The 60,948-nt window shown below is 40.3% G+C and overlaps 2 protein-coding genes across 2 annotated transcripts; one reads left to right on the forward strand and one right to left on the reverse strand.

Moving 5' to 3' along the window:
• Positions 1-21,433: 21,433 nt before the first annotated feature.
• LOC128102572 (acrosomal protein SP-10-like) lies at positions 21,434-26,826 on the forward strand. Its single transcript, XM_052726453.1, has 4 exons — positions 21,434-21,482; positions 22,469-22,969; positions 24,584-24,703; positions 26,702-26,826. Exons 1-4 carry the CDS (start codon positions 21,434-21,436, stop codon positions 26,824-26,826), a joined length of 795 nt encoding a protein of 264 aa, XP_052582413.1.
• A 6,821-nt stretch (positions 26,827-33,647) lies between these two features.
• Positions 33,648-60,227, reverse strand: Chek1 (checkpoint kinase 1). The gene is made up of 13 exons (XM_052756417.1): positions 58,557-60,227; positions 57,851-57,932; positions 55,652-55,875; positions 54,189-54,253; positions 54,033-54,102; positions 44,750-44,938; positions 43,217-43,321; positions 41,175-41,270; positions 38,672-38,780; positions 37,875-38,052; positions 37,513-37,644; positions 36,385-36,486; positions 33,648-34,492 (listed from the first exon to the last, which is right to left on the reverse strand). Exons 2-13 carry the CDS (start codon positions 57,913-57,915, stop codon positions 34,397-34,399), a joined length of 1,431 nt encoding a protein of 476 aa, XP_052612377.1. The 5' UTR covers positions 57,916-57,932; positions 58,557-60,227; the 3' UTR covers positions 33,648-34,396.
• Positions 60,228-60,948: the final 721 nt, after the last annotated feature.

The raw sequence follows: 60,948 nt of genomic DNA on the forward strand, positions 1-60,948 counted from the left end.
GACTAACAGAGAGGAGAAAGGAGAGAACAGGAAGGCGGAGGGAGTCACTGCCAGCCGCCACCATGACCAGAAGCATGTGAAGATTTCGGTAAGCCACGAGCCACGTGGCAAGGTATAGATTTATGGAAATGGATTAATTTAAGCTATAAGAACAGTTAGCAAGAAGCCTGCCATGGCCATACATTTTTTAAGCAATATAAGTCTCTGTGTTTACTTGGTTGGGTCTGAGCGGCTGGGGGACTGGCGGTAGACAGAGATTTGTCCTGACTGTGGGCAAGGCAGGAAAACTCTAGCTACACCAATGCACATGAAATAAAAATTAAATCATTAATAAATTAATTAGTAAATAATTTAAAAAGTCAATAAGCTGATTTGAAAATCTGGACGGAACATAAAGAGCTGAAATATCCAAAATAATTTTAAAAATAAAATTAGAAGACTGTGTTATCAGGGCTCAAGGTTTTCTATAGCCCTACAGTCATTAAGTATTGGCACAAGACAGACATACAGCAAATGGAAGGAGAGATACAGCTTTGAAAGAGACATAAATAGAGTTGATCTTGGACACAGTGCCAAGGTAATTCAAAGTAGAAAGGATGGGGTTTCAAATAAATGACATTAGAGTGATTGGACATTCACAGACATTAATAAATTTTAAAAAACTTTGTCCCTTTAAGTCATATGAAAAAATGAATAATAAAAAAGTTTAAACTTAAATCTGAAAGCAATAAAAGATAAAAGAATACTTATATTCTGTTGAATTGAATAGCCTTGAGTTCAGCAAATAATTCTAACATTGGACACAAAAAACCATCAAGTCTGCCAGGCAATGGTGGTACACACCTTTAATCCCAGGATTCAGGAGGCAGAGGCAGGCAGATCTCTGAGTTCAAGGCTAGCCTGGTCTACAGATAGAGAGTTCTAGAACAGCCAGGGCTACACAGAGAAATCCTGTCTTGAAAAATAGAAAAACAAAAACAAGACATCAAGTCATCGCCTTAGTCTAATTGGTCATATAGGCTGCTATACCAAGAAAGTGAAAGTAAACCCATTGAACTACAGAAATTAATTTCTGTCATATCTGAAGACTGGGAACTGAAAGAGCAAGGTCCCAGTAGATTCAATGTCAGATTCAGAAGGCATTTCCTGATTCATAAATGACTTTCTCCATCTTTATACAGAAGGAATTAGGGAGTTTGGGGTCCTATCTCTTTGGGGCATGAACTTCATTTGTAAGGACTCCACCTTCATAAACTAACCACCTCCCAAAAGTCTCACTTCCAAATACCATCACATCAAGGCCTAGAATTCAGCATAGGAATTTGGAGCAGGAAAACATCCAGTCTGTAGTTTTCATAAAAGACACCAGCGACTTGACTTCACGCAAACGCAACCTTCTACTGTCGCCTATCGTAAAGACATTGTTAACAGCAGAAAGGTTATAGGCTGGAAGGAAACATTCACAGTACATTTTATTGCCAAAGAGCTTGAATCCAGCATGTGTGAAGATTTCCTCAGCTCAACAAATCTACCTGAAAAGATCAGCAAACGTTTGACTGAAAAGGAGATTCAGTGGCAACAAGCACGCAAAGAATGTCACGGTCCTCAGAAAAATGCAAATCCAGTCACTGGCCACCGGTGTTAGAATGGCTGAAATAAGGAACAAACGACCAGTGACCAACAATGCCAAGTGCTGGCATGGACATGGGGCAGCTCTCACACTGCCGTGAGAGTGCAATGTGACCAGCCCTGCCGAGAGTCCAGCAGTTTCCCATGGTAGAATGTTTACAAACATTTTTCCAAAAGAACCGGAAATATATAGCCAAGAATTAAGATAGAGGTTCTGTGGGTGCCCCATCCACCCACCCCTATTTATGTAGGCTTCCTAGAAGTCTAGACAGAAACACTTAAATTTAAACAAGCTGTGTCTCTTCAGGGCAGCATAAGCTTACTAGCTATATTTACCCTGGCCAATGTTGTACACATTATCTAGGTTGAACATGCAAATCTACTGGTGTAAAATGCAAAAGTAAACTTAGCAAACGGTATCAAATTCAGAATCTATGGCGTTACAAGGGGTAAAGCTAAACTGGGACTTTTGAGAAGGATAATGAAGCGCACGTGCGTGTGAACACGCAGTGGAGACGGACGCTGGCTGTGGTGCAGGAGCACCGTAAGCCTGAGGCGTTATTCTAGACGTCCACTTGATGGCACTGAGGATGTCTGAGAGATTCACCAAGCACACCTCTGGGAGTGTCTGTCAGGACATTTCCAGAGATGATTAGGATATGAGGTCTCAATGTTTTAATCCATACGTGGATTCAAGCCTTGACTAGATTATCATCAGGTGGCAGAACTGTGGACGGTAGAGCTTGACTGGAGGAAGCAGGTTCCTGGGGGTGTGGCTTTAGGGGCTCTATCTTACCCTGGTCCCTTCTTATTACACTCAGCTTTGCTTTTCGTTAAAAGGCTATGTTTTACTACAGCCTCCCCCACCATGGAGGAAAACTCCGAAATCATGAACTAAAATGAAGCTTTCCTCTACAACGTTGTTTTACTGAGCTCACAGCAGCGAGAAATTACCAAGCATATGCCCCACGTTCTGTAAATAAGAATGAAAACGATGGAACTCTTTTGCTGGTCAGCCTGGCAGAAAAGGCACCACTAAACCGAAGTTGCACCGAGGGCGGGTGGCAAGTCTGTCGTTCTCACTGTTACAGAACCAGTGCCTCGCTGCAATGTGTATCAGTCAGGGCACATTTGTTGAAAAAAGGTCAGAATGAAGGGAGAGGGTTGCAAAATGTCGCTAGAGGGATAGGGGGAGAGGAAGGAGGAAACCAGAATCTCAGAAACGGGGAGCACTGAGGGTGGTGGAAGGCAGAGAGCATCTCTATTTCCCACTGAAGTGCTGGGATAGCCACACTTGATGTTGTTACGGGCAGATGTCAGCGCTTGGGCAGTGCTGGGAATAGATAGTCTAGTATGAGTTCAATGAAGGGCTAAGGCAGCAGTTCTCAACCTTCCAAATGCTGCAACCCTTTAATATAGTTCCTCGTGTTGTGGTGACCCCAACCATAAAATTACTTTTGTTACTACTTCATAACAAATTTTGCTACTCTTATGAATCATAATGTAAACATTAGAAATTAAGATTAGAATAAAAGAACCTATGTTTGCCAGTGATAACCCATCAAGAGATATTGGTATTACTTGGCAAATTGCAGCCAATGAAAATCGACATGTCTAGTGAACTTAATGTTACTCAATAAATTATGAGCCTGGAAAGACAGGACTCTGTATTTCTAGCACAGCACACTCCTGATACATACTTTGAAAGTTTGTTCCAGGTAGCACTGGTGGCTCTCTGTCTCTGAAAGGTATTTCCAATTCTGATCATTTGTCAATCTCTCTCTCTCTCTCTCTCTCTCTCTCTCTCTCTCTCTCTCTCCTTTTCTTTTTCTCTGGACACTTCTCCTATATATAATCTAAGGAATGGAAAAAATTGGAGGAAAAACTAATATTTCATACTTCAGCTGATTTTGTGTTTGATTATTGTATTAATTCAACTTACAAATGTAAACAATAGAAAAATCTAACTAAAGGTTCCTCAATGGGGAACATTTGCTACCTCCAAATTAGTTTATTTTATGCACTCAATTAAAAGAACAAGACAATTATTTTAAATAAAAAAGGGCAGCTTTTTTAAATTTTTTTATTTTTATTTTGCAATACAATTCAGTTCTACATATCAGCCACGGATTCCCTTGTTCTCCCCCCCTTCCGCCCCCCTCCCCTTCTCCCCAGCCCACCCCCCATTCCCACCTCCTCCAGGGCAAAGCCTCCCCCGCGGACTGAGCTCAACCTGGTAGATTCAGTCCAGGTAGGTCCAGTCCCCTCCTCCCAGGCCGAGACAAGTGATCCTGCATAGGCCCCAGGTTTCAAACAGCCGACTTATGCAATGAGCACAGGACCTAGTCCCACTACCTGGATGCCTCCCAAACAGATCAAGAAAAAAGGGCAGCTTGTTTTAATTGGAATGAAAACTATGATCTATAAATGATAAAATAAAATTGGGAGTTTATGACAATGAGAATTCTAAAAACTACACGTGAGTTCAAAGGAGATACTAAAAGTAAATGAGAAATTAATTTAAAATTTTTTGGCATTTATAACTTCTGAAAATTACTCTCTATCTCTGACTTGGCCTCTTCATTCTTAAAAAAGAGCAAAATTCTATATCAGAGGAAAGGATTGGGATACATTTGGAGGTGTTGAAAATCCCCATGTGGAAACGCTGAATTTCCTTGGGAAGCTGTGCTCACACTTGGAAATGTCTGATAGTGTCCACTGAGCGCCTCTTTGAGTCCTCATGCTTCAGCCTACATCATAATGTCTTCATTGCATACACTAGTTCTCCAATTCCTGTCAGCACTGAAGCCATGCATGCAGGTTTCACCTGAGCTGAGGTCCTGGAAGCTTAAGGAGCTCTTCAGGCTTCTGAGGATGCACACGTAAAAGCTGTATTTCGGTCTCCCCCCCTGCTGACACTTCTAGGGTTCGTGCTGAAATCCATCTTCAAGCATTGTTGGTGAGCTTCCCTGCTTCTCCTACCCTATGCATGATTCACATGTTTCCTGTGGTTCCTTTGATTATTTTTATGGTCAGGGATCTACTTAGTGTTTATTGACACTGGCAGCATTCCTGGCTCCTAAGTAAGAGCACATAGTTTTTCTGGAGGACACCATCATAAGATTTAATCCCCCAAATGTCCTAAGCCAGTCTCTTGCCTCTAGAGAACAGTCCAAAGCACCATGGACTATTCTCCAATAAAGGGCATAAGGAACATCCGATTCTGGACTTCCTCTCAACCTGACACTGCTTCTTGCTTTCCCGCTGGTTTCCTCTGGTTTCTGTAAAGCTAATAGCTTAGGCAGGTGACTCTAGGGGCCTCCTTCCCTACAATGTTCTGAAGGACAGGCCAACTTCTATAACTTCTCAGATCAAAAGAGATACGTTTAAGCTCTGCACGTTCTCACGTTATGAGAGATTTAAAACAAATAGCTATTGTATGCATCCATGACTTTCAACCTTACACTGGAAGAAGCACTCATGATCTAAGGGCCTCTAGGAACACCTAGAGAAAACAGAGTCACTTGAACATTAGTAATGACCAAATGCTAGGTAAACAGCTGTATGGGACGTACTGTGTTGCCTAATCCCAAGATAAGAGACAGGCCGGCATTGCCAGATCTAGGAAGGGAACTATTCCAGACTGACACCAGAATGGCAGATGATGCCAGATCTAAACAACCCTTGAAAGAAATGTATTTCTTCTACGCCTTTTCTCTTTATTTTAGATATAAACACAAGCATGGGAAATATGATTTAGCCTCACTATGAAAGAGTCAAAAGCAAAACAAACTTTGGTCAAAAGTAACATTGAGGAAAACGTTTTGATTGGTGCAGGCATCTCTTCCTCAGCTATTTAGCTCTTAAAAGGAGGAAAAGATACTACCTTAAGTCTGCACGACAGACGTGACCTTTTACGTTACTAAGCCTTTCTCACACTTTAAAGAGAGAGGGATATAAACTTTCTACCTTTCTTATTGGCTGCGCCTAGACTTCATGTAATTACGTCATTTGTGTATATAATTGTTTTTATGTGTTGTTTGTGTAAAGAAAAAATTTAACAAACCACATCAGTTTTTTTTAGTTATTCATTTTATTGTGTGCTAAAATTATGACTTTTATTTTTGGCGTGCCTAAATAAAATATACATGTGCAGATTTACAAATGTGAATATTTTGATGATGTATTAAAAGACCTGATACGGAATCTACAAGGATGACCCCAGATTAGACGACTAGCAACAGTGGAGAGAGTTCCTGAACTGGCCTACCCCGGTAATCAGATTGGTGAATACCCTAAGTGTCATCATAGAACCTTCATAGAGTAACTGATGGAAGCAGATGCAGAGATCCACAACCAAGCACCAGGCCGAGCTGCAGAAGTCCAGTCAAAGAGGGGGAAGAGGGATTCTATGAGCAAGGGGGAGTCAAGATCATGATGGGAAAATCTACAGGGACAACCAAACCAAGCTAGTGAGCACTCATGAAATTTAGACCAACAGCTGTGGAGCCTGCATGGGACTGGACTAGGCTCTCTGCATAAGCAAGATAGTTGTGTAGCTTGGTCTGCTTAAGGGACCCCTGAGTGTAGGATCAGGATCTATCCCTGGTGCATGAACTGGCTTTTTAGAGCCCATTACCCATGATGGGACACCTTGCACAGACTTGATGCAGAGGGAGGGACTTGGACCTGCCTCAACTGAATGTACCAGGCTTTGCTGACTCCCCATGGGAGGCTTTACCTTTTTGGAGGAGGGGATGGGAGTTGGGTTGGCAGGGGAAGGCTGGGGAGAGTGGGAGGAGGGATGAGAGAGAGAGATCTGTGGTTGGTATGTAAAATGAATAAAAAATTTCGTAATAAAAAAATAAAAGACCTGATACATACATACCTGGGTACTCAGAACATCTTAAAATCTTTTAGAGTGATGTCTTTGGTTCTACTAACTATTCCATAAAGTTCTTAAGATGCTAATTGTTTATATAAGCAATATTCATTAGTCATAAGATAAAGATTTTATTAAGCTGTACAATTTAGTGTTTTACATGTTTTATATCTTTAAATGTATAAATATGTAAAGATTTCCTTCTAAAATGGGTTCTAAATAAACATTTAATTACAAACTTTATTTCACTTATATAATGGTCATGGGAAACATAAAAATCATGTGATTCCATTTAAAATATTCCAGCTCATGAAAATGCAAATTCATTTGAAAGGGGAGAACTTTAGCAGAGTATGCCACTGATAAGGTTCTGATCAAAAACAGCCCCTGCTTAAGAAACTGTTTATCCCAGTTCACCACACACAAGTTGATGCAACTGTGGTCCAAGGAGTCAGTCCAGACTTGGCATTTCATTTGTGAAGACACAGATGAAAGCTTAAGGGGTTTGTGCAGCCTTGCACCACAGTTCCAGATGGCCGTCAAGACTAGGTAATGCATGACGGGTTCAAAGCTCCTGCAAAGAGGCCCCGAGAGGATACTATGTGGAGCTGTGAAGGTAAAGCCTAAATTTCAATGAAGACCCCAGTTTGCTTGAGGTACCAGACCATGTGACAGCCACTGAGGAAATCTGCAAATATGTAGTGAAGTTGGCCCAAGAACACATAAAGAGCTGTGTGCTTCGGGTACCAGAGTTCAGTCCTTTGGAGTCCAGAATTCCATCATGAGTCCCAGATGCCAGACTCAATAGCTGCCAGAATTGGTTTTTTCCCATGCTGGGTTTCAGTCTTGCTCTGATCGAATGTTTCCTTGCTGTGATCACATTCCTTTTTTCTGCCATGAAAAGGTTCACACTGTGGTATGTTTGAGGAATATAACTTGCTCTTCAATGTTGTAGGGGCTCGCAGTGAAAAGACTGCCTAAGTCTCAAAAGAGATTGCATTTACCCTTTTGATGTATTGGAACTATTCAAGACTCTGAAGTTTAACTGAACACATTCTGATTTTATGAGATGGCCATGAGTGTACAGGAGCAAGGGTGGAAGGTTTTGACTTTAAAAAGTGATGTTTGCATGTCAAATTGACAAGGGGTAGCCTTGTCATGGCTAATACTGATTGTTAACATGGTAGGATCTAGAATCGAATAGGAAATATTTAGGCATGTCTTTGAGGGAGTTTCGGGATTTTTTTGAAGTGGGAAGACCCAACCCTAAAAATGGGTGGCACCATCCTATGAGCTATGTACCTCGACTGAGTAAAAAGGAGGAAACAAGCATTCATCTGTTTCTTGACTGCAGATGCAATGGGAAGAACAATTTCTGCAGCCATGCTTCCCCTGCAATGAAAGACTGTATGGTCAAAGTGTGAACCCAAACAAACCCTTCCTTAAATCGCTTTTTATTTATCACAAGAAAAATAACTGATACACTTAGATTCCTTCACATACATGCCCAGGAGTTGTGGTAAAGCTAATCATATGGTAATTCTATTGTTATTAAGAAACACAGTACGGGTTTTCATAATGAGTATGTTGATTTATATTCACACCAAGAATGTATGAGTATTCCCTGGGCCCCGATAGTTACTGGTCAGTGCTCACTGTTGCTTGTTTCCTTGGTGACCGCTACTTCAACTTAAGTGAGATGGAATTTCAACGCACTTTTAATCAACATTTCCACTATGGCCAAAGATAATGGACATTTCATGTACTTCTGGAGATCTGTTCAATAAATTGCCTCACTTATTGACTGGAAAATTTGTTGTTTTGGTGGTTACTATTTTGAGCTCTTTAGAGGTTCTAGATTTTAATCCCCGATCAGATGAATAGCCAGCCAAGACTTTCTCCCATTCTGTCAGTTGTCTCTTCGCTCTTGCTTCCTTTGCTGTATAAAAAGTTTTTAATTTCATGTCATAATTCCACTTGTCAATTAAGTGCTACTGTTTTCTGAGTTATTGGAGTTTTTCCTAGAAAGTCCTTTCCTGTTCTTAAACCTTAAGGTATTTTCCATATTCTCCTCTAGGAGTTTTAAAATTTCAGGTTGTTGACTCATTTGTAATTGATTTTTCTACAAGATGGTAGGGATCTAGTTTAATCTTTCTACATGTGGATATCCAGCCTTCCCAGAACCGCGAGGTGGTGGCACAAGCCTTTAGTCCCAGCACTTGGGACAGAAGCAGGAGGATCTCTGAGTTCGAGGCCAGCCTGGTCTACACAGCGTGTGTGTGTGTGTGTGTGTGTGTGTGTGTGTGTGTGTGTTCATGCGTGCGTAGGTATGTGTGCACCATAGTACATGTATGGAATACAGAAGACAATTTGTAGGAATCAGTTCTGTCCTTCCATCATGCAGGTTTCAGGACTGAACTCAGGTCTTCAGGTTTGGTGGCAAGTGCCTTTACCTGCTGAGCCATCTTGCTAGCCTTGCTACTTCTTTTCTTGTGCTAAATTTATACCTCCATACTTACTAAAAGTATCTATAAATCTCAAAACTTTCCTGGTAAGACTATGACCTTTAATTTTTGCTTTGTTCTGTGTGAATCAGGGTCTCACTTTGTAACTTTGGCCTGGAATGTAGACCAGGCTGGCCTCAAACTCAAGAGATCTTCCTGCCTCTGCCTCAGGAGTGCTGGCATTAAGGGTAGACACCACCACTCTTGGATGGTCTTAACGTGAATGGAGATGATTTAGCTTTTTTGTTTTCTTTTCTTACATTTCTATTTTTTTTTGTTTTTGCTCCTTTGCTCTATCTGCTTTGGGCATTAGGGTAATATTGGCTCTGTATTTAATTTAGCAGCACTGTTTCCCTTTCTATTTTATGGAATTAGCCGTTCTTTAAAGGTCTTACAGAATTCAACAGTAAATCCATCCAATCTTGGGCTTTTTTTTGTTGAAAGATAATTACTGTTTCAAACTTATTTCAAGGTTATATTCTCTTGGTTCCAATTGTAAGGTCATATATGTGTAAAAATGTATTCGTGTGTGTGTGTGTGTGTGTGTGTGTGTGTGTGTGTGTGTGTGTGTGTGTGTGATTACTGCAACACATTTCAAAATACTCTCTAGTGAGCCTTGACATTTCAGTGGTATATTATGTAATTCATATTTTCTCATCTCTAATATTACTAATTTGGCTCTTCTCTTTTCTTTGATTAGTTCAGCTAAGGATTTGTTGATACTGTTTATTTTCTCAAAAACCAAAATCCTGAAAGTGTAATATTGAACTTACCCATGCTAAGTGTAGCTTAATTTATCTGTATTTGTTGTATGAAATTATTCAGTTTCCCACCCTCCTTGTGTCACAATAACAGGCCCTAGACAGAGAGAACAGGTTGCCAATATTGGACCTCTGTCCAAGCAGAGCTTTTCTTGCAGGGGTAGTCCTGAAGGCCATGTAGCAGCAAGTAGTTGGTCAGGATAGCACGGTCTCTTTCCCTCTTCTTGTCCTGTATGAATTTTTTAAAACATTTATTTTTTTATGTGTATGAGTATTTTGCCTGCATGTATTCATTGCTCATGGAGGCCAGAAGAGGGTATTACAACCCCTGAAACTGGAACTGTAGAGGGTTGTGAGTCACCATGTAAGTGCTGGGAACTGAATTCAGTTCCCCTGCAAGAACTGCAAACACTTTTAGTCACCAAGCCATTTCTTCGGTCCCCTGGGTGTATTCTTAGCAGAAAACAAATTTTGATAGCACACATCTGGCAGATATGTACTTACGATTCTTATACTCTCCTGTGTTTTTTAGTATGTAGTATTATTAGTATTAGAATGTAGAATCTCTGCAGGATAGACCGTTGGGCATATTTGAGAGGGGATTGTCTTGATTACAGTAACTAATGTGGGAGGAATAAGACTGATTACAGGGGGACCATGCCCCGAGCAGGAGCTCTTGGGTTATACATAGAATGGAGAATGTGAGATGAGTACTTGCATTCATTCACTGCTCTCCACTCTCTATGGCTGTGATGCTTCAAGTTTCCACTGTCACTTCCTCGCCTTGATGGACTATACCCTGGAACTGTGAGGCCGAATAAAGCCCTGACTCCCTTAAGTTCCTCTTTATTTTAATTCTATGTGTGTGCCTGCAGTCTGTGTACCACATGCATGCAGTACCCATGGACGCCATAAGAGGGCATAGAGGGCATTAGATCCCCTGCAACTGGAGTTACGGATAGTTGTTAGCTACCTGGTGTGGAATTCAAACTTGGGTCATCCACAAGAACAGCAAATATTCTTAACTGCTGAGCCATCTCTCCAGCACCCTGAAATTCCTTTTGTCAGAGTGTTTTTATTACAGCAACAGGAAAAGAAATTAAAACAATGACCTTTATTTCTTTTGACTAATTTTGTCTTGAAGTCCACTTTGACTGATAGAAATATAGCTAGTCCTGCTTGTTTTAAGACTATTTCAACTACTTGAAATATCATTTTCCATCCTTTCACTTTGTGTCAGGAGGTCAGTTTCTTGCAGATGATTTACATTTATAGCTTGAGACCATTTTAAACTTAGGATTATTGCTGAGCTGTATTTGCTGATTCGGTAATTCTTTTCCTTATTGAGTTTAGTATTTCTTTACTCATCATGAGTTTGCTGGTTTAATGAGTTGAACATGTTAGACTGTACTGGATGGTTTTGTGTCAACCTGACACAAGCTAGAGTCATCAGAGAGGAAGGAGCCTTCATTGAGGAAATGCCTCCATGAGATCCAGCTGTAAGCCATTTTCTCAATTAGTAATCAATGGAGGAGAACCCAGCCTATTGTTAGTGGTACCATCCCTGGGCTGGTGGTCCTGGGTTCTATAAGAAAGCAGACTGAGCAAGCCAGGGGAAGTAATGCAGCCCAAGAGGCCAGCTCCCAGAATTGTTCCAGGGTAGCAAAAAGAAATGCCAGCAGAGTTAGAGGGACTTAGGAAAAAACTCTTATCTATCCAAGGGTCTTTAGGAAAAACCTCACACATTCGGAAGATAACTTTATTACGGCATCTTGAAAAAAATCCTTTCACAGGGAAACTCTAGACAATATATGAGCTGCATACTAAAGGTCATATTACGTTTCCTGAGTAAATAATGAGCCATTCTATTAACACATAAGAAATCACATGGTTTTTCTCTCAGGCTTCAAAAAGGTCACATCGAGCTGGGCAGTGGTGGCACACGCCTTTAATCCCAGCACTTGGGAGGCAGCAGCAGGTGAATCTCTGTGAGTTCGAGGCCAGCCTGATCTACAAAGCGAGCTCCAGGAAAGGCCCAAAGCTACACAGAGAAACCCTGTCTCGGGGAAAAAAAAAAAAAAAAAAAAAAAAAAAAGAAAGAAAAAGGAAAAAAAGAAAGAAAAAGAAAAAGGTCACATCGACTGTAACCATGGCAATGCTTGGCTGTCAGTCAGGTTCCCTGATGTACAGTCTGCAAAGCAAGAAGGAAGGCCCGTAGCAAGAGAAGTGACCTAGAAAGCATCCCAAATCTTAAGATATATTCTTCTATCCTACATAAACAGTTAGTTGGTTGAACCTTGAATTTTGTAACATAAAAATGAGGTTAGAAGTACATGCAGTGAGCTGGCTTTTTGGAGCCCACTACCTATGGTGGGCGACCTTGCACAGCCTTGATGCAGGGGATGTGGCTTGGATCTGCCTCAACTGAATATACCAGGCTCTGCTGACTCCCCATTACCTTGTTGGAGGAGGGAATGGGGGATGGGTTGGGGGGCAAGGCTGGGGGTGGGAGAAGGGAAGAGAGGGATCTGTGGTTGGTATGCAAAATGAATAAAAAATTTCTTAAAAAATCACACACACACACACACACACACACACACACACACACACACACACACACAAAGTACATGCAGAAAGTCGGTTAATGCAGGAGGTTATGTCTTTAATGTTGCCAACCAGGCTTTTGCAAGGGAAAAACTGGCACTAAAGTCATTTCATGCCTGACCTTGGTTCCACAATAAAACACCTGGGAACTAGAGCAATTCATCTCCAGGGACAAATAGTCTATTTTGGATTTGCTCTGAGGTCTGTAATTGTCTTGAAGCCATGAAATAAAGACCTGGCTAAGAAAGTATATTTTATTCACCAAAATTACACAGTATAAGAAGTCATCCTTCTGACAAATCATAGACATAATTATGCCCAAAACACACCAATGGCCTGTGGAAAGAACCCTACAGCTGTTCTTTTTAGGGAGGAATTGTGGCGGCACATGAGAAAGTTACAGAGAGAAACAACCAGTTTCCACAGCCAGTGACCCCACGGACTTTGCCCAGTGGGGCTTCCCATCAGAGAGTTATTCGTCTGGTGGGTCAACCTGTTGAATATTAGCTGTCATCTGCTGTATATTCTTAGTGGCCTCTGGCAGGGAAGCAGGCTAGTAAGCAGCACCCCTCCATGGCCTCTGCATCAGCTCCTGCCTCCAGGTTCCTGCCCTGTTTGAGGTCCGATCCTGACTTCCTTCCACTTGAAAACCAATGTTGAAGTGTAAGCCAAATAAACCCTTTCCTCCCCAACTTGCTTTTTGGTCATGGTGTTGGTCGCAGCAATAGAAATCCTAACTAAGACGTAGATTATTTCTAATTATTATTTACCTATTTTTCTCATAAAATGTACTCCTTCCTGAGCTTGTAGTTGTCTTCCTCCCTCCGTGTAGGATTCCTTTACCTGTCTCCTTTAATGCTGGCGTAGTAGTCATGAACTGCTATAGGTTCTGCTGTTGTGAAAGTTTATCAATTCTCCAATTGTAAGTGATAGCTCTGCTGGACATAGTGACCGTGGTTGGCACTTATTTATTCTCAAGGACTTAATCCATGTTTTCCCTGGTTTTAGGATTTCTGCAGAAAGGTCAGGTATAGTTCCAGTGAGCTTACTTTTTTCTAAACTATATTTTTCTCTTGCAGCTTTCTTGTCCCTTCTTGGGTCTGTACCCTTGGCATCTGAACTATGATGTAGCATGGAGAGGCTTTTTGTATGGTCATGTCTATCTGGAATTCTGAATGCTTCAAGTACTCACCTATTCATATTCTTCCTTGTGTTTGGAAATTTCTTGCTATAATTTCATTAAGTATGTCTTTGATGCCTTTTTTGTATCTCAAGTCCTTCTACTCCATGAATTCTTAGGTTGGTTTCTTGATCATGTCTCACAGTTGTGAAATGTGCTTATGATTGCTTTTCTTTATTATCATTAGTATTAGTACTAAGCAGGGTCTTTAGTCCAGGATGGTCTCCATCTCCCTATGTACCAGAGGATGACCTTGCACTTCTGATCCTCCTGTCTCCACTTCTCAAGTGCTGTGATTACAGGCATGCTTTATTGCTGTCTGAAGGCAACATTTCCTCAAACCTGCCTTCAATATCCCTCATAGTCTTTCTTCTGAGATAAACTACTAGGGATGATTTCCACTGTACTTTTGACTTACTGAATTTTTCACTTGTATAATTTCTATTTGGGTTTTTGTTGTTATTTCCCCAGAATCTCAGTTTGCTTCCTGAATTTCTCATCCATTTCCTGATTTTTTTTTTTAAATCCAGGACTGGAACCAAGTTCTTTACTTCATATGTGTGCTTGCTTAAGTCCTCACTGAGGTTACTGTTCATTTTTAAAACTAGACTTTTAAATTCTACTTTGGTTTTTGAGACAGTGAATTATGTATCTCAGGCTGGAGCTGAGGATGACTTGGCTCTGAGCCTATTGTGTCCACCTACTCAGTGCTGGGATTAGAGGTGCATGGCAACACGCTCAGTTTTTATGTAGTCCTGGGATTGAACCCAAGGCTCTGTGCATGCTAGACAAGCACTTACCAACTAAGCTTCAGCCCCAATCTGTCTCATGGCTCTCTATAAATTGTAAGATGGCCAAAGGCATAAGCTGCCAGAAAATGAACTCCCTCCCCAGGCATCCTCTCCTTTGGCCAAACTGTAAATAAATCTGTTTTCTTTACCAATTTCTATTTCCTAACTTCTTAAGAATACAGGAAAACCAAGGCTGTGAGCTTTCGAACCTAAGTGCTCAGTAACAAGGGGACCACAACTGGGTGCCCACTCATGCCAGCAGTGCTCTGCCCAAGCAACTGCTTTCCACTGACTTCACCTGGCCTGCTGATAGCATACAAAGCTGTTAAACCAAAGCAGTCTGCAGCAGCAGGTCAGGGCACAGGGCTTTTGATGATCCTGTGTGTCCTGACCATGCAGTCCTCTGTTCTAGTACCTGCACTTTGTATGCAAACAGTTTCTCTCCTTTCACCAGACCTGGGGCTGCAGCTCCCTAAGTGGGCTTCTTCTGAAATGGAACTTACATTTCCCACATAAGAAGTTCAGTCTCTATAAATGTGAATTCAAGTGACACACACCCTGATTCCCAGATCCACAGTGATTTTTGGGTGGTAGCTCACTAAGCCATTGGAGAATTGGAGGCCTTTAGGGTTTAGGGACATAATAATGTTAACAGAACAAAAATCTTACAAAGAGAAACAAAAAAGAATTTATAAAGAAACATCCAGGTATAACCAGGATGGAATAACCCCTTTCCTTTCCTGGGCTCTGTAAACAAAGGCAAACTCCTCTTCATCTCATCTGCCTCATCTTCTATAAAAACCCATCCTTTCCCATGGTTCCCCACTTTCCAAGGAGGCATTCAGTGACACTCCTTCCTCCTTTTGTCAACCACTTTTTTCAGTTGCAAAATTGACAGTGTTTATGGGGACCAAACACATGGGGAATTTCAAAGGAAGGAGACCAGAGACTTTAGAAGACAGTATAAAGTTGACTAAACATGTAGAATGACACAGAGTCCCTTTGGCAATGGTCCATTGTCACAATGTTTTCCTTAGCAAGGGCTCTAAGTCATTGCCCCACTCCCATCTCGAGGCTACCTCACTCTGGTCTCTAATACATTCTTAAAAAAAAAAATACGTTCTGTATGATTTATCTGAATCCACTTGTTGGAGACCACAGGGGCGGCAAGGGCGAAATCTCAGTAACATTTAGGAGCACACAGGGCTTAACTAAAAAAGAAATAAAAACATGAAAATAACTTAGGCTCTGAAGTCAGCTCTGATTTTGTGTATAGAGTTTCACAGCTATCCCTCATTCACTCTACAATTCTGGACAGGATAACTAATCTCTCTCATCCTTCATTTACTAAAGGGGAATAAAATATTAAAATGAAGATAAGTAATCAGTCAATCATTTAGAACATCATCCTGTAGAAACTGATAAATGAATAGGGCTTGAACATCAAGGCCTCCTTATGCTCCAGGAAGATATTACTCATCCCTAAGATCTCTTCTGAAACCAAAGCTTGTGAGGGATGGGTGTGTGGCCTCGGGCACATGAAGATCATATCCCCACCTCCCCCACCCCCCGCCCCCACCCCTGCAGTTAATTTTCTGGTCACTTGGCCTGGTGCTGTGTCCCTGGACATCTTCATTTTGGCTTCACAGCCAGTAAGCAGAAAATCTAGTCAAGCCTGATGACCTGCAGAGCTGTGAGATAACTGGGCATTATCTGAAGTGGCCAAGTTTGTGATCAACTATTACACAGCAATAGAAAACCTTGACTCCCATGGATGTGATGCCTGAGGCCATGCTGCCACCTATTGACTACGAACAGGAAGAATTTCACACTCTTGCTTTTAGACATTCAGGCTTGACAGTAACTGCCTATCCTCAGGCTAGCTAGATGAGAAAACAAACCCTATCCTTTGAAAGCAAGCAGGCTGTGTCTCTCTTAAAACACAAACCCATTTGTTTTGAGACTTTGTTTCTCTAAAAAGATCACTATTCCCTTTTCCAATTTAAACTGACTAAAGAAATTTGGTATAAAATTTTCCCATTTTCTAAAAGCTATTCCTTGCCTACTTTTTCATGTTGCTTTTGAGAAATATAATGCTATTACTTTTTTTTCCCCCTGATCTTTTCTGTAAACTTTTCAGGGCCTCTTTTTGTTGTTGTTGTTGTTGTTTTGTTTTTTGAGACAGAGTTTCTCTGTGTAGCTTTGTGCCTTTCCTGGAACTCGTTTTGTAGACCAGTCTGGCCTCGAACTCAGAGATCCGCCTGCCTCTGCCTCCCAAGTGCAGGGATTAAAGGCGTGCGCCGCCGCCACCACCACCCGGCTCAGGGCCTCTTTTCAAAAACTTAGTATTTGAAGACCTTTTCACCTGTTTGTGATAATGATTGTGTTTTGGATTCTTTTGTGTTGGAGAATGTTAATTATGTAGTGATTCTCAGCCATGTGTTCCCATTGGAGACTTGCTCTGAAGAGCCACTGGGGGTGGGATGGGGTGGTGATCAAGCTTCATATTAGGCTAACAAGTGGAATGGGCAAATGACTCATTCTAGAGTTTAGTCATACATATATCAAATTCTAAAGGATTTTTTCTCTGGAACCACTCAATTTCTCAAAAGATGTGTGTTGTTATGGCCAATCCACTAGTATTCAAGGAGTTGGGAAGTGAAGAAAACTGGAATGCTCCCAATTCAATATTAAAATATATGCAATCTTCCAGATGTCAATACGTCTCATATTACTCCTAACCCCATACCTAGTGCTCCCCGCACTAGACCCTTCACCAAATGACAAACCTCTCTTTTAAGGGAAAGGGGGTCAGGTCATTAGCTAGATGCAGGAAGTGGGAATACCTAATAACAGTTATTTGGGTCTGATGGGTAGGCTGAGAAGTCACACTTTGAAGCAGTGTTTTGTTTGTAGCAACCCACATATTCTGATTAGCTATAGGGGACATCTGCTTGACTTGTCACTAATCCCCAGCACAGAGATTTGACCTTCTACATGCTAAATCAGATTGCTCTCACTTACTCCTTCCACGAGTCACCCTAGAGAGCTGAGGACTTGAAGCCCAGTGGGTAGACTGCTTATTAGGCATACTCAAGGCTCTGGACTTTAACCTTAAGACCAGGGGAAAAAATAATGAATAAATGTAGCTTCACAACACTAATAAATATAAATCCAGTCTGTTCTTCCCTTCCTAAGGCTGATGTATATTGATGTCTGTAACCCCAGCACTAGAGTGGCTGAGGCAAAAGAAAAGTGAGTTTGAGGCTACCTTGAGCTATATAATGAGACAGTATCTCAAAAATACTGAAAAACAAAAGCACACCAAAAATAAACTATAGCTAATCCACAACGCAGGGTAAATCAATATCTATTCATCTCTACAGATACTTATCACATGCCAGTCTGTGTGAATAATTGTGAGCATACATTTATCTGTTTCTCCTTCAAGACCATTGTAAGCTTTGGTCTTTCATTTACCAGTCAGATCAACCAGTGAGAAGCAGTATCAGATTCACTTTCAAACACAAAGGACTCCAGTGTCCTCTATGTGCAAAATATTCTTTTAAATTAATTAATTTATTATATATAGTGTTCTGCCTGCATGTATCCCTGCAGGCCAGAAGAGGGCACCAGATCTCATTACAGATGGTTGTGAGCCACCATGTGCTTGCTGGGAATTGAACTCAGGTCCTCTGGCAGAGCAGTCAGTACTCTTAACCACTGAGCCATCTCTCCAGGCCAAAAATATTCTTTTGTTTTGTTTTGTTTTTTGAGACAGGTTTTCTGTGTAACATGGTGTTTCTTACGAAATTCTGAGGCTTCTAGCACATTTCCAACCAATAGCTGATCAATTTCATCATTACCTTGTGCTAGAGGGCCTGGTAGACCCATTTGGGATGTGTTATATACAAGTGATGATTTCTATTTCTGATTACTTGTTGTAGCTGAATAAATAACAAAGTTAATTCTGAATCACCTGGATTAAGTTCAGCAGTTTCAATACGTAAAAACAACTCTTTCTGTATATTGAGAGTCACTAACTATATTAAGAGGTTCTGGAAAATCTAATAATACCATGAGAATAGCATATAACTGACTTTTGAACAGAATCATAAGGGCTTTGAGCCACTTTACTTTCCTGACTTATAACCTGCCTTTCCTGATTTGTTTGCATCAGTATAGAATGTAGGGGCTCCAGAAATTGGTGTTCCCAGACAAAATTACAGGTATTAGAACAGCTGGTGCAGGAGTAGCTAAATGCTCAACATAATGAAGAATTGACCAGTGCTTGGAATTCTCCTATATATTGTCATTAAAAAGAAATCTGGAAAATGGAGAACAGTAACAGATCTAAGAGTTATTAATATGGTATCCAGCCAATGGGCTCTTTACAGCCTGGATCCAATTATTCTCTTAATAAACTGAAGTCGTTTGCTTTTGGGATATTTGTTGCTAATCTCTCCCAAGAAATTACTGCAAGCTCTTTGCCAAGGTTCATTTCCTATCCTGGAACTCTTTGTAGACCAAGCTGGCATCAATCTCACAGAGATCTTGCTGTCTCTGCCCACCAAGTGCTGGGATCAAAGGTGTGCACTGGCAAAACACTCATACATTTTAGTTTTGTAAACAGTTTCAGCAGCAGCAATAAATAAATAAATGTTCTGATGAGAAAAGCTATTGTTACCAAGGGGAAAGGAGAAAGATGAAAGGGAACATGAACCTGAATGATGTTGATGAAAAAGAGGGGAGCTACAATCTGTCATCATTACAAGGACATAAATGGCTGATCCTTTATTTTTCACCCATTTAGGGACATTAGAAACTAGAACATCAGCTTATCTGCTGTGGGATGTCTTTCTCTATGCTACACATATGTTTTATTGCCATTGGTTAATAAAGCTGTTTTGGCTTATAGCAAGGCAGGATATGGCCAGGCGGAAAATTCAAGCAGAGATACAGGAAGAAGAGGGTAGAGTCAGGGAGGAACCAGCAAGATGCCCAAGAAGCAAGATGTGAAAGTACCAGTCAGCCACTGGCCGCAGGGCGATACATAAATAGAAATGGGTTAATTTAAGATGTAAGAACTAGCTAATAATAAGCCTGAGCCATAAGTCAAACAGTTTGTAATTAATATTACACCTCTGAATGATTATTTTTAAACTGCTGAGGGACCAAGCAGGACAAAGAAAGGGCTCTAGCTACACTTACCAGTATGAAATGGGGCTGGTGAGGGAAGGAGTCAGGACCTAAAACACCTCTGGATGTCTAAGTTGAAACTTCAAAGTGAATTCTTCATCATGATGTGTCTTCCCTTATACACAGTATGCCTAGATACTCAGAGGTTTGGTTCTAAAGCACCAGGCTGCTAGGCATAGGGAAAACTGTCCAAGGTGGAGGAGGCTAGGGAAAACCAATCTGAAGGACATTGACATTGGTGCTATGAAGTCAACCTTAAGAGTCATCAGGAAAGGGAGAGGTAAGGGATGTCCTAGAGATTCTGATAACTACCAAAGAGCAGTGCTGACAATTTTAAACTGGTGGATATAGTACTAACAGCACCTTCCGCTAATTTCTAGTTTCTCTTAATAAAAGTAGCCTATTCCCCATGAAGTAATGGAGCTATTGATATCTTCTCTCTCACCTTTCTTTCTCTAAAGGGGTCCAGTCTGAAGCTCAAACATCCTAATTTACACTTCCAACTCAAGGGAGGTAGGGCATGTTAAGCCTAAATGACTGTTCAGCTCAACTCTCCATAGCTCATTACTTCCATAGAGTTAGAACAAAGACAAATGATGAGATAGAACATGCTTCCTTGGTTTACCTTAGAAATGGTTTGACCCCAGAATGACCATTTTCTTCAGATGATCCAGGTATAAACTAGCCTATGTAGGAGTTCTCCGGAGATTCTCCTCTATGAAGCAGAGGACAATCCAGAAAAGCTAAGTCATCCATTCTTCACTCAGCAAATGTACTATTATGTAACAAGCATGCTGCCAGGTACTAGGACTACAATGTTGAAGGAGACAGACAGATCCCTACTTTCAGAGGGCTTAAAGTCCAGTGGGGGAAAGAAAATTATAACAGAAATAGACACACCTACTTTTAGGTCCAGCATTCAGTGGTACCTGGAACAAAGCGACTCCAAAACGTGGGACAGGGAAGGGCATGAGAGAGTGAACAGAGGATCTCTGCCACCCTGAGTTGTAATTTTACAGCAAATAGATGTCTCACCACATCCCTTCAGCTTGACTAGTTCCTGGATAAAGTCACAGGTCAAGGTACCACTCTCAATGATCCCTTGATCATTACACTCTTCTGTATAAACTCATGTTACCATTTGAGTTGGCCACATAATGCCTATAAAACATGCCTTTACAAGTACATATGAAAAAGACTATTCTCAGAAGTATATTGTATTACACAACATTTAAAAAGGAGAGTTGGGGCATGTAGATTTTAGAAGCTGGAAATCATTATTGTCCCTAAATTGAAGTAGGAAGGGAGAAAACATGTTACTATGGCCTAGTCAAAGTTGGGGTCACAGAAGAAAAGATCCCCAAGACCTCTAAGGTATAAAGACTCAGCCTGTGACAACTTCTGTCCTCCAATCTTATAACTAACCTCAGTCTGAAGTCAAACCCACCGGTACTCACTAATCTCAGCAGAGATCAGTCTTCCAGAATACAGACCAGAGCCATGAAATGCTTACTTAGACAGCCAAACAGAAACTGACCAGGTCACTACAGTTCACTGTTGACAACCTTCTAAAAGTGCTACCTTTTAAACTTTACTAAGAGACCATGTGTATTCTGGTAATATTTGTTTGTTTTTAAGCTATCCCTAACACTATCCTCCACACAGAAAATACTCATTACCCTTCACTAGTGGCATCACCATGGGTTACAGGCCAGCCTGCCTGAATAGGACATAAGACTAACAACCCATTGTGAGGACACGAGTTGTTGTTTCTCAAGTTCTAGAATTCTCAAAGGTTCTGATTCAACACTGTGAGTGTCTGTTCAGTTTCTTCTCAGCTCTTGAGTGTGCCACACTAGAGATCTCTCTTTTCCTAAATCAAAATGAAGGAATTAATCTTCCTGAGTCTTTATCTACTTGTATCTGCCAGAGGTAAGTGTTCTCTTTAAACACAAACCCTGGGTGGATACCAAAGGGAGGCTTCTTTTGAGGTATTTCTGACCCCTTCAAGAAAGACCAGTCTTAGTTCCCCAGACCAACCTGCCTTGGAATCAGGAGTTAACTGAGTAAGAGCAATTCTGAGCACTCCTATACCAACTGATCTCTCTTGGTTATGGATGTACAGATAAAAGAGCGCACTGGCCTAATGTGCTCCTACTTCTTCAACATTTGTGACTGGTGAGGTAACACTTTACCAATACAACTCAAATCCCATCTGGTAATTTTTGTAGATTAATTTTATGCTATCATCTTCTAAAGTTCGCCCTACCCAAAAATTAAAGTTTTCTACTGTTGAGTGAAACACTGAGTCCTATCACCAGCACTACAAACGGACCTAACCTCAATTTAGGATGAACTCACTCAGCATTGAAAGCTACTGGTGTCAGCCAGTAGCGGCACCTGTAACTTCAGCACTTGAGAAGCAGAATCCAGAGAATCTCTGCAGTTTGAAGACAGCCAGGATCTCACCCAGACACTGTTGTGGGGGGAAAGGACTATTTGCCTTCTCTCTCCCTCCCTATTTCTAGTCTTCGTGCCTTTCACCCCCAGAGGAACTGGAGGAAGGGTTGGTGGCTGACTTCTGATGACATGAGGGAGGGTTCTTTGATTTCTGATTCTGGTTTGTTGGGTTGGGACATTCATTTCCCTTCATATGCTTTTCGTGCTTAGGTGAGCGGATCCCACATGTACTTCCTGTGTCTTTAAGTCTCAGAAGTGATCTCCAAACTTTTATGTAAATACTTTTGTCTTTCCTGGTCTGCTGGAGTAGTTAGATGACTTCCCCCAGCATCTAAACTATCTTTGTGTCTCACCTAGACGTGCCGGGAAACCGAGCCGTCCCACTTGTCTGGCTCCACAGGAAGTCAGTCTTGATCCCGCCCTTTCATCTTCACCATTCTATTTCTTCTTCATCCTAGGAGCACCACCAGGTCAGCCTGATGAGCTTCTGAACTCTGTAGACCACCAAGCTTCTGTTCAGCAACTTTCGAGTGAGTACTTCTCACTCGCAAACCCTTCGGATGTCGAGGCTTTGTATGAAACTCCTTCAAGTGAGAAAGGTCTGACTGATCATAGTTCAAGTGAACATGAATCAAGTGAGCATGCTGCAAGCGAACACGTTTCAGGTGAGCACACTTCAGAAGAACACTCTTCAGAACACAGCACAGGTGAGCATATCACAGGAGAGCACATTACGGGAGAGCACACTTCGGGTGAGCACACTTCAGTAGACCACACTTCAAGCGATCACACTTCAGGCGAACCTGCAGACCAGTCAAGTGAACAGACTTCAGAAGTGGCTTCCACTGAACAAGTTTCAGGTGAAAAGGCTGAGGAGTCGGGCGAACAGACTTCTGAGGTAACTTCAAGTGACAAAAACGAACAACTTATAAGTACGCCATTTCCAAGCACATCTGCAGGTAAGTCACAATGGAAGGGTATTAGTCTTTGACTAGAGGTTGAGGCCAACCTGGGCTACAGAGTTCAATGAAAGCCTAGGCAACTGAGCAATACTCTGTCCCCATAGGGAAGAGGAGAGAGATGGACAGAGAAAGGGAAGGAAAGAGGAAGAGAGATGAGAGGTGGAACACGTTAGGAACTCAATTTTAGAGAAGCAATGTAAAAGAATCATTAATATTTCACAAATGGCTCTGCCGAAGAGTCTGCTTCTTCACAGTATCAGGAAGCATTTTCCAGGTTCCATGTGGCCCTAAATTTAACACAATTTGGAGAACCCTCTTTTAAGAAAAATACCACCAATATAAAATGCTACTAGACTCTCCAACTCCACTGTTCCTAAGAACTTATGAAGGATCAGCAAGATGGCCAGTGGTGGCATCTATGGTCAAGCTTGACAACCTGAATTCAAGAGCCAAGGCCCACGTTCTGGAAGAAGGGAACTGACTCCCAATTGTCCTCTGACCTCCATACATGCCCCATTCACAGTAGAAAAATAAGAAAAATCTAAAGTTTGATGTCTCAAATTACTATCAGACACAAGTATTTCATTTCACCCAATCAACGTTAATTATTCTAAATTTTTAGATGAGTAACGTAAGGTGAAACTATTATCCCGATGTCAGTCACATTTCTAGAAAGTAGTAAATTAAACTTAGGTCTGCTTAAAGCTCCTGCTTTGTCTTCGCTCTGCTTCTTTATGTTTTTTGCTAGGGGCTTAGCATAGAGACAGCATAAGGATGCAGAAGCGGTAGGATCAGAATGTTGTCACTGATCTTCAAGCTAATCTGAAAACAGAAACTGTGCCTGGTGTGGTTCTTGTCTTATTTCAGTACTTGGGTAGCTGAGGCAGGAAGATTGGTTTGACTTTGAGGTCAGACTGGGCTAAATAACCAAACCCTGTCTCTCTCTCTCTCTCTCTCTCTCTCTCTCACACACACACACACACACACACACACACACACACACACAAGGAAGGAAGCAAAGAGGGAGGGGGGAAGGGAAGGAGGAAGGGAGAGAAAAATGCACTCTTTACAGGGCTGGCAACATTCTAGCATTCTAGTATTGCTGACTTATTAGTTAAATTGGCCCCATGTGTGTTTGTCTTGGGGCGTGAGAGTATGACAGAGGCTCAGTTACTTAGCAGTTTTCTCTTGTGAAGTAAAACATGACAGAAGGGCATTTACTCATAAATTCAAGAAGCCAATGAGATAGACTAGAATAAAAGTCACTCATAAATTTAGTATTCATCAGTAATAGAGGTTACAAAGAAGTAAAAGTACTTCTGATTTAGAAGAGAACACGGTAGTCCACACTTGTAATCCCATCACTGGGCAATTAAGCAAGACCTTGTCTCCAATAACCAAAAGGAGGGGAAAAATTAAGAGGGGGAGGAGAGGGACTGGGGTTGTAGCTCAAAGGCAGAGCATTTGCCTAAGGCCCTGGAGGTTCGATCCCCAATACTGCCTAGAGAACTAAGAAATGTGTTAACTTTTTGCATCTCTCACTCCTCATATGTGTGACTCAACTAAGTCGTCTGTCCGGAAATTTCATCAGGCTTTTCTTTCAAATTTCAGGCATAGCAATAAATTGCCACGCATGTGCTTATATGAATGATGATGGAAAATGTCTTCGTGGTGAAGGAGTATGCACCACTCAAAATTCCCAGCAGTGCATGTTAAAGAAGATCTTTGAAGGTAGGAGGAACTACCTGGGATAAACTTGCCAGAGAGCACATTCAACCATCTTTCAAATAAAAATGGTAGCATACTGGGGGAAGACGGGGAGGGATCAATGAACTTGGGGAGTCAGAAGAAGTTCATTCCTTCAAAGACTGAACAGAATTCTAGGTACTAACAGGCCTAAGGCTCTTAAGGGAGGAAGAAGAAAAAAGAAAAGAAATTGAAAAGAGGCTTTCTTCAGAATAAAGAAACCTTTAAGTTGTTCATTGAGCTACTTATATAATGGCTCTACTCAGAACTGTCCAGTTTGTTCATGACTGTATCTTCCTAGGACACAGCACAATGTATAAGAAATGGTAGGCATTTAGTAGACACTGAATAAACTATCCAACAACTGTCTACAGACCTATGTGCAGAGGGTAACAAAACTGAGTGCACATTCTCACACCTCTCAACCCTTACAACACTTGGCATCCATCTCCAAAACAAGGGATTTTGGCTACTTCCATTCCATTAACCATACTGCCTGGCTCTGGTTTGTCCAACTCCTTGAGAGAAATATCCTCCCTCTATTTCTATAATCATACATTTAACCATCACTGAATAAACATCAACCACTCATACCACGAGCCTTTGAGAAAGATGCATCAAATACAATGTGTACAAAAAGACTGTGGTCTAACATAATATTAGAGAAAAGTGGCGAGGTGATCCGTGTCTTTTCTCCATATTTGGGAGGCTAAGGTAGGAGTATTAAGCTCAGCACACCAGCCTGGGCAACAGCAAAACCATGTCTAAGGAAAAGAAAGAGGGCAAAGCACACAGAGTGCTGGAAGGGAAAGAGAAGCAGGCGAAAGGAGAGGGTCTTCAGAAAGAACACGGAAAATCCAGTAGTACCCAGTCTGGGCTACACATTAGAATCACCCAAGCAGCTTTTTAAAATCCTAATGCTCCAAACCTGCAAGCTGGCTCAGTGAGTAAAGGTGCTTGCCCACCAAGCCTAATGACCTGACTTGTACCACAGCAACCAACATGGCAGGAGAGGACCAACTCTTACAAGTTGTCCTCTGACCTTCCTACACACATGACCACACACATACGCACACAAAATAATGTTAAAAATACCAAATAAAATAAAAATTCTCATGTTCATCTTGTAGCAATGAAATACCAGAAATGAAGAGAACTACTGATTCAGTCATTCTGCAGAGACATTCCAAAAACAAACACCAAAGCCAAATCAGGAATTTAAGATATAGACAGGAAACACAGCAAAGTTCTTTTGGGTTTGGCAAGTAGAGTAGAAGAAAATACATTAAGAAATGTTGATTGGTCAAAGCAAAATCATCCAAGACTCTCAAAGGCTGAGTAAGGTTAATCAGGAAAGCAAATAGGTACAGGGAGGATGGTAGAGTTCCATTTGAGACAGGTAAATTTTAGTTGTATTATCTGCATGGAAATGATCACGTAAGTAGAAAGGGGAATTGACTTGGGTCAGTAGAGATAAGTGAACTCAGAGAAATAGAAGACAGAAAATTAGGGGAAACCTTAACAGAAGAGTGTCAAGAAAGGGGTAAACAGTATCAAGTTCATGCAGAAATGGTAGGAGGGGAGGCATGGAAAATGGCTATGGAATTGATTAATAGAATTGTTCTAGTGCATCTTTGAGAGAAAAGTTTAAATTCTTAGTACCTGGGGTTCAGATGTGAATGAGAAGTTAAAGCGACTAGCCAGCTAGCTAAGGTTTGTAGGGAAGGCTAATGGCGGGAGAGTAGCATGGTCAAGAGAAAAAATAATGAGCTTGGTGAACTTGACCATTAGAGGGAGAGAATGAAGAAATAAAAAAGAGGAACGGGCAGCTGGGAAAGAGAGAAGACAAAAGGAAGGGGACAGGAAAATATACACAAAGAAGTCCTGGTCATCCCTGCATGGGAACACTGGGAACCATGGATAAAGGATAAGGTTGAGAGAAACAGTTTTCTGTTAATGCCAGTCCGATTCTTCCCCTTCCAGGTGGAAAACTCCAGTTCATGGTTCAAGGGTGTGAGAACATGTGTCCATCTATGAACCTCTTCTCTCATGGAACAAGAATGCAAATTATGTGCTGTCGGAACGAACCTCTCTGCAACAAGACCTAGAAGCCTATGCCCCCACTTCTTGCTCTGACTCAGGCAGCTTCGCCACTCTACATGGTTCAATTTATAGTCATGTTCATCTAATCACATCTGTCTCCACCTGATCAGACAAGAAGCTGGACTCTTATCTTTATTAAAAAACCCCATCGCCTATGTCCTCTGCCTTCCTTGCTCCTCTCCTTCCCCAGATTTTCTTTTTTGCAATGAATTCCTATTATTAAAGAACACAGGCTACAGTCAGATTGTTTTTCATCAGTCTAGTTGCAGACTTGTTTCTTTCCATGACCAAATAAAGTGAATGTTTTGCACAATCATTTATGAAAGCTGAAGAGGTCTCCTGGGTTAGATACAACAGGGAATATAAAGTACATATTAATCTTTCATGGATCAAAAGTAATAATGCAGGTCTGTCCCCTACACCCTTCGACTTGTAGTACACACAACTCAGTGCTTTTGTTTTTGAGCTTTTCAGTCTTCAACGGTTCACTATTAACACAATGGAAACAAAATACTCCTTTTGATTTAAGCAATCTGTAATACTTAAATCATGTTCAGAGGATCATCTACTCAGTCACAGAGGAAGGAGCAGGTGGAATACTGAACAGTCCTTCACCTCAAGGTGTTTTCACATGTATGGTTGCTCCTTATTCTCAGGAAAGAACCAGAGGGTAGAGTGAGGACAGCATCATCCTTACTCTACAAACAAGGAAATGTGACACACACGATTGTTTAGTTAGACTCCACATTATTACAAACTGACGAAGGTTACAGAACTAGGGGACCCACAGCTGGATTACAAAACCAAATACGCATGACTTTAAAGTTGCGTCTTCACATTAAATATCATCCAGCCAGTCCTCTCTTCCCACACACACATTCCTCTCCTTTTATCCATCACTTCTACATGACTGAAGGCTCAAGATCAGCTGCTGGTCTTGATGTACATTGCAAAGCAACAGACTTTAATTTCAACAAAATAATTTACCACTTTTTAAATACTAAAGCTTTTTGTGTCATGACTTTTATTTATTTATTTATTTTATTTATTTTTTATTTATTTATTTATTTATATCTTACTATCTTACTCTGTAGTCCAGGCTAGCTTATAATTTACTGTGTAGCTCCAGGCTGGTCTCAAATTTGTAGCAATTCTCCTGGCTCAGCCTCCCTTGTTCTGGGATCATAAGTATAAGCTACCATGCATAAGAACTCCTGTACATCATAAAACAGTGTCAGTTATAGAACATGTAAATACACACATACACACACCAACACACAGACACACTCACTCATACAAACGGCCCTTCTCAAGAACCATCTGAAAAAAAAAAAAAAAAAAAAAGAACCATCTGAATAACAAGTTCCACTGACAACAAATCTAGGCTGAAAGAAATTTCAAACATATAATCTTATCTTTAGATCAAATGGAATTAAAAAATTAGGGCCTGAAACTAAAATCTAGAATTCTCAATTTGCCATATGGTTTACAAGGAGGAGCAAGAAGAAAAGCAAACCCTGTTAACAGGGTTGATACAACTGGCTCCTCTGAGGGGAGGGGATAAAGATCTACTAGCTATAGGCACTGGGAAAATAAAAATTCAAGCGTGTTATTAAAAGCTAAGAGTAAGAGTTCTGGCTTTCACCTATGGGGACCTAACCTATCACAATTACACATTACATACTCAATCAAAAACAAAAAGTAAGAAAAGCTTCCAAAATTCTCCTGAAATAGAGAAGTCACTACAAACAAAAGCAGCCCTGAGTGAGATGTGTGGGCTTCTGCATGGTTAACTTTCAACCCACACCTGACAGGATGACAAAAGCCCGCAGTCAGTGGTCAGAGGCTTCAGGGAATACTGGCTAGGGCTGGCCAAGCAGCTGTAACTGGGAGAATGCCTGGCAAAAAGAGTCACAGGAGAGAAACACAATTGAGGATCTACTCTGACCAAATTCTTGGCTGATCTCAATTCTAAGAAGCCCAGTAACAGTAGTATCTGAAAGCTGAAAGACAGAGAAGTGTGCTGTGCAGTGCAAGCCTCCATGCTAATGTTCCACTAAAGCAAAGACCAGCACTCTTCATGGCGTCCAGAATCTCTACAATTCAGCATCTACTACTACATAATAACTTATTAGGCATAGGAAAGGCAAGGAACTATATAACCAGTAGCCAAGGGAGAAAAAGGCAGTGAATCAAGACAAGTTCATGAGCATGAAGAAGAAGGAGGAGGAGGAGGAGGAGGAGGAGGAGGAGGAGGAGGAGGAGGAGGAGGAGGAGGAGGAGGAGGAAGAAGAAGAAGAAGAAGAAGAAGAAGAAGAAGAAGAAGAAGAAGAAGAAGAAGAAAAAGACTGAAACAAAATAAACAGCTGAGTACACTAACTGGAAAAAACATCACTAGATGATTGTAACAGGGTATTGGGGCCCAGATAAGACATCACTCAATGTGAAGATAAAGCAGTATGCAATTGGAAGAAAGGAACAAAGCTTCAACAAGTAATAAATTGTTACCGAACACTTTAGCATTTAAATAACATAATTTACCCATACTGGATGAAGAATAAACTTACAGATCCATAGCAAGATAAACAGAAAACTGAAGGCACACAATACTCAAAATATTTAAAGAGGAAGAGAATAAAATACCAATGTTGGCATTACCGGCTTCTGCTCCACCCTCTAAGCAGCAAGCCATACTTAGGAGCAATCGCCCAGTTGTCAAAACCTGTTCTCCAACTGTGGGAACAGACCTTATTTGCAACCTTCTAGCCCTTTGGGAGATGACTGATAGACAAGTCTATTTCTCCTAATTTAAGCATTTACTCAGGAAAAAACAAAACGGCTGGGATCTCAAGTTGGGAAAAACTAGGGGAAACAATGAATAAAGCTCCAGAGGGACTAAAGACAGGCACCGACCTGAACATGAGGTTATGGCCAGAGGAATACAACAGAATATGCAAACTCCAGCTTGGCATGATAGAAACACTTCTAACCCCAATACTTGAGAGATGAAGGCAAGCCGATGAGGAGTTCTAGGCCAATCTAGGCTACAGGAGAAACCATCTTCTGAGACTGGTAAAGCATCTGCCCCTCAAGCAGAAGGACCTGAATTCAATACTCAGCATCCATGAAAAATGCCAGCCCTGTGTATGCCTGTAGCCCCCATAACATACACAAATGGACATACACATGTGAACACATTAAAAAAATAAAAATAAACAGGTAAGCAAAGCAAGCAGCTATATCCACAGAGGAATTGAGAAAAGGTACACAAAGGCAAGATGAATAAGGAGAGACCCAGCCCTTCACAGCAGCTTGAACTGAAGACTCGAAACATGCCTTGCTGTTTTGACGTGGTCTGTTTTGAACAAAGCAACTTTAAGAGAAGTGTTTGTTTTTCAAGCAAAAAGCAAATTTTAAAGATTTATTTTTATTATTTTGTAATTATGTGTGTATGGATGAATATGTGCACTTGAATACAAGTGCCCACAGAGTCCAGAAGAGTGTGTTGGATCCCCTGGAGCAGGCTATAGGTAGATGGCTGTGAGCTGCCCTGTGTGAGTGCTGGGAACTGGATTTGCATGCTCTTCAAGAGCAGCAAACTCTGAACCACTAAGGCCTCAAGTGCCAAACTTTCAACAAAGCTTTTGTAAGACATGCAAATAAAGAAGAACACTGACAGTACTGAAACACTCTCTAAAGAAACAGAGAGATTCAGCCAGGCGGTGGTAGCGCACACCTTTAATCCCAGCACTTGGGAGGTAGAGGCAGGCAGATCCCTGAGTTCGAGGCCAGTCTGGTCTATAGAGCGAGTTACTGGACAGGCAGGGCTACACAGAACAACCCCATCTAAAAAAAAAAAAAAAAAAAAATTTAAATCAAGGGTCTCAAGTGTGTTCAAAGAACAACAGGTTTCAGTCAAAGAACTGCGAGTAATCAGAAAACGATATGTAAAGAGACATATCAGTGCCAGAAGAGTTCAACAACAGATTTAAATTAATCAGCAACTTCTTTCTTAAGATCTGGGGATTAAATCTAAGGCTTCAATCACTCACATTAGGCAGGTGTTCTACCTTGACCCATATTCCTATGCCATCATCAGCGCCTCTGAAGATGGGTCACTTAAAATTGAATCTAAGGAATGGGAGAGGGTTGAAGTAATAATTTAACTGACTTAAAAGACACTGTCAAGCAATTAGTATTGTGAGATCCCACAGGCAACAAAGGATGGACAGAGAGCATGTGAATGAAATTTTTCCAAATCAGAAGACAGACACGGACCTACAAACACAGGGAACACAATGAACTATAGGGATGATAACCCAGGAGAACCACACTGAGACACACATACTATCAAAACACTCCCAAAAAATAAAGACAAAAAAGGAATCTTGGAAGCATCAAAGCAACTCACTGAACAGAAAGGATCCTAAATATGATTCTCCATTAGCTGGATACAGTGGTATACACTGGAAGCTGAGGCAGAAGAGTTGCAAGTTTAATGTGGGCCTGAATTACCAGTGAGGTCCAAGTCAACATGGGCCACATAGTGCCACCCTGTCTCAAAAACGACTTTTTTAAAAAAAGATTATTAATTTCCCAGCAGAAACCTTGTAAGCCAAAAGGCAATGAGGTAATATACACATTACTGAAAGAAAAAAAAAATGACTGAAGACTATCTACTAAAAATTCAGTGTCTGATAAAATAAAATTGTCCCTTGGAAATGAAGGCAAATTAGCATTCAATAGGATGGGCTAAAGAAACTGATTATAACCATCCCTGCTATGTGAGAAATGCTAAAGATGGTCCTTCAACTTGAAATGAAAGAATGCTAGATAACAGTAAAAAATTAGGATACAAAGACCTCTGAAAAGATAACTATAAGAATCCTAGGGATTAAGGATACAGTTCAATGATAAAGTGATTACCCGGCTTGATTGTGGCCCTACGTTGGATCCCCAGCAACAACAAAGACATAACAACAATTATTTAAAAGCCAAGTATGCTGAAGATGTTGATCAGCTGCCCCTCCAAGTAAAAGCAGGCATAGTACCATATATCTGTAATCCCAGCTCTTGAGAGGTGGAGACAGGAAGGAGGGGAATTCAAAGCCATCCATTCATACAGAGCAAATGAAAGGCCAGCCTGGATTACATGAAATCCTGCTTCAAAAGAATGAAAGAAAAAAGAAAACAAAACGTGGATCTATTGCAGTGTACGTACAGCATTTAAAGATAACATTTGTGACATTACTAAGATTACACAGGAACCAACACAGCTGTAAACACGGGTGTTCTGCCGCAGTCAAGTTAAACACGGCACACTGCATCCCCGGTACCTGGGCCACTCAGGCAGGAGGGGAAGAGCCAGCCTGAGACAGAGAGTGAGTTCCAAGGCCAGTCTGAGCTACAAAGTGAGACCCTGTCTCTTAAAAAAATAATAAAACAAAAAAAAAACTTAGTTGCTATTAATTTTAAATAGATGGCCAGGTGGTGGTGGCCCATGCCTTTGATTCCAGCACTCGGAATGCAGAGGCAGGCGGATCTCTATGAGTTCAAGGCCAGCCTGGTCTACAGGGCAAGTCCCAGGACAGCCAGGACTGTTATATAGAGAAACCTTGTCTCAGAAAACCAAAAGAAAAAAAAAAAAAAGTTTAAATAGATTGTTCTACTTTACAAGAAAAGACAGCAAGAGTAAAAGTAACATAGCTACTATAGCAAACAATATTACAGTGCCTGAAAATATTAAAAACACAATTATCACATGACCTATCAATTCTACCTCTGGATGTATATAAAAGAATTAAAAACAGAGACTTGAGTAGATATTTATATATCCGTGTTCACACGAGGATCATTTACAGTGGACAAAAGGTGGCATCAATCCAAACATACATGATCATATAAAAAAGTAAGTGCACGTGTGTGCGTGGGCCATGAAAGGCCAGCCTGGATTACATGAAATCCTGCTTCAAAAAGAACAAAAGAAAAAAGAAAAAACGTGGATCTATTGCAGTGTACATACACAATTGTGGAATATTAGTCACAAAAGGAAGGAAGTATGAAATAAGCCAAACACAAAGAAACAAATATACAATTCTATTTATGTGGAGTACAGGAGTATTCAAATTCATGAGACAAAAGGCAAAACGGTGGGTGTGAAGGGCTGGCAGGAAATCAGTGAGTCATGATTTGATAGAAACAGGCTCTGGAGACAGTAGTACATCCCATCAGATGAAAAAGACAGTCACATAGAACTGCACAGCTCAGACCAAACTTGGAATTTTAACTATGATGAAAGTTGTAACTATTGGGAGTGGGGCAGGGATCTGATTTACACTTTAGAAGGATCATTCTGACAGCTTTTCTAGAAAATAAACTACCAAGAAATAAGTAACATTTTTTTAAAAATGACTGATTTTAACCAGTGGTACTACGATGTGAAAAACAGGAGACCAACTAAAACTAGGCTCAGGTTTACTTCTGAGTACAGGAGAGGTAAGTATGGCAGCACACACCAACATGTAATAAACTGCAGCCCTAAGATGCTAAGTGTTCTTAGCTTCAGACTAATTAACATTGTCATTTACCTACAAATAGGAATACACGACCCCAATCATATAATTCATATTTTAATATAAATTTTAGGAACAAAATGAGGTTTTCGTGAGTCTAAAAGGCAAGGAACAAGAATCAGGCCTATTCTTGTGTTTCCTTACACACACACACACACACACACACACACACACACACACACACACACACCCCGGCCCCTTTTAGTCAGTGTCATCTAGAAACTTGATGGCCAATAAGTTCACTAAGTTAGGAATTGATTTTAAAAATAGAATTTATTTCTAGAGTTAAAATATGACTGTGAATGTACAAAAAGTTATTCAAGTGTGTAATTTAAAGTAAGATAAGCACCAGAGCTTATGTTTAACTTCTTCAAAGACCAACCAGTGCTTTATACTTGACTAGCTACACCAGGGGGGAAAAAAAGCTTGTAATTTTAATCATAACTCAACAACAGTTTTCTAGAACTGGTCAAGCCCTTGTGCAGCGCACACACCCAAAGTGAAAATACAGCACATATCTTGGGATACACTCTTTGTAGCAGGCTCGCTTCATGGATCAATCAGCTGTACATGGTCTTTGTTTATTCATCCTTACAATTAAATAGCAGAGAAGAAACATGTTTTCTTAGAACGAAGCAAAATGTTCTCATTTTCTTTTTTTTTTCCCAGAAGTCATACTACATTGGTATAAAAGCTTGCAAACTCATGTATCCCAAAAGTTGGTTTCTACCAGATAGGTTTCAAATTCAGACCATTTAAACACAGCTGGAGAAATACCTAATGAATTTGATCCATCCTTTCCCCAAAGTATTACATACAATTAAAATACAGTATTATTTGTATGCAAAACATACTCAGAATTGGAAGATGTTTGGATAATAGGAAGAGAACTCTTCAAAAACTATTGTTTGCAGTTTGCAGAACAGGATAATCTTCTCTAGGAAGAATAATGTCAACATAGCAGCACTATAGTCACCAGGAATCTCCAGAGCTGACAGCTTCATCATGTAACAGGAAACCAAACCTTCTGGCTGCTCACAACATCACTGAGCTTCCCTTTAATCTTCAGGAAGTGTCTCTTGAACTCTAATCCATCGCCCTATTTTAGGAATATTATTTTAAAAATATAAAAAAAAGATTGTGTCAAAAGATCATATTATCATTCCTGGTCAGTAGAAACAAACATCCTTAGGTATGTTAGTTATGGCATCCCTCAGGTCTTTTTTTTCCCTCCTCTCTGTTCTTCTGAGAAACTGGATTGCAGGTATATACCGCTCCAGTTAGTTTTTCATTCCACATAAATCTTTAGCATTTTGACTTATTTGAGCAGGCTATTATAACATCTTATGGGTTCTTCACTAATAATTTATTAAATGCAACCTGATTCCAGTCCATTTGTGAAGACCAAATATTCTGGTGGAAATGGCTACATAAATAATTCTCACCTGATCATATTCTCTTCACTTTCTCACCACAATGAGCTGAGAAAGCAGAATAATGGCATTTTTTGTTGTTGTTGTTTCAAGGGTTAGTACCTTTGGACCTACACCAATTGTTTTCCATAAGCAGCAAGAATTTGTGAACTAAAAACAAGCCACACTGAAGTTGTCACAATTTTATCACAAAAAAGTCCGCTAAACTCCGTTATGACAATAGTTTCAATGAGAAGCCTTCATAATTTAATTGCATAGCAAGAATCTAGAAAAGAATACTGCAACTAATCTCCAATATAAAGAATGTGAATTACTCTTCAACCAGCTCTAGAGCCCCATATAAACTCTCAGGAAACAGACATTATACTGGTTTGGTTTTATACAGAGTAGGCTTTAAAACTAAAAATAATAGTTGAGTAAAATCATAATATTAATCACAAAATGAAGATCATTACATTATAATGTGAAAGCTTCTTAATGTCATAATTTGTATTAAACAGACAAATGTTATATATGAATCAAAATAATTTGAGTATTCCAAAGTACTACAAATGATAACTAACTGTTGGGAAGTATACTTTAAAATTATTTTTATTCTTTTACTCTCTACTTCTCTGTATGTTACAAAAAAAGAAAAAACAATTTTTTAGGGGGAACAAGGTCCCACGTAGTGCTGGCCTCAAACTAGCTGTGAGGCCTCAGATGGCACCAATTCCTGGTCCTCCTCCCTGCTGATTTGCGGAGAATACAGGCATCACTGCCACACCTGGTTTTATCTGGTGCTGGGGATCCAATCCAGAGCTTTGTGCATGCTAAGCAAGCACTCTACAAACTCCAGTGCATCCCCAGTCCCTCAAGATTTTTATTCTGAGAAGGAGTCAGGAAAGAAAAGAGAAAAACAACCAAAATAATTTTCCAAAAAATAGATGACGACAAAATTCAAAGTTTGTAACACTAAGTGAAAATGAACTAGTTACAGTGTATTTACAAATTCATGTGGCTATACTCCAAAACATTCTGTGAGGGTCTGAAATCACATAGAATGGAACTTTGCATGGCCTATATACCATATGCATTCCTATGTATACACGGCTACGATATAGTTTAATCTATAAATATGGCATAGTAAAAGTAACACAATTAGTAGTAAAACAGAGCAATTGTTAATAAAATATTCTAGAATAAAATTGCCAGCATTACTACCTTTGGAGCCATTACTAAGTAACTGCTACCCCAAAACAAAAAGCATGAAATACTGTGACAGTCAATATGAAAGCCAAAATTAGAATAGGCAAGTAATATATATATAACCTGAACAAAAATATATGCATAAGATATTTACTCTAGGCAAAGAGAAAATTCAGGTCCTAGTTGGGAAATAGTGTAAGACAGCATAAGGACTCGTCATGCGCACTGGAACTGTGCTCGACCTAAAAAACTCCAAGCAATAGTGCGAGGGGTGGACTGCAGTATATAACACATAAAACCACTGAAAAATTCACACAGAAGAAATATTTCCATAGAAAAAATACTATGAATAAAATACTTTAAAAAATACCTTAGAAAGCCGGAAGTCAACCAGTATCTTCTCATCCATTTCTACCAAATTTATTTTGAAAATCAACTTATTGTTTCTTCTATCAGTTGTTGATACAGTGACCTAAGGCGATAAAATTAAGGTCAAGCTACAAACACACATGAATAGAAAATACTCTTAACAAAACCTCTGTCTCAACAGGTCAGTAATACTTTTGGGATAAAAATGTATACTACAATCCTCGCACAACAGGAGTGGCATAAAGAGCACTTTAAATTACAGGCCTAGAGACAGTCACTCTTCCAGAGGACCTGAGTTCCATTCCCAGCACCCACGTCAGGAGGCTCCCAATCACCTATAATTCTACCTCCAAAGGATCTGATGCCTCCACACACAGACACTGACATATACATGCACACAGACACTCTCATGTATACAAGTGTAAAAACAAATCTTAAAAAAAAAAAAAAAAAAAAAAAAGACTGCTCTCTCTCTCCATTGGGCAAGTCTGCATCCAATCTAAACCAAGCTGTAAGTAGAACTCTAAGTGAACTTTTAGTAACAAAGGAAGACATTTTAGCAAAGCAGAACTGAAAGAAAGGATCAAAAGGAATAGGAATGTAATGAAGACTTGGGATGTAGCTTGGCGGCACAGCACCTACCCAACATGGACAAGGCCTGAGTTCAATCCCCAATACTGTAGTCAATCAATCAATCTCATATATGAGAAAGAAAACAAGATTATTACAAGAAAGAAAATGAGAAGCTGTATCTATGGCTGAAAAGCTGCAATACCAGTGAGATGATAGTGAAGGTTTGGAGAGGTCTCACAACTCCCACTTCAGTTCCCCATTCCTGTTCACTTTGGGTTTTTTTAAATATTCCCACAAGAGGACTGGTGTAAAGAAAAGTCACAGCCAAGAGCCGGCACACGACCCAAACACTTAAGTAAAGACACTGTCAACTCCAGTCTAATATAAAAATGCTAACATTAGAGATTTGGGACCCCCCCAAAAAAAAAAATCTTCAAACCTTCAATTGTTTCTTTTTCAAATTAATTACTTGTATTTTCAAAGCACTCACTGACTACTGATAACGTTTTAATTTTCTATGGTTAAAAAATAATAACTGAAAACTAATAAAACATGCCTGGTTCATACAACTCTTTTTCCACTGATAGCCCAACTTCTCGAAGGTCTCTTTCAGGCACTGGTAAGATTTGTCTGCATCCAGTTTGGTGAAGAAGCGTGTCATTCTTTTGACCAAGCGCTGCCAGGGGTTCTACACAACAAAGAAGAAAGCTGGATAAATCCAGTGTGACCAGTTTACAGCAACAGTCTGAAATTCTTTTCCTTGACTTGGGATTCTCACCCATAAAGGCCTCCTCTAAGTATTTCTTCCTTATCCAAACAATATGTACCAACTACAAGTAGTAATCACATATACCCGAAGATTTAAGACAACAAAAATAAAAGGCAACGGTTATTTATCAGAAAACTTCAATTCCTTACCTGTGAGGATCCAGGGGTACCAAGTAACTGACTGTTTACAAGCATGTGATCAGGACACGTAGGCTGTGAAAAGCTGATGCCTTGTACCAGTTTGTCAACGTAGGAGGAACCAGTGTCCCACAAGGAAAGCCCTGTCCGTGGCTCTGGCTGGGAACTAGAGAACTTCACATTTTCTTCACTGAGACATTAAGACAGAAGAAAAAAATGTCTTTAATTCTCGGTTTTTAAGATGTTTCATTCTTTTTAACTATTTATTTTGTGTTTCTTTCTCTTTTTTTTGAGATAAAATTGCATCTTGCTGCCTAGACTGGCCTGGAACTATCCATCCTCCTGCTTCAACCTCCCAATTAGCAGTTATCTGTGACTAGAAGTATGTGTGCTACAGTGTTAGACTAAAAATATCTTTAAATAAAACCCACCAGGCCCTTCTTATATCATACAATCGTTCTCATTTTGGTGAAATTATTTGCATTATTGAGTAAAATATATACATTTTATTCTTTATGGGGAATAACTACATTTTTAAAAAAACAACTTAATCTGCCAATGCATTGTGGTGCACATCTGAAATCCCAGCACTCAGGAAGCAAACGCAGGAGGATTAGTACAAGTTCAAGACCAGTTTGGGCTACCAATATCCAGTTCAGTCAAGGTTACATAGTAAGACCTTTCCTCAAAAAGAAAGAGAGGAAGAAAGAGAGGAAGAGAGAAAGAAAGAAAGAAAGAAAGAAAGAAAGAAAGAAAGAAAGAAAGAAAGAAAGAAAGAAAGAAAAAGAAAAAATAATTCGAATTCTTACCTGGAAGCACTATTTACTGGAGAAAAGTCCAAATTGGAATGAATGTGCTTAGAGAATCCACTAGAAGACTCTGACATACCACCTGAAGTGGCTCGAGGCCTCTTTGCACCTAAAAAGGAACAAATACAAATCTCCTATGAAAGTATTAACTAATCTAACTGGCAATTTGAATAAGTAGAGCCACATCTAAATCCATTTATTGAACATAAAATAATATAAAGTTGTTTTTTTAAACGATTTTTTTTTTTAAGATTTATTTATTTATTATGTATACAGCATGTATGACCGCAGGTCAGAAAAGGGCGCCAGATCTCATTATAGATGGTTGTGAGCCACCATGTGGTTGCTGGGAATTGAACTCAGGACCTCTAGAAGAGCAGTCAGTGCTCTTAACCTCTGAGCCACCTCTCCAGCCCTTTTTTTTTTTTTTTTTTTTTTTTTTTTTAAATTCTTTTTTTTTAAGATTTATTTATTTATTTATTATGGATACAGCATTCTGCCTACATGCATGTATGACTGCAGGCCAGAAGAGGGTACCAGATCCCATCACGGATGGTTGTGAGCCACCATGTGGTTGCTGGGAATTGAACTCAGGACCTCTGGAAGAGCAACCAGTGCTCTTAACCGCTGAGCCATCTCTCCAGCCCCCCTCTCCAGCCCTTTTTAAACGATTTTATAAGGAATGTTACATTACTGCTTCACTAAGACCACAATTTTAACGATACCTTTTATGGGTAACATGATGGTCAACAAAAGACTAGCTAAATAACTCAAACTTTTAAAATGTTTAAACTCATGATTATGACAGTGAGCACTGAATATGTTCTATCCAATACTGTTCCCTTAAAGAAGCTTTACCAAGAATAGTCAGGATACAGAAAATGAAGCCATTTTAAACTTTCATTCCTCAGCTAGACTGCAACAGTCCATGCCACCTGTCACCTCACACTTCCTCAAAAGGGATTATTTCAAAACTTCTATTCTCTTCTGAAATTATCAATACCATCCTCCATTCCATCATTACTTAGCATGATATACTATCCTACTTTTAGAAAAAATAATACCAACAGACCTGAACTAACTCTGCACGTCACTACCAAATCTCCATATATACTTGCTTATGCCTCTCTTCCTCCTTGTATCCTCCCCTCAAATGTCAAGCCTGATACTTGTACTATGGACCCATTACCCCTTCCTCAACACACACACACACACACACACACATACACACACACAAAATCTTCCTCAGAAACCCTGATCTTGATGTTCTGTTACTCATTCCTCTTTTCTTAAGTTTCACCCTCTTCCAGCCCACAGCCACTTTCAGCCAAGGATAGGTACAGGTATAGTACAATACAAAATCATAAAGTTACTTAAAACATCTGAACTCTTGTGCAGTCCCTGACTATGAACATTAGACCATAATATCAAAAGGTTGAACACACCTACATCTATTAGATCTGTCCCTAAAGCCATTTAATAATGCTTAGTGTTAACCAATATTTTTTATTAATCCACTCACTAAAATGCTTTATTGGGGTTATGTAATACTAGGCATTACCCTAGTACTAGGTATTCAACAGTGAACAAAACTGACAAAAAACACTGACTCCTAAATCTTTCTAAACCTTTTTCCTTTATGTGAATATGTGTTTTGTCTGCATGTCTGTGCACCACACAAATGCATGCCCTCAGAGGCCAGAGAGTATCAGACCTCCTGGGGTTTGAGTTACAGATGCTGTGGGCCCCCATGTAGGTGCTGGAATCAAACCCAGGTCCTCTGGAACAGCCAGCATCTTCTCACATCTAAACCACTACTGTAGAAGCCCACATTACTTAATCTCGTCCTATTCATTGGAGTATTCAGAAAGATCTTTTAAAACCAAACACATCAACTTATCATTTTCTTGCTTTTGAAGCCCCTCAAACTTGTCCTAATGGTAGTAAGCTTCAGGATAAATCCTTAGCGCAGCTCATAAAGCCCTCCTATAACTGGGCTATCTGCCTTTCCTGAATCAGCTCAAACCTCTCACTCTCCCAATTCTCTATCCACTCACTCAGTCAACATTTACTGCATACCTATGACACATGGATTACCATGTTGACCACTGGTTAGTGATGCACACGAAACACAAGGTCCATGTCATAGTGAGCTGACCTTCAAGTTCTTCAAATACATTTAATGTACAAAATCTATTTGTCCAAATGCTGCTGCTTCTGTAGAGAATCAAACATGCCTCGCCTGCTAGCTCCTTTTAATCTTCAAAATTTACATTTCCGGCCATGTCTTCATGAGGAAAAGTCTTCCTTGTTTCATTAGACCTCGTCAAAACATTGAGTTATAGCACTCTTTTTAGTTGTTAATAAACAATATTAATTTCGAAATTGTTTTTCCTATTAAATACTAAAATCTTCATTTGGGCAAACGAGAGTTATGACATGGGTTTGTGGTATTTTGTTAAGCATATTTCACAGAAGAAAACAAGTGTACTTTGTTTTTTACCTCGGTTAAATGGTTTGTTGTACCATCTATCCTTTTTAATGTCTGGGATGGTAATCCTTGCTGATGGATTCTCAACTAGAATTTTATGAAGCAAAGCTGAAAACAAACAAGACAGTATTTGTAAAAGAGTTAAGCAGATTAGATAAAACTTAAAAGACACAAAAGCCAGGCACATGGCACACTTGAGAGGCACAGGCAGGGTGTTTAAGAATGAGGCCAGCCTGGGACATACATATTAATTTTAAAAAGAACTCATACAATTAATTCTCAACATCAAAAATGTAAACTAGAACTGAAAAGTGACTCAAGCTTGTAGTCCCAGCACTCAGCAGGCTGCAAGGATTGCCACAGTCAGGTTCTGCCTGAGTTTCAGGTCAGCATGGACTAACAGAGACCTTGTCTCCAAAAACAAACAAGCCAAGCACGTTAGCATCTGAACACCAGTATCTGGAGGTAGAGACTGGAGGATAAGGTCATCCTCTATTTATTACACAGGGATCTGCTTAGGCTAAATGAGACTGTTGCAAAATCAAAGCCAACAACAATAAAATGTAAAAATTAAACCATAGAAACACTAAATGAGAACGCAAAAAAAAACTTTTAAAAAATATCAGGGTAGAAAAGACCTAATTATGGCAATACAAGTCAAAAACCACAAATGACAACATTTTAGATCATGAAAAATTTACAACATCTGCATATTAAAATAACCATCACAGTTAAAATAAATGACAAACTCTAGGAAATACTGTAACAAACACAATAAATAATATGAATAAATTTTTGGAAAAGGCCCCAAGGGATTAAGAAAAACTATAAATTTCATTGCCAAAACTAAGCAAATCTGAAAAAGCTAGTAAGTTACATAAGGAGGTAGGCAACTCACTCTTAATATTAAATTTAAAACAAAATTTAAGAAGCAATATCAGTTACAGACATACTGGTTAAAAAAAATTATTTTGCCAGGCATGGCAGCATACACATTTAATCCCAATATTCAGTAGGCAGAGGTAGACTAATCTCTCTGAATATGAAAGTCAGCCTGGTCTACACAGTGAGTTAAGGGCCAGTCACGGATACATAGTGAAACCCAGTGTTTCAAAATATAATGTAAAAAAGTAACGTAAAAAATGATGAAATGGTACAAACTTTAAAAAAAATAAATTTGTAAAATAAGTCCATAACATTTAAAAAGATACATACTCTCTTAACTCTGCATTTTTGCTTGTGGGAGAAGGGAAAATTTCTTTTTTCTCCTTTTTTTTTTTTTAAAGGAGAAATTTTTAAGCAAATAATTAAAGGATATACACAAGCATCAAGTAACAGAGATGTTATCATACCTCTTCGCTAAAAGTAAAATTAAAGGAAAAAAAAAAAAACTAAATCTTAAACTTGATGAGTAAGACATAGCCATATAATGAATACCATCAGTCTTTAAAAGTATGATCCAGACCAGTAATTACAAATACAGGAAAATGCTGAGTATCAAAAATGAAAAATAGGTTATGAAAAATAAAGTACTAGGGTTTAATTTTTGCAAAAGTATATACTTATAACTAATATATATATAATATATATGTAGTACACATTTGCTATATATTTTTTACATGAAAGCATAGGCACATATATCAGAATACCTTTAAAAGGCTATTTCCAAATGCCACAATTATAGCTGTTTCCTTCCTCCTTCCCGCTCTCTTTCTTGAGATGAGGTCTCACTATGTAGTCCTGGCTGGCCTGGAACTCCCTATGAAGGCCAGGCAGGCTCAGAGATCCACCTGCCTCTGCTTCCTGGGTGCTGGGATTAAAGACAAGTGCCACTACATCCAATCATTTTTTAATTTTTACATATATTTTCTAAGTTAGCTAAAAGTACTATAGATCACTTACATTTTTTTAAAAAAAAAAGGAAGAGAAGGAAGAAAGGGAGGAAAAGAGGGGGAGGAAGGGAAGGAGGGAGAAGAAAGGAGGGAAGGAACAATCAGCTAGCATGAGACTTAATTACCCACAAAATCAGTATTTTCAATCTAACAACCAGTTACCCAGAGGAGCAGAATCAATTTTTTTCCAAGGATTGAGATAGGTTTTTTTTTCTTTCCAATCAGAATATTCCTGACAGCTGTCACTGGGCTGGTCCCACGGCAACTCTAAAAATGAAACAAGTTTCAGTTTTCTGAGTGTTCACAAAATTATGTAATAAAAATTTCAAGGAAAAATAATCACACAATAGAATAAGTGAACAATACATAAAAAGAATACAAGTTTCCTCCATAGTAATTCAATATGGTTTTCATACTAAGTTTCATTGAAATCTACTCTTTCACATGAAGGTTAGAGATACGGGTTAGTGACGGAGTGCTTGCCTGGTAGGTGTTAAACCCTAGGTTCAATCTCCGGCAACCCCAAAGGAAGTGTTGAGATTTCCATTTAACAGATATAATTCATATAAATGAATCTCTCTCTGGATAACAAGTTTCAAGGTAGTGAGAAATAAGATGTTCATTTAATTAATTAATTTATTTATTTATTTATTTATTTTGTTTTTTGAGACAGGGTTTCTCTGTGCAACAGTCCTGGCTGTCCTGGAACTCGCTTTGTAGACCAGGCTGGCCTCAAACTCAATGAGATCAGCCTGCCTCTGCCTCCCAAGTGCTAGGATTAAAGGCGTGAGCCACCACTGCCCGGCCTATAATAAGATGTTAATTATAATGGTTAAATGTTTGCTTCCCCTCTAAACCTCTAAGATAATGAAAGTGAGAGCTTGATTGGAGGTTCTAGCAGGGGACTGTAGCGACTTGTATACACTTGACTGAAGGCTGACCCTCCTCTATTCAGGGAAAGTGGTCCTCTTCAAGCCAGCCCACAACTTCAGGAGAGGAAGGCAACACCAGCCTCACAAGCCAGATCAACCAAATCAATTCCAGCGATCAACGAAGGGAAAGATGCTGCAGCCAGATCACTCACTCCCACGTTCCCATTGTGACGATTATGGAGATAGGTGACTGGGTCATGGGTAGGAAAGCCCTCAAAAGTGAGATTTGAGCCGGGCGGTGGTGGCGCACGCCTTTAATCCCAGCACTCGGGAGGCAGAGCCAGGCGGATCTCTGTGAGTTCGAGGCCAGCCTGGGCTACCAAGTGAGTCCCAGGAAAGGCGCAAAGCTACACAGAGAAACCCTGTCTCGAAAAACCAAAAAAAAAAAAAAAAAGTGAGATTTGGGTCCTTATGAAGATCCTGTAGAGTCTGCCTCGCCTCTCAGTAAGATGGTCAACTACAAGGCAGGAAGAGGGCCCTCAGAATATGGCCATGCTTGCACCTTCATCACCCAGACTTGAGGCCTTCATAATTTGTACAAAAATGGATAAATCTGCTGTTTAAGGTGCACTCACTGTATGGTACTTTGTTACTGAAGCCCAAAAGCAATTAAACACTAACAAAACTACTACAGAACTGGAGAGGTGGCTCACAGCCTTTCTATTACAGAATTAGATTCCCTTAGGTTATTTCATTTTTATTTTGGTATAAAAAATATGATTTTTCAGAGAAAATAAGTTTTCTCATAATTAAACAGCCTTACCTCCAGCCAACATTGCAGTAAGTACTATTCCACAGGACCAAACATCAACTGGTTCTGCATGAAATTCTTTTCTCTTGAGAAGCTCTGGAGCAACATAAGGTAAAGTACCACACATCTTGTTTAGTAAGCGTTCACGATTATTATGCCGAAACACTGTCGCCAAGCCAAAGTCAGAGATTTTGAGGTTATCTAAGCCAAAAGAAAAAAAGACCAGCACCGAATTAAAAGGATTTGTAAACACATATAGGAATTACTAAATAACACTAGTTTTCCTTAAGACTTGTAGAATTTCTCTACCTGAAAATCAGCAAAAGAAATCTATGTATGTGTAATGAAGAAAAATGAAAAGGCACCAATCATTTATGCCAAACTAAACTTAGCAAAGACCTCAAGTCCTTATTAACTAAAGTGATACATCATCAACACAAAAACCAGCTTGTACCAGGTCAAATAAAGATGCTGTAGACGCCCTCCTGGAAAACAAACCTGGGAAGACAGTAGAGCAAAACCCTTCACTGAGAACTGTGGAGGGTAAGAAGTCATCAGCAAAGCTTTCTCAATGGCAAACGATGTCAGTTGGCAAAAAGGAAACATATAAGGATGTATCAAACTAAACTAAAAACTGAGAAGCCACAAGAACTTGTCACAGAAGCAAATCTGAGAAAAGCAACAAAAATTCCATGCCAAAACGAGCCAGAAGAACAAACTTCCACTCTGCTCTCCCTTCTTCATCACATACGAACTGCATGAAGAACTTCCCGTTTTAACATACTAGATGAATGTCTACTGCATGCAAGTAATAGGCACTGCATTAGCCAATGCAGGTAGTAGATAAAATCAGCGAGAAAGGCTGACAATAAACCATGGTTATATGGGATACGAAAATACAGACATTATAGGATGCCGTAGCAAAGGGTCTAACTAAGGAGTTAGGGAAACCCTGTTAGGAGAGATCGTCATAGGTACAACCTTTTGAAAGCAGTGTGGCCAAGGTGTCAATCTGTGAAATTACTCACTCTTTAACAACTCTCACTCCAACTATGGAAGCAGTTAACAAAACAAGGTATACACACTCATACAAAATCAGATATTATATAGGAAAAAGGCTAGTAGCATGAACAAATCTCGTTGTAAGTATTATAAATATAAATATGTATTTTTTGTTTTAGGTAATCATTGTTCTATTTTAAGTTAGAAACAAATGTTCACACCACATATCATATATAAGCCAGTGTTATTTGTTACCTATATTTAACTTTGAGAGATACAGGTTGTAATTACATCTTCTTAATAACTATATATGATAAAATCTAGACCAACCACTGAGATCACAACTTCAAACTACTTCCAAGTAGCAGTCACTTTGAGTACTAATGGTTTACCATAGTGTCTTTGGAGTTTGGTTGCTTCATCCTGTGTGTAACATAATATTGTTAAGTTAGAGAGCTACAGATATGAATTTAACATTGAGAGATGTAATTTAGAGATATATGTGTCTGGGAAGGAAGGAATGGAAGGGAGGTTTTAGATACTGGTGGGATTTTGTTTCTTTAGCTTACTAACAAATACTAAATGGAAACAAAATAAATACACAAGAATAACAGTGTAATCAAGATGTGCTTACCAGACATTCAGCTTAACATTTGTGTGAAATTCTTAAATTAATAAATCTATATTTAAAAAAAAATAGCTGGGTGGTGCTACATCCAGGCACTTGGGAGACAGAGGCAGATCTGTTCGTTCAAGACCAGCCTGGTCTACTGAGCAAGCTCCAGGACAGCCAGGGTTACTACACAGAGAACTCCTGTCTCAAATATCCAAAATAAATAAATAAAAATAAAGAGCAGGGCTAGAGAGATGGTTCAGTGGTTAAAGAACACTGATTGCTCTTCCAAAGAGCCCTAATTCAAATCCCAGCATCCATATGGCAGCTAACAAGTGTCTGTAACTCCAGTTCTAAGAGGGTTCCGTCCCTTCTTCTGGTCTCCACCAGCACTGCAGGCACATGGTGCACACACACACTACAGGCAAAACACCCACACACACTCCCTTGCTTCTCAGAGCTGCCTACCATTCAGTTTTCTTTCTACTTGTGCTACTGTTACATGTTTCTAATCCTAAACAATAATTTGGGTTTTGGACTTCATAAAAACAGATAATGTATGAGTTTGGGATTTTGTTGTGGTTTTGTTTGTTACATTTTTGGTTTTGTTTTTGCTTTTTATCTACATCCTTTTATCCCTGAAATTCATCTGCCATTGCTTGACACTATAAATTATACATTTCAGGTTGGAAAGATGGCTCAGTGGTTAAGAGCACTGGCTGTTCTTACAGGTCCTGAGTTCGATTCCCAACAACCACATGGTGGCTCCCAACCATCTGTAATGGGAACTGGCGCCCTCTTCTGGCATGCAGGCAGAACACTGTATACAAAATAAATCTTTAAAAATAAATAAATAAATAAATAAATAAATAAAACATTTCATAATTTATCTGTCTTACAATTGGTACATATTTGGGTTGTTTTGAAATTTCTACAAACCACCAATACTATGAGCATTTTTAGATGTGAATGTTGATCTTTTTACTGTCAGGTGTGAAGATAGGATTTACTATACTTTATTACAATATGCATAAAAATTTTGTGTGCTAAGTTTTTTATGTATTTCTTAATCTAAGTTAGAATACAAAGTGAATATACCTCAACATAATAAAAGCTGTATATAAGCCTATAGCCAACAACATCCTATATGGAGAAAAATTTGGAAGCAATACCACTGATGTCAGAAATGAGGTAGGGATGTCCACTATCCCTATTCCTTTTTAAAACACTGTGCCTGAAACACTAAGTAGAACAACAGGCAAAAGGAAATTAAAGGGATACAGTAGGAAGCCAAAATATCCCTACTTGCAGATGACATACGATACATAGATATCTCAGAAACTCTACCAGAAAACCTCTAGAAATAATGAACAAATTCAGCAGTGTGGTAGGATACAGAATTAACTTGGGCAAATCAATAAGTTTTCTAAACAACAACAGACAGAGAAAGAGAGAATGCACATACTCCTATTCACACTCTAAATCTGGGCCGCCGCCTCCGGTGGCAGCCCACGGAACAGAACATGGAAGAAGGAAGCTTTGTTTTCTGTCTTCTTGCCCTCACTTTCACTAGCAAGTTCATCGTTCCTAACTCATTCTTTGGTTGGTGTTAAAACCTACTTCTTCAGGATTCCAACATGAACTGAAAACTAGGACCTCCCTGGAACTCTAGCACCACTCTGGGACTGCTAAGACATCAAGTCTTGTGGGTTAGATAACTATTGGATATTATTCCGTCAGGAGACAGCCACTGTTGGACTACTCGACCACAGGCAGTAAGCTACTCAATAAATCCCTCACCAATATACAAATATATATTAATTCATTCTACCATTCTGTTTCTTAGAGAACCCAAACGAATAAACCAAGGAAGTGAAGGACTTCTATAATAAAATCTTTAAACCTCTAAAGAAGGAGATACAGAAAGACTCTAGAAAATGGAAAGACATCCCATGCTCATGGATTGGTAAAATATTATGAAAATGACCATTTTACCAAAAGCTATTTACAGATTCAATGCAATTACAATCTCAGCCCCCATCTCATTCTTCACAGAAATAGAAAAAACTATCCCAAAACTCATATGGAATTGTAAAAGACACTGGGTAGTCAAAACAATCCTGAGCAAAAAGAATGCTGGAGATTACAACTATCAATCTCAAGATATATTACAGAGCTGTAGTGATAAAAAAAAACATTATGGTACTCGCTCAAAAACAGACATGTAGACCAATATGACAAAATCCAAGACCTAAACAAAAGTACACATAACTGCAGTCACTTAGTATTTAACAAGATGCCAAAAACATACACTGGAGAAAAGAATGGATCTCCAACAAACAGTGCTGGGAAAACTAGATGTTCACAAGCAGAAGAATGGGATTAGACCCATATCTATCGTCTTGCACAAAAACTAACTCAAATAGATCAAAAACCTAAATGTGAAACTCGAAACACTGAAACTGCTAGGAAAAAAACATAGGCAGTACCTACCCTTGCGACACAGATGTAGGAAAGGGCTTTCTGAATCGATCTTCATTTGCCCAAGAATTAAGGCCAATAATTGAAAAGTAGAAATTCACAAAACTGAAAAGCTTCTGCAGAAGTAAAGAAATAGTCAACTAGGTGAAGAGGAAGCCCACACACAGAACAGGAAAGAGATAAATGCAGGAAGAGGAAGAGGGTTAAATAACAGTATGGATATCTGAAAAAGTCATAATCATACTCAACAGAGAATCAATATCCAGGATATATAAAAAACTCAGAAAACAAAGACTGAGAAAAAAAAAAAAGGGCCTGGGACCTTAACAGAGTTCACAAAGAGAGAGAGAAAAATTAAGAAATGACTCAAAAAAATGTTCACTATCTCTAGCAAGTAAGAAAATGCAAATGAAAACAGCTCTGAGATTTCATCTCACCCCATTCAAATGGTAAAGAACTGACAACAAATGCTGGAGGGAATGTGCAGAAAGGGAGCTTCATTCACTGTTGGTGGGATAATAAACTGGTCACTCTGGAAATCAGTGTAGAGAACTTTCAAAAAGCTACAAATAAATCTACCATATGTCTGACGCAGCTATATTTTCCCATGGCATATGGCCAAAGGACTTGGTACTCTACTCCACAGATACTTCATCAGCCATGTTCACTGCTGCTCTATTCACAGTAGCTAAGAAACGGGAACAATCAACAATCTGATAATGGAAATGTGGCGCATAGACACTATGGACTACATTCAGGTGTAATGAAAAAAGAAATCACGAACTCTGCAGGCAAATGGATGGAACAGGAGCGATAATATTGAATGAAATAACCCAGACCCCAAAAGACAAATATCACATGTTCTCCATCATCTGAGGCTCGATCTTCAGATTCGAGTACATATCCTGGAATAACTACAGAAACCAGGAAAGTGAAAAGGGACCATTGTTGGGTTGGGGAAAATGGAGGAGCAATAGAGAGGCGAATACAAGAGCACAAGTGATCTGATGAGAGAAATGGAAAACTGGGGTGAGGGCTCTAACTGGGGGAGAGGAGCAGTGCAAAGAAGGAGGGAAGAGGGTTTAATAACAGCAAGGATTTCTGAAAATACTGGAATCATACTATTAACTATCTACCTAAAGATTAACTATAGTAAACATAAGTCAGTGTGTAAACAAACACAGTCGAAATGAAATCTTCTCATCTAGGCTAACAGTTCTCCTTCTAGGAGCCAAAGACCATCTAACAAAAACTCCACCACCAAGCATGAGAAGCCCTCTTTTGAGTTTTGTTAGTCAGGGTTATCAAAGAGACTCCCAAAACATCACAGGCTACTGCTACTGACCTTGGATGCTCCTCAAAGGTAGAAGATAAGTAAGGCCTTGTTGCTAAATACACCAGACACAGGGCCAGAGGCCCCTTGAGCTGGAACTGACCTGCAAGCCTCCTCTCTGGGGACTAGCTTTCTTGGTACCAGAAGGCACCATGCAAGCTTCCAAAGGAGGGAAGCAACCGACAGCCCTACCCAGCTGTGATGCCTGTGAACTCCAACAACCACCAGCATGGCACAACAATGCCATAATGTGCAGTAACGGTATCCACCTTGACTCTCAGATTGGACGTAAGACCCACTCAACAAGACAGAAATCATCCCTAGTAGTGGAAACCTTGTCAACTACACAGGACTAGTGAAACCATGGGTATTGGAGAAGACCCTACAACTGCCACTTTCCTAAACCAGCATAATCCCTGGCTACATCCTAAATATATGTTCTTCTACCCAAAGGTAAGTGTGTCCTCATCCCTCATCAAGGAAATTTCCTTATACAACAGAATGAGGCCAATACAGAAAACCAAACGGCAGAGTTGTCCCAATGGATACATCTATAATACAACTCATGGACCTAAGGCTCAGGGGTCATTGCACAAGAGGGCAGCAGAAAGATATAAGAGCCAGAGGATCAGGGAGTTTGCTGTGAGACTGGATCTCAGGAATGTCAGAAGTTACATGGATCTTGGAGAATCTACATGACAGTCTAAACATGAGATAACAAAGCCAACAAGCAACATGCCAACGCAGACAGGGGAAAGCCCTGGAGGCCTCAACCCTATACAAAGAAGCTGAGATTAGGAGAAATAGTCTTCCCCAGGGAAGAACACACCAATTAGTTATTCAATACCAAATGGTCAGCCCTGAAAATATGCATACACATCAGACTATGAAGACCGAGCACGCAGTACTTATATATTTAGGAATACACACGCATATAAATATACAGATATGTACGTTATAATACATACATACGTACATACGTATGAAAAAGAGGGGCCATGAATCTAAAAGAGAACAGGAGAGGTATAAGGGAGGGTCTGGAAGGACAAAAGGGAAGGGGGGAATTATGTAATTATATTAATCTCCAAAAAGTAAAAGAAATAGTGAAAAATACAGAAAAGGGGGAGAAATAAATAGGATACAAGTAAGAAAGGAAGAAGTCAAATTAATCTATTTAATCTAGATGGCATTATCTTATACTTAAAAGACCCTAAAGCCTCCACCAGAAAACTTAGATCTGGTAAATATTTCAAAAGGGTAGTAAGATACAAAATCAACAAGCGAAAATTAGAAGCTTTCCTATATACCCATAACAAACATTCTGAGGGGAAAAAGTAGTATTCATAAAGCTTTTCTAAACATGGAAAAACAAAAAAACAAAACAAAACAAAACAAAAAACAAGCTAGCAATAAACCTAACCAAGGAAGTTAAAAAAAACACTACAATGAAGGCTTTAAGACACTGAAAAAGACATGGAAGAGGGTACCAGAAGACTGAAAGCCCACACTACAGAATGTAAAGATAATTGTATTGCTAGGAGTGATTTCTAGATTCAGTCAGCAATGGCATTCTTCTCAGGACTAGCAAAGCCACCCCAGGCAGGAAGAGCAATACTGGCATATCATGATACCTGATCTCAATCACACTAAAAAAACACAGTAAGTGCATCATGACAAAGGCAGAAAAACAGACATGTAAACAGTGGAGTAGAACAGAGGAGCCAGAAATAAACTCATACAGCTAGAGCCACCTTCAAGAAAAATTTCTTCCTTCATTTTTGTTTTGCTTTGTTTTTCTGGCTGTCCTAGAACTCATTATGTAGACCAGGCTGGCCTAGAGCTCACAGAGATCTACCTGCCTCTACCTCCCAAGTGCTGGGATTAGAGGTGTGCATCACTGGACTTTTTTTTTTTTTTTTTTTAATGTGTATGGGTGTTTTGCCTGCACTTATGCCTGTGCACCGTGGAGGTCAGATCCTCTGTCACTGGAGTTACAGACAGGTGTGAGCTGCCACCTTGGGGCTAGGCACTGGAACCCAGGGTTCTCTGGAAGAGCAGCCAGTGCTCTTACCCTTTGATGCACCTCTCCAGCCCCTAACCACAGCCACCTAACTGGAAAAGGTCAGCACCATGAACACAATGATGCTTTCCAAGTCAGATAATCATATAGGAAAGGATGACATTAAATCCATCTCTCATACTTTGTACAAAACCATGTTCAAAATAAATCAAAGCCCTTAAGATGAGATCTTAAACTCTGAATGAAGTGCTAGAGAAAAACAAGCAACCCCAAGATGCAGAGAGGCACAGGCAAGGGCTTCCCAAGACATTAAAGAGCTTCCATACAGCAAACAAGCAGCAGAGAAGGATACAGCCGACAGGATGACAGAAAATCTTTTCCAATTAAATATCTCACATTAGCTCCATATCTTCAACGGCTACAGAATTCCAAAACTTAAGCCAAACACGAAGCATCCAATCAACAAAGAGGTGGATAAGGTTAACAGATAGTTCTCTAACAACACACACAAAAACTTTTTAAAAAAAGGCCAACAAATACTGGAAAAAAATGTTCAACATCCTCAGCCATCAGAGAAACACACGCTAAAAGGGCAATGAGATCTCATCTCACTCAGAGCAAAACAAAATCTCTGCCTCATATAGCCAACACTTGTCATCTTTTTGATCCTGGTTCTATAAAACTAACACTTTGGCTATTCTTCTCTCTCAATTTTATGACATCTATAGAACAAAAGTAGGGCCATCATGGGTGCACACACCTGTATTCTCAGCAGAAGAAGGGCAATCCCCAGGCCATCCCTAGCTACAGAAGCAATTCAACAGCCTAAGATATACATCAAGCTTTTCTGAGGGGTAGACATGAGGAAGTATCTCCCATAACCCTAGATGACCTCAAACTCAGCATGTAGCTAAAGATGGCCTTGAATTTCCAATCTGCCTCCATCTTCCAAGTGTTGGGAATACAGGAGTGTAACTGTCTCAATAAAAAACAGAAAGGTGGGGGCTTGAGAGATGGCTCAGTGGTTAAGAGCACTGACTGCTCTTCTAGAGGATGCAGGTTCAATTCCCAGCACCCACATGGCAGCTCACATCTATCTATAACTCCCAGATCTGACACCCCAACACAGACAAACATGCAGGGAAAACAACAATGCACATAAATGAAAACAAACAAGTACATTATTTAAAAAACAAAACGGAACAGGACCAGTGAGACGGCTCAGCAGGTAAACGCCCTTTCCACCAAGTCTGACAACCTGAGTGTGACCTCTAAGACCAAGGCGTAGGATATTTCAATAAAAGCATGGCACATTAATTCTTTAAAGAACTTTTAAATTTTCTTGTAGGGCTGGAGAAATGGCTCAGCAGTTAAAAGTGCATACCATTCCTCCAGAGGGCTGGAGTTTTATTACCAACAACCACATCATGCAGCTGACCAAGTAGATCCAAGGGATCCCCTACTTTTTCTGGCCTCCCTGGGTACTCCCACAGGTAGCATACACACATACATACATACACTCACTCACACACACAAATACACATACACACACAAACAAACTTTAAAAATAAATGAATGAATTTTAAAATAAATAAATAAACTTAATAATTCTTCTATTTACTCATCCAGTGAGGTACCATTCATTATTCCAGGTATTTGTCTACCTTCATCTACAACTATATCATTAAAGACTTGTAAAGTCAAAATACAGATAGTCTCCCAAATCTCCATAAACTCTTAGAATTTTGACCTTTTTTCTTTGGTCCCAGGATTTCAGTAATGTGAAACCCTTGATCAGGTCTATACGACTAGCCTAAAAAACAACATTAACAAAATGGAATCCTACCCCTTTCATCCAAGAGGAGGTTTTCTGGTTTAATATCCCTGTGAGTTATTCCAATTCCATGCAGATAAACCTAAGTGGGGGGTAGAAACAACAGAATTTAGCAACTCACCTACTGGTGCTAATTTTAAGCACAGTGTAAGAGGCTATGGTACCTACCACTCCTGCCATGAGTTGATGGAAGAACCTCTGAGCATCTTGTTCAGGCATGCCTATGTCTGGCTCTGTAAGAAATAAGTATTGAACGTCTACTGAAAAAATATAACCAGGCATCCACCATATAGGCTCTTACTCCATATCTCAATTTATGTTTGTACTAAAGCAAACAGAAACTTATACTAACAAAAGACTCAAGTCTAATAATAAATATATTACTAAATGTCTCACATCTGCCTAGCTGCTAAATAGTAAAAATAAACTAACATCATAGGAAAATAATAAAAGCATCAAAGTATTTTAATCTGATACTAACTCCAATGGCCTTGGTTTCCTTCACATTTCCCTCTACTTCTTTTAAACACAAAACTCAGGGTTGAAGAGATGGCTTAGCAGTTTAGAGTACTGGCTACTCTTCCAGAAGACCAGGATTTGAATCTCAGCATCAACATGGCTCACAATCATCTTTAACTCCAGGTCCAGGGGATCCAGTGCCCTCTTCAGACCTCTTACAGAACCAAGCATGCCTCCATGGACATCAGACATGCACACAGTACACAGAATATAAAGCACCGTAAGATAAATAAATTTTAAACAGTGCCTGTTTTTCCTCAATATTCTAGTATGACTGCCAACAAGAAAATCTAACACTATTTCACTACTTAACAGATTTTTTTTTTTTTTTTTTTTTTGGTTTTTTCGAGACAGGGTTTCTCTGTGTAGCTTTGCGCCTCTCCTGGGACTCACTTGGTAGCCCAGGCTGGCCTCGAACTCACAGAGATCCGCCTGGCTCTGCCTCCCGAGTACTGGGATTAAAGGCGTGCACCACCACCGCCCGGCTACTTAACAGATTTAAATCATAAAATTTTCACATTACAAAGTCAAGAATGCCTGATCTTTTACTCCAACTTTACTGTTGCATAACTAACTCTGATATAAAAGTGATCAAACAGCTATCTAACACTAAAATAGTTGGGCAGTGGTAGCACGCGCCTTTAATCCCAGCACTCAGGATGCAAAAGAATGCGGATCTCTGAGTTCAAGGCCAGCCTGGTCTACAGAGTGAGTTCCAAGACAGCCAGGAATACAGAAAAACCCTGTCTTGAAAAAACACCCTCCAAAAAATACAACTGAGGGCTGGAGAGAAGGCTCAGCAGTTAAGTGCACTGGCTGCTCTTCCAGAGGACTCAGGTTCAATTCTCAGCACTGGTGTGGCAGCTCACACCTTTCTGTAACTCCAGTTCCAGGGGATCTAACACCCTCACATAGACAACAGACAGGTGAGACACCAATGCACACAGAATAACATTAAATCTTGAATAGATAGATAGATAGATAGATAGATAGATAAAATGCAACTGAGAATGTGACTTAGTAACAGACCACTTGAAGGGCCTATGGAAAGACCCTAGGTAGCAATTTATAAGCTTGTACAGTAAAAGAATTATCTTAAATCTTTCCCATACCTATTCTGTCAAAAAGCTCTCCTCCACTGCAGTACTCCAGAAATAGATACTGGATATTGCCTTCCCTCCGGTGGCCATAGAATTTCACTACATTCTCATGATTTAACATTTTATTGATGCAGATCTCTTTCTTAATATTTTCTGGACAGTCTATGGCCCGCTTCATGTCTACAATTTTCACGGCAACAGCTTCTTCAGTTATTCTATTCACAGCAAGTTGAACTCTTAAAAAAAGAGAGAAAATTAAAACATTTTCACATCCGAATTCTATTTCTCCTAAAACTTCAAAAGATTAGTGATGCATGCCTGTAATTCCAGCATTCCAGGTTCAAGGCCAGCCTGAGCTACAAAGAAAGAAACTCTCTAAGCAAACAAACAAAAAACCCAAACAAGCAGGATGTGGTGACATATGTCTTTGATCTTTGAGAAGCAGAGACAGGCAGAGCTCTTGAAGTTTGAGGCAGCCAGCTACATAATAAGACACTGTCTGTTATGCCCAGATCGCGGGGACCCCCAAAAGACCACCACGGCGACCGAATCCCGCATGTAAAAGCAAAGAGCCTTTATTTCAAGCTCCAGAGCTTGGTCCCTCTGTCTGTCCAACACAGTGGTGACAGCAGAGAGCCCTGAGCTCAGGTGGGGCAGAGTTTTCATAGCAGAGGTTGGGGTGAAGGGATTTCCAGGGTCCAGGACCCTGATTGGCTGACAACTGTCTAGGGGTGTCTGTAAAACAAAAAATAGGTATGCGCTAGACTCAAGGACATCTGGCCACCTTGTCTAATGGTTGGAATGTTTGGATGTCAGGTACTTCTTCACCCCTGGGTAGATCCCTGGATGGTATCAGCTTAAGGCTTTTCCTGGATCTGGGTGTTGCCTGCCAATAAGCCTGTCACAGAAGCTGTGTCTAGACCCCTAAGCCTGTCACAGAAGCTGTGCGGTCAAACTATTTTGGGGCCCCTTCACAGTCTCTGCAAACAAAACAAGGGGGGGGGGCAGAAAAAGGGCACCAGGCTGGAGTACAGTTCCTAGCACCCACATGGTAGCTCATAATCATCTGTAATTCCAGTTGCGGAGGATCCTACCTTCTTCTGGCCTCTGTCAGCACTGTACACATGTACTATACTAACATGTAGGCAAACACACATATAAAAAATATATAAATCTTAAATATTTAACGCTTCCCAAAATGTTTTTCCTTCACTCTTTTCTTCATCAAGGAAGATGAGATGGTTCTGCCATGTTCTCAAAAGAAATGAAAGGAAATGTGAAAAACTACAGTTAAAGCTCCAAGAAAGTCATGGCCTGGTGCATACAGGGTGGGTACTATTAATTCTGTCAGCAGATGAGGAAAGAGAGGCACACAAAGCTTGCTCAAGAACACAGAACACAACCAGGGTCTGCTAAGTGTGAGGATCTGAAATAAGGCAGGGTGCCTCCAGGGACTTTTCATTATCTCATTTAAATTCTAAGACACACAGCTTGGTAGGGGAAAAAAAAAAAAACTAATTCTCTTATAATCCTTGGGAAAAGAAAAGTTTTTAAAAAGCTGGGTCGACCAATGCAGGCTTGTAATACCTGAGAGGGTACAGTGTACCACAAGTTCAAGGCCAACATGGCAACTTAACAAGATTTTGATCTGAACAAAAACAAACAAAAGAAGAAATCTTGGATTTGTTTGTTGTTGTTTTTAAGGTCTAGGGCTGTAGCTCAGTGGCAGAGCATTTACCTAGCATGTGTGACGCCATAGGTTCAATCCCCAGTACCACAAAAAAGGAGGAGTGGGTGTGGATATGTGACTTCACTTGCTAAGAGCCTTGATTTACAAATGCAAATATCCATTCCCTTTGCCACTTGAAATAAAGGATTTTTTTAAATGTGTATTCAAACAGCAGATGGAAAACTAAAGCAAGCACACAGGCAAGGTAAAATTTAAATTAGGGAGGCCAGAAAGACGGCTAAGCAGTAAAGCCACTTGCTCTCAAGCCTGATGATCTGAGTTCAATTCTCCGAACCCTCATGAGAACCAACTCCTCCTACAAGTTGTCCTCTGACCTCCATATGCTCACCATGGCAGCGCACACACACACACACACACACACACACACACGCACGCGCGCGCGCGCACACACACACACACACACACACGCACGCACGCACTACTAAATGTAATAAAAAACTTAAATGAAGGCTCAAACTTACTCTCCATAGGCACCTTCTCCCAGAGTTTGCACCAAGTCCCAGTCTTCCACAAAAGGCACTGCCATGACTCCAAGCGCAGCGGCTGTAAAATGCAGGATCCCAGAAAATACGGAGGATGAGTGTAAACTCTCATCGCTCGTAATGCCACTGAGCCATGCCTCTTGCCATGATTCCGCACAACTGTGGTTTCCCCTTACATCTCATCCACATTTACGCAAGTCACAATCTTAAACTTAGGCATTTTGTCCTGTATATCACGATCCCTGTTCAGCCACGTTTGTCCTCCGCATTTATGCAAACCTGAACATTAGCTTGGATCGGAGACTGGGAGACAAAGGCTTCCCGGTGAATGACGGGGAGGCGTAGGAGTTGCGGGCAGGGAGCGCGGGGTTGGGGGGTTGTGGGGGGGGGGGTAAGCAGGACAGGTGTGAGTAACTACGGTAATTACTACCAGAGCAGCCCCTCCTCCCACCCGCTCCCTTCCAATTCCCACCCCAACGGCACGTGTCCCCAGGGCCCGGAGGGAAGGGGGCGGGGCCAAGCTGTTGAGAGGAGCGGAAGGCAGGGACCCCTACAGCCGGAAGTGTGCGAACCCCGAAGGCTCAAACAGCTCTGGTCCCTTTAAGCTGGAAAGCCGGGGGCACCAGCTCCAGCCCGCACTCCGGGAGGCCCTCCCATCTCTCGGTCGTCACGACCACTCCCTCACCGTGCCCGTCCGCACTAATCAAGACCTCTGAGTCCCTCGCTGGAGTCCTGTCCCACCGTTCGGGACGCTCCTCTCACCAAGCAGTCCTTTGCCCGCTGCCACAGGAATCCAAATGCAGAGCTTTTCCCGCCAAAACTTACTTGCGTCATGCTGTCGCAAACGCGCACACCTTTGCCGTAAAGCGGGCCGGCGCGCGTTGTCCTATCCCCGGCTGATAGCAACTTCAGCCGACTGACCCGGAAGGGGCTCCTCCTCCTAGCACTGAGCCTGCCGGGCCAGGCTGGAGTTCTGATGTGAGAGACCCGCAGACCGGATTTGGTATTGACGACCTCCTTGGTGAGAATTGATCTGTGAGTCCCAGAGTGGAATGGCATCGGGTGTGTGCCCCGCTAGACGCCTCACGTTGCTCCAGAGAGGCGCCGAAGCCTCCATCCAGACCGAGCGTCAGTTGGACCAGGGCAAGCACTGGGTTCCTTGCTGCTCTGAGCCTGCAAGGCTGGCTGCACCGTTAACTACATAAACCGACCAGCTCGTGACCCCGGCGCTCCTGCTAGGAAGGGCTTGTGAGGCTCAAACTGAGCTCTACAAAGTGCTCTGTAAACGCTAGACTGTGGTACCCTTAGTATTCGAGCTTAGAAGCTAGCAACTGTTGTTAGAATTGGTCCTGGGGGGCTGGCGGGAAGGAAAGCCAGGTGTGGTGGTGTGTATTGTAAACGTAGAATTTGGAAGGCGTATGCAAGAAAATAGCGAGTTCAAGGCCAGCCCAGGTTATACAGGGTTAGTCTCAAATAAAAAACGAAATAGTTTTAAATGTGACCACACAATGTCGGGTACGAGGGGGCAGGACGAAAATAGTATTTGTTTACAGTCCAGTCAGGATCACCAATTTTGCCTGCACAGGCTCCAAAACTAGTTCGACCTAACCTGTTTGTAGGAAGACCATTTGCCTAGCTTAGTCTTATTAGCTTTCTAATTCTTAAACGAACATAGTGGCCCACACCTATAATACCACACTCTAGAGCTAGCAAGAGATACTCAGCCAGATGCTCTTTCAAACAAAAAACCAGCAAGCTACACGTGGTGTGACTCGCCTGTAATCTCAGCCAAGGAAGGCTGAAGCAGGGGAACTGCTTCAGGTTTGTCAGCCTGAGTCAAAAAATATGACCCTGTCTTAAAAAGGAGGTGGGTAGAGTAACAATAAATATTAGAGTAACTGTGCTAGGCATGTGGCATAATGGTAGAGTACATGCCAAGCAAGCAGAAAGTCAGAATAAAGTGAGAAATGTCAATTCTCAGGGAAAGGACTTGAGTACAAACAAACTTTGTGCTGGCTTTGCCACTGAGCTACAGCTCCATCTCTACAAAATCTGTCCGAAGTGAAAAGGTGAAAATGTTTACATATGAAGCTTTACACCACGACATAAGTTACAGGATTCATATGATGAAAACAAGTTTTTAGATCTTTCCAATTTCTTTGTAATTTCCTGTGTTCTGAAATTAAAGAATATAAAGACCCATGAGGCCGGGCAGTGGTGGCGCACGCCTTTAATCCCAGCACTCGGGAGGCAGAGCCAGGCGGATCTCTGTGAGTTCGAGGCCGGCCTGGGCTACCAAGTGAGTTCCAGGAAAGGCGCAAAGCTACACAGAGAAACCCTGTCTCGAAAAACCAAAAAAAAAAAAAAAAAAGACCCATGAGTTTCCTATATTCCTGAATGGAATGTCATCACCTGGAAAAAAATAGATCCAGGCAGAGTATCAGCGTTCATATGTATGTGTATGTGTGCTTTTATATATGTATAAAAGTGACCTTATACCAGCCACTAGGGAGGTAGAAGCAGATCAGTTCAGGATCACACTGGCCATATAGAAAATTCAAGGACAACCTGGGCTAAATGAAATACTGCCTCAATAAACAATGTGTCTAAACCGATTAAAAGAAAATTGCCACAAGAGTAAACAGATTTACATACACACACACACACACCAAAACCATGATAAAACTACCTAAAAAATAGTTATAAAGGAATAGTAAGAAGAGAGGTTTTATAACACTTGCCTATAATCACAGCACCTTGGGGGCAGATGCAGGAGGATCAGGAATTCAAAGACATCCTTAGCTACACACCAAGCTTGAAGCCACGTAAGGGCTACATAAGAGTCTTTTAAAGGAAGTGGGGCATAAGCAATAGCCTCTCCTTTCTGAGCATGAGAAAATTTTGGAAAAGTGAAAGCCTACTGCAGATAAAAGGTTAACAAGTATAAAATAAAGATTAATCCCAAAGTACAGAAAAGTGACTTGAACTGCATTATGGGAAACCCAGAAGACTCAAGTTGAAATGATATCAGGTAACTCTAAATATGGAGGTCAAAGTGGGGCAGTCACAAAACTACC

Source organism: Peromyscus californicus, unplaced genomic scaffold, assembly GCF_007827085.1.
Source record: "Peromyscus californicus insignis strain IS unplaced genomic scaffold, ASM782708v3 Scaffold_11__1_contigs__length_118956290, whole genome shotgun sequence".
Taxonomy (NCBI): Eukaryota; Metazoa; Chordata; class Mammalia; order Rodentia; family Cricetidae; genus Peromyscus; species Peromyscus californicus.

Coding starts and splice junctions, on each gene's coding strand:
- LOC128102572 (XM_052726453.1), top strand. CDS start 21,434: ATGAAGGAATTAATCTTCCTGAGTCTTTATCTACTTGTATCTGCCAGA. Junction 21,483..22,468: donor TCTACTTGTATCTGCCAGAG/GTAAGTGTTCTC, acceptor TCTTCATCCTAG/GAGCACCACCAGGTCAGCCT. Junction 24,704..26,701: donor GTTAAAGAAGATCTTTGAAG/GTAGGAGGAACT, acceptor TTCCCCTTCCAG/GTGGAAAACTCCAGTTCATG.
- Chek1 (XM_052756417.1), bottom strand. CDS start 57,915: ATGGCAGTGCCTTTTGTGGAAGACTGGGACTTGGTGCAAACTCTGGGA. Junction 54,254..55,651: donor AGAGCTTTTTGACAGAATAG/GTATGGGAAAGA, acceptor TATTTCTTACAG/AGCCAGACATAGGCATGCCT. Junction 54,103..54,188: donor ATCAACTCATGGCAGGAGTG/GTAGGTACCATA, acceptor CCCCCCACTTAG/GTTTATCTGCATGGAATTGG.